Below are 72,089 nucleotides of genomic sequence, written 5' to 3'. Positions count from 1 at the left end.
TTTCTGCCGCGATCACTAGTAAAATGAAACAAAACACAATGTAAATGTTACATTAACAGAAAAAAGTGACACTGAAAAGAAAAAAAACACTCAAACGCTTAGTGCAGTTTACGGATGCTTGGCAATCATTGCACCAAACTTTAAGTTTCCTTCATAGTTTAAATTTTTTGAAACAACGCGCACGTTCACTCCGCGTTCTTCATGTTTGATATATCAAAGCTGTTGTTTCGTCCCCGCTTAGTACATGCTCATCATTAGAAAACATGATTGCGCTTTGAAGATGGGGACATGGGAAGGACAGACACCACAGAGCGACAACTTTCAACTGATTTAATTCAGGAACCTCAGCGTAGAAACACACTGCGTCACCGCACCACATCTCAACCAATCCGTGGCCCTGCCATGGACCGCAAAGTACGCCAACCTCTTATCTGCCAAGTCTAATGACGCCACACTGACACAACACGTGCCGGAACTATTTATAGCGTCAGCCTCCATAATCTTTGTGCCTAGCGAGAACAGTAGAAGAAGGAAATAATGGTTTGCACCCGCAGTCATGACAGTGACACGACAGATGGCCATCCCGAACCCCGTTCACTTTCTGGTAGTGTTCCCTTAGCCGTACATTTAAACATCTGCCTCTCTGGCCGACATAAACCTTGCCACATGAAAGCGGAATTCGATACACCACCCCTTCCGTGCACGCGACAAACGGACTCCTGTGCTTGATTGAGCAGCCCGTCGGCGCCTTGCGGAATGGGTCTGTCATCTTGCACATTTTTGCGAGCTTTTCGGGTGCAGAGTAAACAACTTTTACGTTTACACGTTTTACTGTCTTTCCCAGACTGTGCGCTGTTCTGTGCATGTAAGGCACGACCGCAACTTTCTGTCTCGCTTGCCCTGCGTCTGAGCGCAGGCTAACGTCTATTCTAGTTTTCTTAAGGACGTCTTCTGCGACGGATACAATCACAGCCTTTGGAAATCCGGCACGCTGCAAGCGTTTGTTTTGTTCAGTCAGACTCAAGGACATTGCATGATGGCAAGACCTTTTGAGGGCATTCGTAAAACACAAATTAACTACTCCTCTTTTAACTAATTCCGAGTGAAATGAGTTAAATGGTAACAACGGCTTGTCGGCCCTTGGGTGGTATGCCCAACACATGTGTTGTTAAAAGAGGGTAAGCTTAATGTCTAAAAATTTAATAACACCCTCTACGGGCACTTCATGCGTGACCTGAAGGGGGTCAAGGACATCACCAAAAACAGACAACAGACTTTCCACCGTCGAGGGGGAAAGGGGAGTGTCATTGTCAAGTAAAAGTAAAAAAATCGTACACATACCAAAAACACCTTAGTAACGTTAAGAGCACTCAGGCGGTCACAAAGTACTCTGTCATAGTGCGCTAAAAATACATCACTCAAAATGGGAGCTATGCACGAGCCGATACACACACCCCTTTTTTGAATAAACATGTCGTTATTCCATTCAGCAAAGGTTGAGTTAAGATAAAAACGTAGCAGTTCTAGGAAGCCTTCTACTGACATGCCCGCTTCATTTTGAAAAGCTCGCAAAGCTCGAAAAGCTCGTTTACTCTGTACCCAAAAAGCTCGCAAAAATGTGCAAGATGACAGACCCATTCCGCAAGGTGCCGACGGGCTGCCCAATCAAGCACAGGAGTCCGTTTGTCGCGTGCACGGAAGGGGTGGTGTATCGAATTCCGCTTTCATGTGGCAAGGTTTATGTCGGCCAGACAGGCAGATGTTTAAATGTACGGCTAAGGGAACACTACCAGAAAGTGAACGGGGTTCGGGATGGCCATCTGTCGTGTCACTGTCATGACTGCGGGTGCAAACCATTATTTCCTTCTTCTACTGTTCTCGCTAGGCACAAAGATTATGGAGGCTGACGCTATAAATAGTTCCGGCACGTGTTGTGTCAGTGTGGCGTCATTAGACTTGGCGGATAAGTGGTTGGCGTACTTGCGGTCCATGGCAGGGCCACGGATTGGTTGAGATGTGGTGCGGTGACGCAGTGTGTTTCTACGCTGAGGTTCCTGAATTAAATCAGTTGAAAGTTGGCGCTCTGTGGTGTCTGTCCTTCCTATGTCCCCATCTTCAAAGCGCAATCATGTTTTCTAACGTACCATACCAACTTGCCCAAGAATTAGCACTTGAGGATCATCATGTTTGTAATGCTTAAACGATGTTCGTGTTGAAAAAAATCACTAATGCCGTGCCTACCTGGACTCCCACATTCTGCCAGCGAAGAAAGATTCATGCTGACCAGAAATTCCGTCGGCACCTGGATGTACTCTCCCCTCTCTCCACAGCCTCTCTGGTGGCGGGTGAAAGGGCGACTCTCGCTCCCACCGCTAGGGGCGCCGCCAACGCGAACGTCAGCTCTGGGGAAGAGGCTGTCCCCTGTCACCTGTCTCTCACTCGTCTGGGGCCAAGAGGAGGGAAGGACAATGGTCACGCGCTTGAAGTAGAACTTCCCGTACGTCGCCTGGTGCAGCAGTCGGGAGCCGTGCCTGAAGAGCACCTTCAGGAGGGGTTTATGAAGATAAGCAGACCGAAGAAAAACAAGGATCATTTTTATATTCGTATGATCAAGGCGTGGTGTAACAAGAAAAACTACGGACAAAAGGATCAAACTTCAGAGGCGTATTTTAACAACAGACAACTTGAGAAACGAATAACCTAATATAAGTGCATGTCATCAAGCGTCAGTACGTCATTGTAGACTGTGTTACAATGGGAAATGTATACACTCCATATAAGCTCAATGAGCTGTCATTGATGCAATTACACGCAGGGTCGTTTGGGTCACAAATTATTTGGAAAGAAATAGATGCGATTTTTAAGAACAAATCGTCGCTTACTTATAATGTATTATGTTGTACTTTTGGTGAAATGCAATTTATATTTTTAATAATAGAGTTACGAAACGAAAGTAAAACTATTTGTGTGGCAACGGATCTCCTATGCGAAGTCTTATTAAAAATTTTAGGTTACAGCGCACAAGACGAGGGAAAAACGAGACACACCAAAGAGACAAAAAAAAAGTGGAGACTTACAACTCCTTTGCATTCTTCTTCTACTTCCGCTTCACGAAACTAGTTTAAATACCAAATGGTTACAAAGGAAACCATTGAAAAAAAAATTAAAAACTCATCTCACAAGCCATTGCGATCTTCGCGCAAAATATTCAGTTATTTTTCATATAGCGTTAGGGATGGGCTACTGAAACAATTATCTTACAGGGGCACGATCTTCTCTGTTTTTATTGTTTCTCTGGTGAGCGGGTTCTTACTTCTTGCTATGACGCTAGTTTTCTCGAATACTGCTGAGCACCCAAAATCCCTGCAGTGGATGCCGAGATATCCAGAAATGACTTCATGGGTGTTATAATGGTGTTCAAATAATCAATCATTTAAACACCGCCCAGTTTGTCCGATCTACATCTTACCACACGAGAGTGGAATAGGATAAGCCACCCCCTCAGTCCAAGGCCCAAAGCAAGTTTTTTTTTTCTTTATTGATGGTGGGCTAAGTAATTTACTTTTCTACAAAGGCTAGAAAACTTGTTTATGTGTAGGAAAGTAAATCACTCAGCACACCGTCAATGTGCCTGCACAAAAAAAAACACAAAAAAACCCAACATGCTTTGTGCTTTTCTTAGAAGGAGTGGTTTATTCTACTCGACATTCGGTGCGGTAAGAAATATATCAGACAAACTGGCTGGTGCTTAAAAGGTCTGTTAAAGGAACACGACTATAGACGCTTTCAGCGCGCGCCAGATTGAGCCGCCATAGCCGACCTTCTCTTGTCTTGCCGAGATGCCGAGCCACTCAAGCTGGCGTTGACGAGTCTTCACAAGGAACTATGCTGAAGCACGACCGGACTGGAAGCCCGCGCTCTCTTTCTCTTCCTACGGCCTTTGTAATCGTCACCTCCCGCCGCAATTAGCGGGGGGCGCTGTCACCACACCCCTGGGCTACCCTTTGCCGTTTGCACAAAGCGCGTCTGACAGTGTATCTCAACGCTGTCGCAACTTGCGGCCGAAATTTTTATAGCCTTTGACACCTGATCGTTACGTTTAGTCCCTCAGCCAGGGTGTCGAACCGAAATATTTATCGGTTCGGTTCCGATTCGGGTTCACGGCTTTCGGTTCAGTTCCGGTTCAGTTCCGGGGAGCCAAAAATAACGGTTCAAACCGGTTTGAACCGGTTCGAACCGCTAAATTGATAATATATTTTCCGCGTTCTTTTGGCAATATACACTATTTCCGTTGTGAAACGATTAACTATATAGTTTCTTCAATCGTCCGTGCAATTTACTTTTGTTCTTAGGTACCAAAAATAATAAATGCAGTTATTTAATTTTGACGCAAGAGTAGAAGAAAATCTTCATTAACATATATAACGTCGTGTTCATACGACTCAATATCTATTTGTTTACGAGTAAAATATATTTTACCTGAATCAAAATGTTTAAGTACAAGAGTAAAGAGTTGAGCTTGTTGGTACATACCTGTAAAAAGATCAGCTTCTAATTTAGAACTATACTCTATTTTCTTGTCCTTTCTTCGTGTTAAAGTAAAATTCCCATGTTCAAGCTGATATATTTACACGGTATAAAATGTTGTCGCGAAGTGTGGTATTTCGTCTAAAATACCCGTGATTGGTACAACTTTCTGTGTCAGTATTAAAAGTGAAATCATGTCATTGAACTAAGGAATTAATTACATCACATAAAAATATGAAATGAGCATGCACCTCGTGGCCATATATCATGAAATAAGGTTTACGAAATACACTTCACAATATATATATATATATATATATATATATATATATATATATATATATATATATATCAGGGTTGGGCAGAAATACTCAAAAATGTATTTGGAAATACAAATACTGGGATACATTAAAATAGTAGCTAAAATATTGATACTAAGATACATCTGTAAAAATATATCGCGATACGTATCGGAAATACATTTTAAAAATAGGCAAAAAGTATTTGGAAATACAAATACAGGAATACATTTTAGGGCGGAAAGAAATACAAATGCAGAAATACTGATACTGCAATACATTTTCCAAATTTTTTGAGACGCCAACTGAGATGAAGCTTGAAGTTTGAAGTGGATGTTTTCGATCCCGAAATTACTTTCCTGTAGGCTTGGCACTTTACCTTAAAGGTAGTGGTTTCGGACGACAAGGAGTCTTCCATGGGCCCTAAAAAACGCTCTATCAGGGGTTGACCGCAGCCCTTCTATGACATCCTGTCTGTCTGACGAGGGAATCCTGTCAACATTGATAACATGATGTCACGGTGGAATGAACTAGTATTCTTTATCTTTAGGTGTGGCCTTGAACATGAAACTTTGCCACGCTGCTGTATGAAAGGACAATACGTGCTTTCGTCGTAGGTTACCTAGTTGAAGATCGTGCATGCAATGTCATTTGGAATTTTTGAGAATAGTGGACCACCTGAGGCATCCTGGAACAGATGTCTTATCTTCTGTTACGGTTGAAGAAACGACACGGTAGCATCCCTGTTCTGAAGGTCCTTACTACCGACCCTCTGCCACCGACGCACGTATTGCAATCCTCAAATTTTGCCTAGCATTATCCAAACAGAGACCTCGTGGATTGCGAGCTGATATTGCCGGCACAGGTGCGAGCTGTCCGAGAAACAGCGGCCTCGAGACGAGTCGCGGGAGTACGTAGTCTGAAATGGCACAGCGAGGCCACTTCTGGCCTCCTCCTTGGTTTCGGATCCCCAGAGCAGCGGGTCACGTTCACGTCGGCTGATGACGTACCCTTGAGCCGTGCAATGATACGGGCGCAGCCGCAGATGCATTCGAATACGTGTTGAACTTCACAGCGTGAGTCTTCCTACTATTTCAAATCAACCACCGCCAGGCTCGTGCTGCAACGGAATGTGACTTTGCCGGCTGGGTGTACTCTGTACGCTAAGGTGAGAGACAGTAAGCAGCGGGCATTGGATGCCAGTAAACAATGACTCAAGAAATCCCTACCTAAGGACCTGTGGCAGAAGATGCTCCTACTCCACTCCTGGCACGCCACCTGGTTCGAGTCCCCGACTACGCAACACTTCTCAGAAGAAAGAAGTGGACGCATAGAAAAATAATTTGCAGAATCAAAAGGAACCTTGGCCAGCATAGTAACAATGCCTCAGCATCTCCTTGACTCTGGTGCCCTCACAAGTAAAAAACAAAACAAAAAATGTGTTCGAACTTTTTTTTTTTTTTGGATCGGGGGGGGGGGGGGGGGGGTATTTCTCAAGAAATGTAACGAAATATATTTCATCCTGATTATATCGCGATACAGAAGAACATTCCAAATGTATTTCGATACAGGAATACAGATACTGGTGAAAAAAATGTATCGCGATACAGAAATACAGATACGAAATGTATTTCTGAAACACTATCGCGATACATTTGTATCGCGATACTATTCAACCCTGATATATATATATGTGATGACGACCCCAGTGAGCTAAAAGCAATGAAATTTTCGAAATGTAACAAAGTTTTAGGATAACTCCTTTCAGTCTATCTTTTATAGAAACACCGAGCGGCAATCCAAATGCCTGTTGTTCTAACCAAACATTGTTTACACTCAGCACCGCACCCATGCGACTAATCATGGAGCAAGGAGTAATTGCAATTGTTTACTCTAATATATACGCACCTTCGCACTCAGATCGAATCTGGCCCAAAATAACGCTTGCCCAAGTGAACATTTTCTCATACAGAATAAGCTGGCATAGCCTGGCTGTTGAGGTTTGTTGTTGACAAGATGCCGGACAATTTAATTTGCAAATGAGCATCACCCTTGCTAATTGATGATTTTAACACGATAGCGTTAACGAGCTCATGTCGCAGAAAAACCGATGTCGGTGGCGTGACTGGAAAATTCCGATGGGTCGATAGGTTCATGACGTCAGAGCTACATACCCTAGAGCAAGAATTTCAAACAACCCACAATGCTTACGTGAAACGTGATATCACGCGTGGAATGAGGGTGATTAAAACATGATATGTAATGCGAAATAAAGGTCACCGTATGTTTCAAATGATTTCACTTTTGAAAGTAATTCCTTTGCCTTAAAGAAAAAATTAAAAATTTTAGGCAGAATTTGAACCCACAACCCTTTAGTTGCGAGTCAGACGCTTTTCACTAGGCCACGCGAGGCACGCTTGCGCGGCAAATGAGAATGCGATGCAAACGAGGCCCGTTGACGCGATCGCGTTCCACTTTTAAAGGCGAAGCTTAAGCGTCCTTCAAAATTCTTTTTTGTTTAATAAACCGAAGTAGTATTTCACGTTCTACTCGACAAGGCAGTTACATAATTGGACACGTTCTGACAATTTGCGTGCGTAATCATCATAGTTCCACCGCGTGCCCCTGTTTACTTTCTTTTCGTCCGGCCCACAGACACATAAAACTAATGTTCACCAGATAAAAAAGGCAATAACAGACTTCTATATGTTTGAGAAGTTATATGTGTGAGGAACACATAGTTATTTAAATTAGCTTCAAAATCAGAAATGTATGTAAGGCCGTCCCATATCACTTACAACGTGCCTGTCGAGGATAAAAACGCCGGAAAAGATTGGCAGAACCGCTTTCAAATAATTTGGGGGGCATTGTAATTAAATATATTTTATATTGATAAAAAAATTTACTTTATAAAGTTCACATAACCGCTTGAGACCGACGCGGAAGGACGATACTCGAAACTACACTCTTAGAAAAAAGGGTACGGATAGTCCTCCCTTACGGGAGGAACGGTCTTGTAACCTATGTTCCTTTAGAAAGGGAGAAACCTTCGTCCCTGAAGCAGGGGAGCAAAGTTCCACCGTCGCTTGCATCTCAATATGGCGGCCCCGAATCGAGAGAATCGAGCCCAATAAGGATTAACGAGGACGCTACGTCTCTTGTACGGGACGAGAGCAGCAAATAAAAGCGTAACACGAGCTTTCCGCAAACTGTGTTTATTTCCGAAGCCAGACTCCCCCCACACGTACAGACACCTGCGTTTCGAAAGCAGTTACTCAGTCTTCTCGTCGACAGCACTGCGATGTTAAACGGAGACAACCGATACCTAGTTACTTCGCGCACTTTGCGTCTTACCTTTGGTGTTCCTCGAGTCACAATTCCTTCGTCAACCGCACATCACGGAGAAGGGCAAACTCACTCCGCGAAACCAAAAGCCGCTCTCGAAAGAACGAACTCGAAGCCGCTGTTTATCGCGTAACGCGATAGAAGGTTAAATCGCTAGCCACCAGATGGCGGGGTCAAGCAGAGTAATTGCAAGTAGCTAGGCTAGGTGGCGCAAGGTATGCCCAATTCATGTTCTACAAAAAATAATTTGCTTCTCTCAGGCCACTACTGTGCTTGAGGACCCTCTACTATACACACATGACACCCATACACTTATTACAAGCATCAGGTGAACATACATTATGCACATGCACTGCACACACAAATATCAATACAACGGAGCACCACACTAACCCGAACACTACACCCGTGCTCTGCGTTTCCGTCTTTTATACTGGTCGTTTTGAACGTGCGGAACTTTTCGGTGATTCCCTAAGCAATAAAAAATATTCCCAGCATGTTGATTTTTTCCCTGCAATGTCATACCTCTGAGAGTATTTTGAATGGCTCAGGGGTTGAATCTCTTATTAAAAAGTAAACGCTCAATCATGCCGTAATTATTTGAAAGCCAATAAATCAAGCCGCTCCAATGCGGTTCGAAGCCATGCGTTTGTTTCCCCACACGGCAAGTCGTAGCTTGTATTTCTATTTGTTTTTCTATTTGTGCTGTTCGCGCGAAGCTGCAATTGCCGTTTGAATTAATCTCTGTAGAGTGGATATTCAGTCAGCTGGAAGTGATGCTTCACAGACTGAGAAATTGCTTTTCGATCAACTTGAATGCAGTCAAAGCCGCGACTTGCGGCAGGTGTTAAGTGTACGGAACTACGCCGTGGCGAGCCCGAAAACTTCTAGCGCTCATCCCAGCGCGCCACGGAGGGCAGTTTCTCCAGCAACCGTAGTATAATTTAACAGCAAAATAAAGGGTAGCTTTTTTTTCGATTTTACCTACTATTGTTTTTAATGCCGAAATTCCATACTTTAAATATACGCACTTTACGTCACGCTTTCGTACTGTTCAATCCTTGCCCCTGAGCACAATCGCTGTCGGGAACGAGACAATTCCGACAGTCACATTGGCCACTGTACGGTAGGAGCTTCTACCGTTCAGACCAGCGTCCCAACATGACTATCCGCACGTTGATCGATTGCACGTAATCCCTCAAGTGGTATTAAACTTTTTAACGTAAAGCGGAATGTCAACCTGCGACACCCCGCCCCCTCCGATCACAACCCGACCAGCGGCATCAATGCCCAACAGTTTACGATCTCATCTTCTTGTTACACCACTGATACGCGAACACATGGTCACATCGGCGATAATTCCAGTCTTCTGTTCACAACCCAACACTGTCATCACGATGTTGCAGCTATGTTGCTGACACGCACAAACACAAAACCACGTTGAACGCCGGTTGCACTCGGCATCGGAAAACAGAACCGAACTCAGGGGGGAAGGCACCCAGGCAGCCGGCAGCAAAGCCTGCCTGTCTTAGACGCAGTTCCTGCAGTTTCCATAACGTCGAAAACGTCGACACAGTTCCGCGTGCTTTCGCTACTGTAGTCTGTAGTGCTGCAGCCTGCAGTGGCTGTAGTTCCGTCGTTCCGTGCCGCGCGAGTCACGCAATCCGGAGACGGCCATCCCCCAGTGTATGTGGCGCTGCTGGCACTGCTCCGAACTTCGCTGTTTCTAGCGGCTTCGTTTGCTCGTTTGATAAAATTAGTGATAAAAACGTCAATGCAACCGAAATGTTCTGGACGTTTAAACTAGAAGATGGAATTACAGGCGGCCTTCGCTGCTGCTGGAGCTCAATCAACTCAACAGCTATTTATTAAACAACGCGCGCGACCTGCTCGAAAAACGAAACCGAAAGACGATGAGTCGGGAGGGCGAAAGCTTTCTCCCGTCTGCCTGGAGAAGGAGAAAAACATTTCGTTCCTCCCCTTTTCTCGTGTCCGCTTGGGGGCGCGTCGGTAGAAGGGAGGAAGGCGCGCCGTTGCTACTTTTTTCCTCCATTTTTTCTTAGAGTGTACGCGAGCTGTGGAGTCTTCGTAAAAGTGTTTTTCTGTTTGCTGATTGGCAGTGTGAAACATCGGGTTGCAGGGTACGCTAAAAAAGACTCTATGCTCACATGATGAATTGGAAGTCAAATACACGAAATGTTCAAAAAGAGAGAGATAATTAATGTTATGTTTTCCAAATAATCCCTTCCAGAACGCCTTACTGCGAAAAAGAGATGCGTAAAGATGCACGCAATGATATTCATGATTTTACATAAATAGCCCGAAGGACAGACAAAGATTCTTGAAATCTCAATATATTACATTGCATCAGCTTGTATGAGCTTGAAACTTCCGAAATACTGCCTCGGGAGGCAAATGTTATATTCGGTTTTACCTGCACTTGTTTTGGGCCCTCACTTTACAGCACTATGCTAGAATGGTCATGCGTTCTAACATTTCTCTAGGCTGCCATATCTCATCGCGAGACTGCTATAAATACTTCACAAATTTACAATTAGGACATCTATGGCTAGTGTTGCGAACATCATATTTCACCAGAAAGCTGAACTATTTAGCATGGTATGCACATGACGTTATCACACTATAGGCTGGTGGTCATTCTGATTCCTTCTTGCTGAGAAAGTCGAATTCGACGGTGCAAAAGGCACGCTGCAGGAGGTGCAAGCTCAGCGAAAGAAAAGTATTTGAAGGGCTAGTACTATTATTCTTAGTGCATCGTCGTGAGGAACGGCGCCAGCGTGTGGCACGACAAAAACGTGCTTCTTGGCAAGAGCGCTTTTCCAATCAAAGTAGTTTCCAGGGTCACTATTTTTGGTCTGCGCCAAAGATGCAGGGAAGAGGAACCTTTACAACACAGTATGTTTCTAAAACTCCCCCCCTCCCCCCACCCGGCCCCACACACAGACGCACTTCTTTATACAGTGGTGCTGTTAAGGGCTAGTCATGCGTTACCGCCATCTATAAATGGCGACGGCAACCAGACAACCGGCTTGCCAGTTGTTTGGTTGCCACCGTCGCTCATAAATGGCGGCAAACCCTTCAGCCTTTCCAGTCTGGCTTGCCGACTTGCGGCCGGCCGTTACTTCATTCGCACCATAGTACAGCATTTCTGGCCTTCCTTCTTCACCAGAGTGGAAAGGCTGAAAGTATTCCTGAGGAAATGCCTCCTTCGTTTGTGTCTGTTAATTCGACAATTTAAAGGGGTCATGAAACGATATCGGGTTGGAATGTGCATGACTTTTCCGAGGCATACTGGTCCCCTGGTCCAAGTGTACTCGCACAGGGCGCCACTGACTCAGAAGCTTCTTTGTCGCGGTGAAATTGCGAGGATTGAATGAGACTATTTCTTTTAGTCTTGCCTTCTCAAAGATTGATGTCGTAATTGTGGGATCAAAACCACCCGCCTGTCGACAGTCGAGCGCGACTCATGGATTGGGCAGGAGAACTGTGTGAGCACCGTACATCGGCTCGTAACAATCAATGCCTCGGCGGACACTTGGGTAGTGGCTCGTGTTTAACCACTGTGGTGATGAGAATAGTCAAACTCTAACAATGCCTGGAGCTCCAGCACGCGTTTTCTTCCTTTAAAACTCCAGCGCGGGGGTATGATTAACGTTGGCGGCATAAGATAGGCACCAGTCCACGTGGCCGCTTCTGGCTCCGAGTTGAGGGGATGAACGATGCTCATATTTCTCTAATTTTTTCGGCGACTACCATTGCCTAGAAAAAAGAGCAAAGCCAAGTTCAATCAGTTATTAACGTTAGGGACTCATACTGAGTAGTATTTAGTAATGTATAGAAATATGTTAACGCTCATCTAAACAAAATTCAGAGGGGTCGAAACTTGGGCAATAACTTGAGAGCGACGCTTGTGTGAGACTTGCAGCGACTGCCAACGTTCGGCTGTTCCTCTCACGTCACTAAAATATCTTTTTTTAGGTATTCCTTCCGTACACACGTGTAGTTCTATGTAACGTCATATTAATAAGTCGCATTTAGTCATTTCAAAACTTCTATTCTCAGGGACATCTTTCGGATATACTTCAGCAACAACGAAAAAATGTTTCAATGCCTCAATAATGTAAAATTGGTCTTGCAACATTTTTTTTTGTACTTTCAATAAATAGTGTTAAGAAATAACCCGTGACGTTGATAGGTTGCGGAAACATCCATTAGTTTTCCCCTAATAACAGATGCAGAAAAAATAAAGGACAGAGACAGCTGTCGATATCTCCTCAACTCGCAATTTGAACAAGCGGCCACGTGATCTGACCCAAATTATATACCGCCAGTGTTCATCGCAGTCATACCCTAGGCTGTAAGGGTTTGCAAAGCAAAAGTTTGGGTTGAGCTTCAGATATTGTTAGTGTTGGGCTATTGATTATCATATCTAGTTGACATGAGCCGTTACCTGAATGTTTGGCCATGCTGATTGTCATGAACCCGAGCACTCGACTAGGGGTTATGAAAATCGCTTACGTCACGGTGTCACGTGACTCTCCGTGCGAAATCGTGATGTCATGTTACATCATGCTGTCAACAAGGTTAATACATCTAGTGACTTCCTCAAATTAAATCGATTTAACGCAGTGAGTTACGTGACGTCACGAGGCCACGTGACATTACTTGACAACATGTATTGACACCATGACGACACGTGACAACTTGACACATGGTTAATCATAGCGCCAACAAAGGTGCCATGAAAACCCACAATTTATCATACGTTGCAATTATGTATATGACGATTCGATCAACAGATAGAAATACAGCCGCCAATTGTTTATTCCCATATGTTCATTTTGTGATACTAGCAACGAAGAAAAAAAATATTACTTTGAACCGTTTTGAACCGGTTACCGTTATATTTTTTTTCGGTTCGGTTCCGGTTCAGTTCCAAGATGGCGGCGAAAATTTCGATTCGGTTCAGTTCCGGTTCGGCTAAAAATAACGGTTCTGTTCCGGTTTTCGGTTCGGTTCGGTTCCGGTTCGACACCCTGTCCTCAGCCACTATTTAACGCGCTTCTGATGAGCCCAAAACGGTGAATATTTGACGCACATCTCCGAGACATTCGGGAGTAAAAAGTAGTAAGCAGAGACAGCGAATGCAATTGCGGAAAAACCATACTTGTCTTTACCTCCACGAATTCTGTTGCAACTCAAAAACAGGAGGAGACAAACCCCCTCTCCGTGGAGGAACTTTAAATGATAAATAATTCGTACACTCTCGTGAAATGTAAGCAGGTCCAATCTATGTATTGCCGCGGTCTGCATTATCATTTGATAGGCCGCACATGAAGTCGGTCAGCTGCTCTAGACGTGGGTGAGTAGTCTGTACAATTTTCGCACAGTGGATATTACAGCCTAAAGTGCTTCTCCGAGGGCTTGTGCACATATCCAGCTGATTTTTCGTTTCTGTCCGTGGCCGTTTTTGCATGGTTAATCAGAAGCATTCTGAGGAACGTGCTGCAAATTAAACCAGCCAAGCGCTTTGAGTGATGTTGTCAATGCCCTGTGCCCAACTTAGGATTAGCGCGTCTTCACGATAGGGTGCAATGAGTATAGTTGCAGAACTTCGTGCCCATTTGTGCGCGGAAGGTGTTTAACAGCCTTTAAACAAATTAAAAAAGCAACAGTGTTGTCCAGAAATGCAAGGAACCTGGGATTTGGATAATGAAGTCCGCTTTCATCCTGGCCTTGCAATAAAACGAACAGAGGATCACATCTGTTACTCGTAGTCAACAGCTAACACAGGCGGCGCACCAAGACTCATTAATGAGCTTCACCAGATAGCAGATAGCACCTCGAAGGGACTCTCCGAGTGGGGTGAAGTGGGGTGAGGTGGTTGCGCCCCTGGTGGCAAGGAAGTTAACTGCATACATAGAAAAAATGCCATTGACTCCTGGGGATAGCAAAGGCCGTAAGAAGAGAAAGAGAGCGCGCGCTTCCAGGCCGGCCGTGGCTGGGGAGAAGGGCACAATATCACTTAAAATGGCAATAACCTGTACTGCTGTGGTAATCATGAAATAGAGCGAACGGATTAAGAGGGAACAGTAACTGAAGGTCGGTTATGGCGGCGCCCATGCACAGCTGCCTGAAAGCGTCTATAACACCAACAAAGTCATTTCTGGACATCTCTACATCCACTGCCGGCATTGCGGGTGCTCAGCAGATTTCGAGAAAAGTACCGTCATAGCTATGAGTAAGAACCCGCTCACCAGAGAAACAATGGAGGCAGATATGATCGTGCGACTAGAAGCGAATTGTGTCAGGAGCCCATCACTAACGCTATCTGAAAGAAGAATAAGAATATTTAGCGCCATGACCGCAATGGCGTGCGAGAAGGCTTGCATTTTTTTCCTTGTTTTGATTTATAACTATCTGATACACTCTCAAGAAAAAAGGGTGTAAAAGGGTGTATCGTTACACCCTTTGTCCCATATAATACACCCCAAAACTTCATTTCGACCGTAAAGAGCTCTATAGTCAAACAGACGGCCCCAAATTTTACGAGGGGCTTGATAACGGTCTGACATAACATATTATATAGCTTGTGGCAAGCGACATGCGGAGTGTGCAGTAGCGCGGCAGTGGCCGATACAAACCGTGGGCACGGGGCGCGAGCTCGAGCGTCTTGTGCGTGGCTCACGAGGGGGCTCGCGGGACAGAGACTCGAAGGGACCGGAACAAAGTAAAGGTGCGTTTTTGCTATGTCCTGGCTTGCGTGTCTTTCTTGCGGGCGAGCAGTGGCACCGGACTCTACATTATTTGGCGCTTGACGCGGGGCCTACTGCTCTCCCGTGGGATGGACCGCAGGCCTTTTAGCCTGTTTTAGGCGTTTTTAGCCGGGTTTTTCCCGTTTTGACTTTGCCCTGCCCGTTAGGCCTACGTGGCCGTTCGACTAGGCTTCGGCCACCGGACGCCACCTTTGCCATCGCGGCTTGGCCCTCGTCTCTACTGTGCATAGTGTATATTAGGTGTTCTTTTTCTGTTCCTTTGTGTTCTTTCTTGTTCGGTTTTTGTGTTTTTCCTTTTCGCGGCCACTTTCGCGATGAGCCGCCGCAGAGCCGCCGCTGACCAATCCGAGAGCGGAGACGAGCCGGACGCGGAAGGCCTTATGGCTCGGGTGGCCAACCTATGTGACACGGTCACACAACGTCTGCTGCTGACTGACCCGGGACTTCAAGGTCGTGGCCCGCGTCCCCAGGTGCCGGTCCCAACCTACACCGGCTACGACGACCGGAAGTCCGTGGCCGACTTCCTCGCAGAGCTGGCGGCCTACAAGCTTGCTGCGGGCGCCTCGGACGAATACGTCCTCGCGCGCGTTTTGCCCGTTGCGTTGCAGGCGAGTGCAGCCCGCTGGTGGCGCATCGTGGCCCCGTTCCTGTCCTGGGAAGACTTTCGGCGGAGGTTCCAGGACGAATTTCTTCCGCCTGGGTACCAGTCTCGAGTTCAGCGAGAACTGGAGCGCCGAACCCAGCACCCGGACGAGACCCTGGTCGAATACGTCCGGGTGATGCAGGAGCTCTTCGATAGGGCCTGCCCAACGACACCAGAGTCGGACAGGGTTGCTCGGGTCGTACAGCAGAGCCATCCCAGATTCCGACCCTACCTACATGGCCGCACCTACGAGACCCTTGAGCACCTGGCCCGGGACGCTCGCGGCATCCAAGAGACGCTTCTGGCAGAGCTCCAGTACCGGCCGCCACCGCCGCCCGAGGAAGCTCTCGAACCGTCCTGTGCCTGGTCAGCTCCCGGGCCCAGAGGAGGTCCGACTCAGCGCCAACCCCAGGAGTATGGCGCGGTCCTTCCCCCCCGCGCGCTGGACCCCTACGCCTTTGGACAGCGGGAGCGCGGGAGAGCACCACCCGGTGGCTTGGACCCCCGGCCTAGTGCCTGGCCGGCTGGATCGAGACTACGGCAGGGTGAAAGCCGTTTAAGGTCCTTCCCCCGTGATTCGCTCCGGGGCGCGGATCGCTGGCCCAACGAGGGAAGCAACAGGACACAACGACAGGCTCCAAGCAGCCAGACACGCGACACTGACCGCCGCATTTCGGTGCGCTGCTTTGGCTGCGGCCGACAAGGTCACTTCCGCCGAGACTGCCCGGATTTGTTGGGCAACCGTCCTGCGGTCTCGGAAAACCAGCACGGCCGACGGCGTTGACCCCTGAGCGCCCGCCGGCCGCGGTGACCATGGACAACCCGGCAGCACTACCATCGGTATGTCGAATCCAGCCTGACCCTGAGCTAATTGAGCCTCGTATGACAGTTACAGTGCTCGGAATAGCTGTGGCAGCGCTGATTGATACCGGTGCGAGTCTGTCACTTATTGGGGACTACCTGATTGAACGCTGCAAAGAGCAGAAAGCTAACCTGCGTGAGACTAACGTGCGCTTACAGCTAGCGTCAGGACCAGAAATGCTCGCGAGTCAAGCCGTGAGGTTACAGATCGAGTTCAACGAGAAAAAACGCCGTCAGCGTTTCGTTTGCTTACCTGGTCTCACGGTACCGATTATTTTGGGACGAGATTTCATTTTCGGGGAGAACCTGGTTCTGGACTTTCCGAACAAAGGCTACCGGTTAGGTAGTGACTCGAAACTGATCCCATTTACCAGACGAGAGGATTGTATCGTCAGTGTCGATAACGTTGGCGTTAGAACGCCTGCTTTGCGACTCCCATGTGCGATAAGCGATTCTTTGCAAAACTGTCCTGCGACGGACCAGCAAAAGCGGCGTCTCCAAAGACTCCTGGAGGAGTTTTCGCCGATGTTCACGGAGAACCCCGGCAGAACCGGTGTCCTGAAGCATTCAATTGACACCGTGAATACACGGCCCCTACGCTGCAACCCTCGACCAATCAGCGTACACAAGCGAGCCCTGCTGGACAAGGCGCTCCAAGAGATGATCGACACGGGTGCCGTACGTGAGTCGCAGAGCCCTTGGGCCTTCCCGATCGTCCTTGCCCCCAAGAAGGATGGAACGGCTCGGCTTTGCGTCGACTATCGACGCCTGAATGCGGCAACCGTTCGTGACGCGTACCCGTACCCGTCGATTGAGTCGATCATGTACAACTTGGGAAACGCGAGTTTTTTCACGACTCTTGACTGCAGTCGCGGTTTCCTCCAGATAGAGGTCGAGCCCGCTGACATTGAGAAAACAGCATTCACATGCTACAGAGGGTTGTACGAGTTTGTGCGCATGCCTTTCGGCTTGAGCAACTCTCCTGCCACATTCCAGCGTCTTATGGACATTGTGCTTGGAGACGCACGGCACAACTACGCCATGGCATATATGGATGACGTAGTAGTCTTTTCACGCACGTTTGAAGAACATCTTGTGCACCTTCGGACTATTCTCGAACGCATGCAGAATGCTGGTTTGACAGTTCACCCGGGAAAAATGCAACTGGCAACATCTAAGATTAACCTGCTCGGTTTTGTAATCGACGATGGATCGCTTCGCCCTAATGAGGACAAGCTGAGGGCCATAACTGAGTTTCCTCCCCCACATGATGCAAAGAGTTTGCAGAGATTTCTTGGCATGGTTGGATTCTACCGCCAGTTTATTCCCCACTGTGCAGAGATAACGCGGCCTCTGAACGAACTGCTGCGCAAAGGCGTCAAATGGCGTTGGACGGAGGCACAGCAAAATGCTTTCCTTCAACTGTCCAGAGCTATTGCTGAGACAGCATCTTTGAAGCTCCCAGACCTCAACCGTCCGTTTGTGCTGCAAACCGATGCGAGCGGCTACGGTTTACGTGCTGTGCTGCTTCAAGACTTTGATGGTGTCTTACGACCCGTAGCGTTTGCTAGCCATACGTTGACAGCAGCTCAGCGAAATTACAACGTTTGCGAGCTTGAGTGCCTAGCCATCATATTCGCCCTGCAGAAATTCAATATGTATCTTGATGGCGCGCGCTTTGTGATCCAGTCGGATAATGCAGCCTTGTCCTGGCTTCAGCGTTTGGAAAATCCGGCAGGTCGATTAGCACGCTGGGCACTGACGCTTCAAAAATATGACTACACCATTGTGCACAAGCCAGGCTCACAAAACAAAGTTGCAGACGCTTTGTCGCGCGCTCCGCTCGGCGAAGAGCACGTGCCCGAGGATGCCAATGTTGTGGCTGCGATAGATGCTGGCTCGCGCTGGGGTACTTTGATTAGCCTAGATGAGCTTTGTGCTGCACAGCAGAATGATGGACTTTGTCGCAGGGTCTCTGAGTGGTTATCTTCACGAGACCGACGTGGCAACAGAGACGCTGACATGGGTTTTGACTCGTACTTGCTGGCCGAAGATGGTCTGCTCCTCCGGTACATACCTCAGATCGACGACGAGGAGGGTGGCTCCACAGACACTCCATTTCGAGCCGTGATACCTCGCCGACTTCGCACGTCCTTCATTAGATACTACCATGACTCTGCTTTGGCTGGTCACAGTAGTGGCTGCAAGACTTTCGAAAAGTTAAGCCGTACTGCAACTTGGCCAGGAATTCGTCAGGACGTGCTGAGGTACGCTCGTTCATGCCCGGTTTGTCAGAAAGCCAAACCGCGCGGTGGTAAGCCCCCTGGTCTAATGCAGCCAGTCGTAAGTCGATCCCCATGGGAATGCGTCGCTGTCGACGTCATGGGCCCTTTCCCACGCAGTCCGCGTGGCAACCAGTACCTGTTGGTTGTCACGGATCATTTTAGCAAGTGGGTGGAGCTATTTGCATTGCGATCGCTGACGTCCAAGAAAATCTGGTCGTGTCTGATGGAAACGTTCACACGCTTCGGATTTCCGGCAAAATTGATTAGCGACAACGCTACTTACTTTGCCAGCAAAGTGTTCCGAGACTCTTGTGCCGCATTGGACATACAACACAAGCGAACGTCTCCCTATCACCCGCAGGCAAATATTACCGAACGGGTAAACCGAAATTTGAAGTCGATGTTGATCGCTCACACCGAGCGCCACCGGGATTGGGACGCGAAGCTTCCAGAACTCGCGTTCGCAACCCGAACCACGGTTAACCGATCTACAGGTTTCACACCCGCGCGCCTTAATTTTGGCAAAGAGCTGACTTTCCCGCTCGAAAATAGTTATTCTGTCGACGATCCGGGTGCTTCTCGCTCCTATGGCCAGTTTGCAGGCAATCTACGACTGAGACTCAGGGACATCGTTCGTGATGCCCGGGAGAGCTTGGACGTCGCCCGACTGCAACAGGCTGAGCAGTACAATCGTGGCCACCGGGACGTGCAATTCCACGTTGGAGACTTGGTGCTGCGCCGGACACACCCACTTAGTAACGCAGCCAGAGGTTTCACGGCATCCCTGGCTGATAGGTGGCACGGTCCATATAGAGTACGTAAGAAAGCTTCACGCCTCACGTACACGCTCGTCGACTGTGAGTCTGGGCGACTCACGGGACCTGTTCATGTCACCGACCTCAAGCAGTATTATGATTCGGCTGATGAACTTCTCTCGCAGGTGGGAAGTGTTGCTGATCTGGCTGGTACTTAGTTTACCGCCTACACTCTCGAAGACTTCAACGTCGGTGACGAAGACGAAGATTATAGAAAGAAGATTACAATGGGTTTAGCCGAGAACCAGCATTTTACCGCCTATTTTGATTGATTGCGCGCGACTTTGAGCGGTATACATTTGACTGTTCTCGCGAGCTTAGCTCACCTGTTCTTGCGTTTACGTAGAAGACGTTTGCTTTTTTTGTAATGGACATTACTGACATCCTGTTTTTTTTTTATTACTGATTTCCAAGCATGCCGCGAGTCAATCAGGCTGCCAGACGGTCCCCATCACCACCCCGGCACTGGCGACCCAGACGCTACTACCAGCCCAGGGGACGAGACAACCCGAACAACCACCACCGCCGGGGATCCAGACGATCGCACCAGCGGTCTACCGCCACCTGGGGCACCCTCGACAACCACGGACACCCAGTGGCCTGGTCGTCCAGCCTCGCTTGGCACGACCAGCCGCGCCCTTTGACGGTTGACATGGACGCCCAAGTGCCTGAACCTTTCAGAGGCTTCACGCTGAACACCCACCGCCCGGCGAACCCACCACAAAGTTACACGGATGACGAGCGCCGACTCCTGTGCCCGCTCTGCGAGGTGCCAGAAATCCACCGCCGTACCCACAGAGCTGGAGCACTTCATCGCTCGCGGGAGTCAGCAGCCGCCGCAAGGGCAGCCATCTTACACCTCGAAAGGATGAGGGACGACGAACTAGCACGCGCCATCGCCGTTATCAGGAGGCTCCGTCCTGCTCTCCTCCGCCCCCCATCCCACGCAGACCCGTCACCACCAGATGCTGTGGAGATCGCGATAAACATTGATGACGACGAGCAACTCTGAGAACAGTTCCTAACGCCGCGGGCTGCGGGGGGGGGGGGGGGGGGGGAAGTGTGTGGCAAGCGACATGCGGAGTGTGCAGTAGCGCGGCAGTGGCCGATACAAACCGTGGGCACGGGGCGCGAGCTCGAGCGTCTTGTGCGTGGCTCACGAGGGTGCTCGCGGGACAGAGACTCGAAGGGACCGGAACAAAGTAAAGGTGTGTTTTTGCTATGTCCTGGCTTGCGTGTCTTTCTTGCGGGCGAGCAGTGGCACCGGACTCTACAAGCTAAAGTACGTTTCAAAGACTACAGAAAGAAAACACCGAGTTTTTACAGTAGGGCCAAGAAAACCCCGATTATTTTTTTCGTAGTCAGCAACACGTACATTAGCCATTTTAATAAGTTGTACCACACGGCTATCAAGCCACTCGTAAAAGTTCGGGCCGTCTGTTCGACTGTAGGGCGCTGTACGTCGAATTAACATTTTGGGTGGAATATATGGGACAAAGTGTGTAACGATACACCCTTTGACACCCTTTTTTCTTGAGAGTGTATTTAAACCAGTTTCGTAAATAGGAATAAGAAAAGAAATACAAAGAAGTTGATAGTCAGCGATTGTGTTTGTCTCTTCGTGTGTCTCGTTTTTTCCTTGTTTTGCGCGCTCTAACCCCAATGTGAATTACCACTCGCCCAAGCTCCCATATTAAGAAACTTTATGGAACGTTACTCTGCAATAACTGTCGTTGATATAACGTCATCCTAAAGGTGAATTACATAAGTACGGAAACTGAAAAATGAGTCAAATACTGGATGTTAGTAAACGTTTCCTAGGCAGTACGCCAAAAGAGTGCATATTTGATCTACGTTTGGCAATCCCAGTGTTCCAACTAAGGCATAATAAGCTTTTGAGCCAAGAGATTAATTAATAAGAAGGCTGATATCTGGGCTAATTTGTAATCACTGAACACACTGAGGCAACATAGCACATAAAAGAAGATAGAATTACCTTTTTTCTTTATGCCAACCGTGCTTAAGAAACACAACTATCTTGGGAAGGTGCAAGCGCGATTGGACAGGGGAGGTACTCGAAGCGTATACTATATCTACATGGAAAGACATTAGTGAAGGCATTAGTGAAGCATCAGTGATTCGGTCGAGCATCAAAATAGTTTTCCTGAAGTTGACGGTGGGGCCCTTGTACGTGCAAATATGATTAGCTATCATGGGCAGTGTGAGAGGAATGCACGTGCGAATGTGTGTAATGCGGTGTTTTCTTCCTTCTGTCCTTCCTTACAAAATAATCCCAAGTTACGACTTACCACCTACCCTTTTCCCGTTCTTCTTCCTCTGCAATGACACTATGTTGCCTCAGCATTATTTAGTGTCAAATAACCTGTCGTTTGCTTTTCTATGACTTTTTCTGGCTCACCACATAGTGGATAAATTCCAAACATGAGCCAAATAAGCAACGTTTTAACCAAGAAATCAGCATTGAAGCCTAATTCTGGGCATTTCATCGGCTTACAGAGGCCCAAGGAAGCCACGTGACAACCAAAACACTAGGCATTTAGAACCTTAACCTAAGGTGTTACTTGAGTACCTTGGTATTCTGGATGATCGAATTAGAAGGTGGTACAGAATTGTGAAGAGCAACGACGACATTATATCCGCCGTCCCTTTCATCAATGCTCGCTGGTACAACTTCCGTGAGCGAAGCGAGAATGAATACCACCGTAAGAAACATTTCTTTTTCATGAACTGCAAAGAGAGTCCGAAAACGAGTTATAGAAAAAGCGTCATCTTCCGAGTCTTTCTTATTTCAAAATGTAGTGTACAGCTACAAAAAAGGAGATAACATCAGACGAACTCGTTGTGCTGACTACGAGCAACAACACAAAGAATAGTCACAATTAAAGTGCATTTTTAATATTGATCATGAAGCACGTTATTGTTAACATTAGAACAATAAAATGTTTGCATTTAACAGTGGCATCTCAACTGGTCAAACGAATACTGTGTAAAATTGCACTTATATGTTTTTTATTGACCAATATGCTGCACACTCCAAAGAAAATATGGTCTCAAATAGTAAATGGCACAATTTGTTCCTATGAACTTAAATTTTGTCCCCGAAAAGACCTCTGGTTCGAGCTATGTACCCTGCGCCAAAAGCTGGGGACTATCTCCACTCGCTTGGAACTAACCGAGAGGCGTGCGCGAACAAGGTCAACCATCAGTCCTCCAGACAGGCACGTAGCCAAAAGCGGGAGGCCATGGGGCCCGCCCACCCCCGAAATCTTTCATTTTGCTGTTGCATCCTCTCCCCACACACCCTCATACAACAATTTGTCATAAACGCCCCCCCCCCCCCAAAAAAAAAAAAAAAAAAAAAAATTCCTGGCTATGTGCCTGCCTCTAGAGGCAGGGTGCACTTAGGGTGTCTTCATGTGCGCTTCGCATAGAGTGATGCCAACTCATTTTGGTTTTGAAAGCGCACAAAAGACGAGGACAGAGTAAGAAACACAAGCGACGGACGAGCGCTCGTTTGTGTTTCTTACTCTGTCCTCTTTTGTGCGCTTTTAAAACCAATATGAATAACTACCAACTAGCCCAACTTTCCACCCTGATGCCAACTGCCTGTTTCCCTTTCCCACACCCTCTTCCACCGCCATTTTGTTCCTCAATGTTTTCTCGTGCGCCGGAAAGTGGCCTTTGTGTCCATCGGTCCTCCCATCCGAGGGGGAAAATGCTAATCCTCCTTCCATGGGTTCCACAACGCTTCTCCGAACTTGTGAGATAAGGTGCTTGTTACCGGGAGGGTTATAAGCCCCACGGATTATCTCCAAGGCCAAAATGGCTGCAGGTTTGTCGGCGAGTGGTATCACAAAGGGTGGCATCACCCTAGCAAAGCGCACATGAAGGCTCCCTAGGTGCACTATGATTTAGTCCTTGAAGGCAAGCAGAACGTTCACCTGGAATACAGCTAATATTTCGCGATCGTCTTGCAAATCGGCGGGACTCAGCTCAGCACGGGTCAACGTCTTTACCAAAATCGGGTGAAGATGGCGAATTTCTTTCATGAGCAACGTTCGTTCAGACATTACATGGTACACTGACCTGTACATGGTACACTGAAACACAGCTAACATTTCGCGTGTTTCGCATTTCGCTATCGGCGACAAAAATCTTGGCGGCAAGAAAAGGAATATTGCTTCCTTGCTTACTGGTTCCTCCAGTAAAGTATACCTTATAGATGCCTGCAAAAGTATTTCTTCCTTTGACAATATCGTGCTTAGATAGACGTGGGCTCAAAAATAAATATTTTCTCCCCTTTTACTTTTTAACCCAGTTAACAGCACGTTCTTAAACTCTCGCTTTCTCCGCCGACCGCTAGCTCCACAATTTCACAAGGTTTCAGCTCTCTCCGATGTGCGGTACATTTACGCTGGCCAAAAACACGGTTCTATTTTAGGCGCCTTGTACTAGGCGCCCCTGGATACCCATCTCTGAGGTGCCACTAAAACACAACTCTCCTGCCTTGAAAAAGCGAATCGGTATGGAATAGCAAGGTTTGAAAATACAAAGTTAAATGAGCTCACCTCTGCCAATGGCACCAGTCAATCGTGGAGGCTAATGCGTTCGAAATGCGAGCTTCCTCGTGACTGGGAGCCTTTTTTGTTATTATTTAGTGTTTAATTGAAGCTTCTTAGTGAAAGAAGAAGCGAGATTTAACATTGAGAAATACTAGGTTTTAGCTGTTTGACCGTACACTGAAATTGGAAGCATTAAGATACCGTTCAGTTAATTATAAATGTGCAGTGCGCCGGCCAACTAAATAAAGTAGCGCACCTCTCCGAAAGACCGAACTAAAAAATATACTGATTTTGTGGCTTTGCAAAACGTGCGCGTGAACATCGATTAGAGCTGTTCTCTCCTCCAAAATGCCAGAGAGAGTTGTCCAGAGACACCGTGGTAACTGGGGGCACTCCTGCCCTTTTCTCGCTTCCAAATACAGGTTGCATATTTCCTAATTACCACAGAAATTAACGCCGGTAATAACGCCAGCCTGACACAGCGATGCATCCAATCCACGGGCAACGAGATTACATACTGAGTATTCGGAAGAAAATACAACCGGGTTTGTCGAACTGCAAAATAAGCTACGTATTGTCGAGCGCTCTTTACGTCTTGATCACGATGTGAGGTACACTCTAAGAAACACGTTGGCCTCAAGGGACTAACGGCAGCATTTGGTTCTCTGGACTCCCAGTTGCTCCCCGAAAGGACCATCTGGTTCAAGCTAGGTGCCGTGCGCAAAAGCTGGGGACTAACCGATAGGCGTGCGCGAGCAAAAGCAGTCATTAGTCCCCATCAGACAGGGTGCACCTGTATGATTTAGTCCCCGAAGGCAAACGGAACTTTCGCCAGGAGGACGGATGCTATTTCGCTTGTCTTGGGGATCGGCGAGACTCAGCCCAGCACGGCTGAAAGTGTCAACAAAACTCGGACGAAACTGGCAAATTTGTTTAATGTGCCACGAACGTTCAGACATTACATGGTAGAGCTTCGCGCGTTGTGCGAATGCGAGTTAACGAATGTGTTGACTCTGCTTCACCCAACTATCTCGTTAAAAATGTTCCGTTGACATTTCACAAGTCCCATTCACGTAATTTGCCTTCGCGCGAAACTAAGAAAGAAAAGCTAACACTTTTCTTTCTCTTAAATGAAACTTAAGGGTTTGTAGAAGACGCGCTTTCAACACCGGAGTCTCGCAGTCAGAATAAATGGTCACTTCAATCGCTAAAACTTAGTTACTGAGAACAAGCCGAGAATCGCCTCCTGTGCCTCCCCGTAACCAAACTTTCTTGGCAGTCCAATGTCGAACTAGAAATCCGCAACGACATACTTGATGCACGATACGTTCCACTTAAAAAGCACATCCAGGGGCAGTATCTAGACGCCTTCATACGATCGTCGTCGCTGTTTCAGATAGCATTCCAGATGAACAACGAAGAACGAACAGCGCCCGGAACGTCATCTATGGCAACACCCTGCTAATACAAAACAAAGTCGAACTAAAAAAAATGCCCCCGAGAAAACTGAATACAGAAAGAGAAAAAAAGAACACAAAAAATACGTGTTTGCTTGTACGTCACTTCACCGGCGAGTTGAAAATGGCGACCTTCGATTTTCTTCCGTCCTTGGGGTATTAGTGTGTCCGTGTGTTGTGTGCAGTGGGAGGGGAAAAAGAGATTTTCCTGTACGCGCCCTTCCCCCTGCCAAATGGGAAGGCGTATTTTTTTAAAAGAACCTGTTTTTAGTACAGCCTTCGTAAGAACTAAGGACTTAGAAGCTGGTCGCCGTTTTTTTTTTTTTTTCTCCCTGTGTCGTCTCCGATCATTGCGGGGTCCGGTTTGGATTCGCGGTGCTGCAACACTCCACTTGATCTGTTCTGAAGTCACAAAACAAAGGAACTCTATTAAGGTATGTCGAAGTACTTCTGTTTATGGTATATTCATTACCTGCGGCTTCAGAAACTGTTTTATTTTGAGCGCGTTTTCTAGCTTCCAAAGCGTGCGCCATGCTCTTTTGGCACCACAGTTGCTTATTTTGTTATGCAGCACAGAGACCTGATATTGAATCGTATCGAGCAAAACGCTAGTTTAACCGATGGCTTATTTTTTTTGTGTTTTGCAGATCCTGGCAGAATCGCTTTACCACAACGACCTGTTCACACATGCAGCAGAGAGCTACAACCATAGCGCTGACCTAGCGCAAGGCGCGTGCTGACGGCAGCTTTCACCAGCTTTGTATCGCACCGTCAAAACTGTTGCTCATGGCAGGCGAAATGTAGCTCACGACACGTAAAGGTCTGTTCACATCTGCATCGAAGCGCTACAGGCATAGCGCTTACCTCGCGCTAAGCGCGTGCTGACACAAAGCTGGCGTTCACCAGCTTTGTATCGTACCGTCGAAACTGTTGCTCATGGCAGACGATAAGTAGCTGATGACACGTGAGAAGCGCTATATCAGCGCTTCGCTGCATGTGAGAACCAGCCTTAAAGGTGTATCCACACGGCGGACCGGGCCGCGGACCGATTGATCACGTGATGCGCGGCCCGCGGGCCGCCCGGCTACAATGAGCATCCACACGGCGGACCAAAAGAGCAGACGACAGAGCGAACGGGCCGGTCTAACCCTCGACCTCACAGCTCCGCCAAACGCATGCAGCGAGCTGCTTTGAGGCTATTTGTGAGGAGCCAAGATGGAGGTTGAACGAAAGAGACGTTTGGCCGCGGTGGCCCTGGCGTTGACCATTGAGAACGAGGAGGACTTAAGTGAACCGAAAAATTCATGGGGACATCTTTAGATTATTTGGGTAGTCGTCGCGACTACTGTCTCACGGAGCGGGGATTGCTCCATGAGCGCGATGAAGTAAAAAGTTGCATCGTCACACAACAAAAGGTTCGTCTTCAACAGTTGGCGCCAAAAGAAAGCGACTTTGGATTTGGATTCCAATCCAAACAACCAAAGTCAGCTTGTTGCCAGACTTAGCGCTTCAATTATACTAAAAACGCCGCGGTCCGCCGCCAAGGTCCGGGCGAGAAAGTCGCTTTGCATTTCTCAGAAGCGCGGGCCGGGGACCGCCGGCGGACCTCAAAGAACGGTAACGTAAGATCACGTGATGCGCGGCCCGCGGACCGAAACAGCAATTTGGTCCGTCGTGTGGATACACCTTAAGCAGCGCTACTTCAGCGCTTCGCTGCGTGTGAGAACCGGCCTTAATGGAGAAGGAGGAGGAGGAATAAACTTTATTATGCCTGTATATTGGTGTCTGGGTGCTTCCCTTAGTCCAGGGCCCCAACGGTGTCGGCTGTCAGCCTCGCCCGCCCGATCAACTTTAGTTGGTCGGCAGCAGACGAGCTGAGCAGTGCGGCTTCCCAGTTTTCAGGAGTGGGATCAGGGTGGGAGGGGGAAATGTTAGGGTGAGCGGTGCAAAACCACGCGGTGTGTGACAAGGAAGCATACTGGCCGCAGTGCGGACATTCGGCTTTGTAGCTTGTAGGGTAGAATTCGTGCAAGAGCGCTAGGTTGCGGAACGCTCCTGTCTGGAGCTGGCGCCAAGCGACCGCGTCCTCTCTGTTGAGATTTTTGTGTGGCGGGGGGTATTCTCGCCTCTGGCCACGATGGTAGCCCCTGATTTCGGAGTGCCTGTTTGGCACCGGAGTAAAGTATGCACGATGAACAGAACAGCGCACACAAAGACAAGGACAGAGAAAAGGAACATGCAGGACACACAAGCGCTGACTCGCAACTGAATTTATACACAAAAGAAAGAAGAAGAAACCGTTCTGAAAGACACGCAGGGCACGCAGTGCTTATGACACGCGACACAACACCATCTAACTGCAATGTCTTTGCCCCATAGTCCTTTCTAAAAACAAGGTTTCAGTGTTTAGTAGTGTCACTGATGGGTGGCTGACGCAGCAGTCCCCCAGGCTGTTGATGCAATGTGCTTCTAAGATTTCGCGAGTTGTCTTGTCTCGATAGTGTCCAATTATTGTTGTGCCTTTTAGAATCGGAGCACACGAGCAGGAATTGCAGTGAACGGGGAGGTGACCACCCACCGTAGATTTTAGCGAACGATCATGCTCGAGAAGGCGATCGTTTAGGCACCGTCCGGTTTGGCCCACATAGCTTTTACCACACGTTAATGGGATTTTGTACACCACGCCAATTGAACATGGCACATAAGGGTGGCTGTGGCGTTTCTGGCACTTGCCTTTGTTGAGGTTATCCGCTATCGAGCGAACCTTTGAACAGATTTGCGCCATTCTTTTTGGAGCCGAAGACACCACAGGCACATCGTACCTTTGGGCTGCTCTTTTTAAATTATGAGAGGTTTTGTGCATGTATGGTACAACAACCTTTCGTTTCTGTGGATCTCGAGGTTTCTTTCTCCGAATCCCTTTAGTCTTGCGTACTAAGACCGCCACCACCTCGTTTAAGACCTGTGATGGAAAGCCCGACTTATGGAGTCTCTCATCTTGAGCATTAAAACTTTCACGAACAGTGTGAAAGCAGGACTTCGTAAGTGCAGCCCCAAGTATGGTAACCGCAATCCCCCTTTTAACAACTTTCGAATGTGCGGATGTGTAGTGAAGGATGCCCTTTTTTGACCTAGGAGAGAAACTCCAGCAGATATGGTTTGTATGAAGAGATAACGAAAGGTCTAGGAACTGTAACTTTCCGTCCGAAGGTTTTTCAACAGTGAATTTAAGACCAAAGCCGCACCTGGAAAATACGCTCATAACCTTATTAACGTAATCACCTTCAACAGACTTGGGATACACTAGCAAAAAATCGTCAACGTATCGGAACACTTTTGACACTTCTGATGTGCTAAGGGCACCTTCAATAGCTCTATCAACACTTGCTAGAAAAATATCACTAAGAACGGGGGCCACGCATGATCCTATGCACACACCTGACCGCTGCGTAAAGGTACCACTGTTCCAGCCAACGATCATAGAGTTCAAATAGAATTGCAGAAGTTCTAGAAAGCCTTCTAAAGAAACACCACTAGAGTTTCTGAAGGAGAGCTCCCCTTGCTCTTCAATGCAGGACTTGACTGAGGCAAGTAATGCTTGGTGTGGAAGAGAATAAAAAAAGTCTTGCCCGTCAACACTGAACACAGAGTGGTTGTTGCAATTATTGTTCTTGAAAGCTTCCACTACTGCTTCAGAATTGCTGACTAAAAAGGGGTCCTCGATTTGCAAACCTAATAGGTGTTTTTGAAGAAAGCCCGCCATCTGGCGCTGCCACGTGCCTCTCTCAGTGATGATGGCACGGAATGGGCAGGCTTCCTTATGGGTTTTCACACTAAAGAACACCTCAAGGTTAAGCCCTGTTGCTTTCTTGATGTTTCCGGACAAGCTTGTCAAGGAATGGCGTTCACAGAGCTTTAATGCCTGCGCCTTAATCTGCTTGGGGGACACTTGTACCCGCTTGAAGTTCTTGCTCATGGCGGTGCAGGCTTTTTCATTAAAGTGTTCTTCAGGCATCAATACAAAGGATCCTTCCTTATCAGCCTCTAAAACGCGAAGGTGATTATCGGTCAAAAAAGAAATCAGAGGACGGGGATCATAGGTATGTCTAGGCCGAGTATGGCTGCCACCGAGAGCGTCAACACATTCATGAATACAACGCGGTCGGACATCTTCATTGACCTTGTATGCAATTTTTCTAGTTAGCGCCAGAAGCTCGGGGGGTTGAAGAGTTGGTTCGAGGCAAAACTTGGGCCCAAGGCCTAAGACCTTTTTGAGCTCTGGCGGGACTTGAATGTCCCCCAAAGATGTAAAGTGACCACCGGTGGGCGGAGGCTTGTTCTTTTTTGGTAACCGTAGTCGGACTCGGCGCCATAAAAATTCAGCAACATCTCCAACTGACTTGTTCATTTCATAAAAGGACCTGCGACACCGCTCTTGAGAGCCCCCTTGGGTGGAGCATACTGTCCACAGACAGTTCTTGAAAAAACGCGCTTGCCTCCAGTATTTGGAGCGCAATATTTTGCACATTCTTCGAGAATGTCCAGCAGAGGGAGTGAGGAAGCCACATAAGCCTTGAAGTTCAATCGGACACGTACCTTGTCGAATATGCCATGAAGTAACCCTTGCTTTGCACACACACTGTGCTGCCAGGTTGGCCAGAAGAAAGGGATTGATGAACGGAAGGCTGGAGATGACAGAAGAAGAGCCCGATGCACAAGAAATGAATTGCAGAAGTGTAGTAAGTTGGGCGAGTTGGTATGATGACATGATGAACAGAACAGCGCACACAAAGACAAGGACAGGGAAAAGGAACATGCAGGACACACAAGGGCTGACTCGCAACTGACAACTCGAGAAGGCGATCGTTTAGGCACCGTCCGGTTTGGCCCACATAGTTTTTACTACACGTTAATGGGATTTTGTACACCACGCCAATTGAACATGGCATATAAGGGTGGCTGTGGCGTTTCTGGCACTTGCCTTTGTTGAGGTTATCCGCTATCCAGCGAACCTTTGAACAGATTTGCGCCATTCTTTTTGGAGCCGAAAACACCACAGGCACATCGTACCTTTGGGCTGCTCTTTTTAAATTATGAGAGGTTTTGTGCATGTATGGTACAACAACCTCTCTTGTCCTTGTCTTTGTGTGCGCTGTTCTGTTCATCATGTCATCATACCAACTCGCCCAACTTACTACACTTCTGTAAAGTATGCACCTAGCCCTAGTCGCGACGCGGCGACAGGAGCGGCCCGGAGGGTGCATGCTCGGGCCTCGGTGTCAGCACACCGATTGCCTTTCACCTCGTCGTGTCTTGGGATCCATATGAGTTCCACTGTGGGGAAGCCCTGTAGGTCTCTCTGGCTGAGGACCTTGAGTGCCTTCGGCGAGACACGGCCTGCTAGGAAGCGACGCAGTGCTGCTTGTGAGTCGCTCATGATGGTGACGTGACGTTCTCCGAGCCCAATGGCCATGGCGATGGCGAATTCCTCTGCAATGGTCGTATTAGAGGTGCGCAGCGACGCCGTGATTCGGGTGCTCCCAGTTCCATCCACGACGCATATTGCCGCTGCATTCCGTTGATAGGCATATGTGGCCGCGTTTGTGTACAGGACATCAGCCCGTTTGCCATACGCCTTTTGGTAGAATCTTGCCCGAGCCTTGCGGCGTTCCGCGTGGAGCGTCGGGTCCATGTTGCGGGGGATCGCGTGCACTTTGATTTGGCTCCAGATGTGTCTCGGGAGGGGTGCCGTGGTGTTTTCTCTGTCCCATTAGAAGGGAATCTTGAGCCCTTCTAGGACCTTTCTGCCCGCAGGGGTTCGGGCGAGTCGGTCTCGTTGAGTGGCAAGGTGGCTGTCCACCAGCTCCCAAAAGTGTTGTGGACGCCGAGCTTGAGTAGCTTCTCTGTGTAGGTGTACGGTGGGAGTCCGAGGGCCGTCCTGTACGCTTTGCGTATGAGGACATCTAGCTTGTCCTCGTCTCCCTTGGTGAGATTCAGACAGTTTGTGGTATAGATGATGCGCGACACCAGCAGGGCGTTAACCAGTTTGATCGTGTCGCCTTCCCTGAGGCCGTGCAGCCGGCTGGCGACCCGGTGCATGATGCGTAGAATCTGGGTGACTTGGTTCTGGAGGAGTGTGAGGGTATGGGTCGCCTTTCCGTCCTCCTGGAGGTGGAGTCCCAGGTTCTGGCACGTGGCACCATGGGGATTTGAGAGCCGTCGTCCAGGAAGACTTGTATCTCGTCTCTGGGCTCCGAGTTGCGGCGGGACCTTGGGGTCTTCCAGACTAGAATCAATTCCGATTTGGCTGCCCAGATGTGTAGGTGACCCTGGCGTAGGTACCGTTGAACTTCGTGGACTGCCGCCTGAAGCGCGTCCTGCTTCTCTCCGTCAGACCCGGACACAGTCCAGATTGTGAGATCGTCCGCGTACAGAGAGTGTTTAATGTGCGGGATGCGCTCCAGAATCGGGGGCAGCCCGCTCATTGCCAGGTTGAAAAAGTTTGGCGAGAGCACCGCCCCCTGCGGCGTGCCCCTGTTGGGGGTGTTGACGTCCGTGCAAAGGTCACCTGCACCAATGGTGGCTGTCCTGTTCCGTAGAATGTCTCGCAGGTAGTTGTACATTCTGGAACCGCAATTGGTGACTGTCAGGTTTTGGGAGAATTAGCTGGTGGCCCACATTATCAAAAGCTCCCTTGACGTCCAGGGCGAGCACCGCTTGGGTCGTCGTCCTGGAGATGGGGCCGAGGATGTCCTCTTTTAGCTGTAGCATGAGGTCCTGGGTTGACGAGTGCTCTCTAAAACCAAACATGGTGTGCGAGAACACTCCGGTTTCCTCCATGTGCGGCTGCAGCCATTTGAGGACGGCCCGGTCCATCAGCTTTCCCACGCAGGACGTGAGGGCGATTGGTCGCAGGTTGTCGAGCCAGAGCTCCTTTCCAGGTTTGGGGATGAGGATGATTTTCGAGTGTTTCCACTTATTGGGGAGCTCGCCTATCTCCCATACCTGGTTGATATGTTTCAAGAGGGTCTGAACCGAACCCGCCTCTAGGTTACGAAGCAGCGTGTTTTGGACGCGGTCCTCGCCAGGTGCCGTATTACGGCCCAGGTCTTGGAGCGCGCTCCATACCTCTTCGAAGCTGAAGGGGACGTCGAGTTCGGGGTTTGGCTCGCCTTCGTAATCATGATACACCTCGTCCGGGGACGAGCCGATGTGCCGTAGTTTGAGTTTCGAGGAGGTCCTGGTTAGTGGCGGGGGAGTCGCGCACAATTTTCCGGAGGTTCTGGCTGGTATTGCGTTTACTTTAGCTAGGATCCAGGAGGTGTCGCAAGAACTGCCACGCGTCCTTGGTCCCCAGTTTTCGCTGGAGATCGGTGCACTTTTTGTTTCAGTTGGAAAGCGCCAGTTGGGTTGCGTACTCGAGCGCTTCCGCCGTGATTGCCGCGATCCGTTTCTTGAGCTCGCGGTTTAGCTTCTGGCGCTTCCAGTGCTTGATCAGACCGTGCCTTGCCTCCCACAAGTGGAGCAGGTGCCTGTCCACCTCGGGAGTCTCTGTTGTCAGGTTGATAGTTTCCGTATAGGTGCTCTTGTCGCATACTAGGCGCTCGGTCCAGCTGGCAAGGGAAGCATCCTCGTGCTCTCGCTCGCTGTGTGTGGCCGTGCGTGCTGCGCGAAACCTGTCCCAGTCTGTCAGAGCTTGTTTCCGGAGGAACTTTTCCCCTGGCGAGACGGCGATGTCCACTTGGGCTATGGCGTGGTCGCTTCCCCGGTTCACCTCGAGGTTTGACCATTCCGACCACCGTCCGCATCTCGTCAGCGCGAGGCCCGGGCACGTGTCGCGGGTAACACTGTTGCCCGTCCTCGTGGGCTGCTCCGGGTCGGTCAGGATATAGAGGCGTTGTTTGCAGATTAAGTGGTAACGTCGGGTGCCCTTGGCCATAGAGCGAGTTTACCCCCATGCCGAGTGCGGCGCGTTAAAGTCGCCTACTATGAGGAGTTGGTTCCGTGCAAGTTTAAGCGCGGCGCAAAGAATTTGCTAAAATCCTCGTGCCTGTTGGGTGGCGGCACGATGGTGGCGGACTGTATTAGCGATGTGCGCGGCCAGAAGCGTCGCTGTGGTCAGCTTTCCATGATTGGCCAAACCATCGGCATATGAGCACTGTCAGATTGTCAACTTCGACGGTGTTAGTTTCAGATTGCGATGGCTCCTAGCTTCTACTGTGCTTTTTAAACACACCATCGAACTCGTCATCGCACCCGATGGTAAGTAGCCAGAACAACAACTGGTGACGTCACGGCGAGGGAAATCCCAGTCGTGACGTCATGGAGGGAAACCATAAGAGCGCGCCACCGAAATATCTCGGCGCTAATGCGTTGAGAATAAAGAACGAGGGCCAGTGGCGCTTCTCGGGAATGATTTCTATTAGCACTTGCTCTATGCTCTCGTCGCTGAGTTCGTGCATGCGGGCATTTACGTGGCTTTCTGCTAGGACTGCCACGCGCTGGCATATGCGAGGACAGGCACCTTGTAGCCCGAAAGTGAGGGTGTCTCGGTTCCAGTTTCCTGGAGTGCCATTATTTCGGGAGGTTTGCCGAGTCCGGGAATGTACTGCGCTAGGGCCCCACGTTTGTTGCGGTACCCCCGGCAGTTCCACTGCCGGCGTTGCTCTGCCTTAAGCGGGCTCTGCCATTTCTACTGAGGATGTCTACCCGACTGGGCGTGTCGGGTATGGTAGCTCTTGCGGACACCACTGAAGTTCTGGGCCCATTTTCTCGAACGCGAACCGTGGTGTAAAGTTAATTATTGTCCCTAGAAGGTTGAATTCCAGGTAACGTGACTGGGAGAGCAGGGGCGCCGAGGGAAGAGCAGTACCTAGAAGCAAAATGGCCGCGGCGTCGCTTAATAAGGGCTAATAGTTCTGCTTGGTTCTGCTGAACATTCATTTCGATCTGGCTGTTATATTAATGACTCACCATCAACCCATTAGCACGTCAAGCAAGGCGATAGTTCAGAGGGACTACTAAACTAACCGACGGCAGCATTCCGCGAACGCATCACTCTTCAGCAGTCCAGGGGTGCTATGTTGCGCTTTTTGGACTCCCAGGAGACTAGGAAGAGGGAAGTGACGTCAACGACACAGCAAACGCAGATTGGATGTTGACAGAAGAAAACGAAATCAACACCCAATCTGCGTTTGCTGTGTCGTTGACGTCACTTCCCTCTCCCTAGTCTCCTCGGAGTCCAAAAAGCGCAACATAGCACCCCAGGATCCAAGACATGACGGTACATAAGCCTTGCAAGTGTTTTTATGGTGAGTAAAAAAAATGTTTTGCGAACGAGTGTTTGTACATATTTATACTAAGACGTTTAATTTGTTACACTTTGCACGCCAACTCGTGAGCAGCGATTACTTTGCGGAGAAAGAGGGTTATCCTCAATAAAGTCTTCGTTCCGGGTGAACAGCTGAGACATTGTACTGTTTTTTTGTTCACAGTGCGCCGACGGTATGCCGACATAGGTTGCCTTCATGTGCGCTTTGCTTAGGGTGGTGGCATCTCGCCATTTTGTCTCACACGTTTATTTTTATTTTTGTTCGGAAGCGCGTGAAAGCGCGTGTCCCTGCACGCGTTTGTGGCGCTGACTGTGCTATGGCGACATTTTGTTTTCGTCGATTTCTTTGTATTTTTCTCGTGAGCGCGTGCTGTCGGCATCTGGTACTACAAAGGGTGGCATCACCCTAAACAGAAGGACATTGAGGCACCCTATGCCGACAGCCATTGAGGTTTCTACATATCCCCGGTGGCGAGCATTTCAACGGTGACAAGAAGCTTAGCTTCTCGTCACCGGTGAATCGGTTGGGCAAACGGAAGAGAGGGCAAACAGTTGAGATCACCTGGAATCGCAGAAACGTGCGTCGCAAGGAACGAAAACGAGACTACAGCACCGGCGTTGCCAGACTGCAAGAAACACGGGAAAGTTGTGCGTTGTTTATGGCGAAACATATTGAAGGAAAAGTTTCTTACGTTTTCGAATATTCGTCGACAAACTCTAGCATAGTAGATAAATTTCTTCGTACCATCGGAAGCAAATAAATTGGTCTTCAAGTAAAACATTACTATATTTTGACTTAAAATACCATACTAGATCGATGACAACCAGCGGAAAAAGAGGATAAACAAAATGACTGGCTTGTTTCACCGATAGATGGCGCATATTATGGCCCAATCAAAAATAGTTATTGTTGTTCTATATCCAGTCGTTTATTACAGTACCTAGGTACTTTTCCCTTCCTACGCACCGTGGTTGACCAAAATGGGTTTACCATCGCTTCGAGAAAACCGGCCCTGGTGGTAAAATCTTAGTTTGAGTAGAAGATGACCCTAGCATCCCTCAAGAAGAGGGAGCACTGCTTGGATTATTGTAGTAAGTGTCTTTGCCCAGGTTGATTTGATGTTTTTAAGTAGAATGAGAGCGATCTTGACTGCGGCCTTGACAAAAGACATCCATTCAGGTGAACTGTCTCCCAAGGAAGTTGTTGGTTGCGCATTTGTGTCCTTCGAATGGCAGGGTTGCCGCTGAGTGGTGGGTGCCGAAAAGGTCTGGGATTCCTGGATAGCTAGGTTCGACATTGTACATGTACCTTTTTTTAGTACACGGAAGTGACGTCATCACGTCTGATTGGTTGGAAACAAAAGTGACGTAATTTCCCTAGAAAAATGTGGGCGGAGTCGGCAAAACTGGGCGGAGTCGGCTACCGGACGTGACAACAAAATGACGTTTCGTTTTGTACCGAGTACGTTTCAAAAGGTACTTGCTCGGAACTAGGTGTCATTGGCAGCATGTTTTCGGCGGCGAGGCGTCGTCGTCTCGTCAATTCGACTTTTTCTTTAATACAGCTTTTTTTTTTCGCCCGAAAGGCTGTATCGGGAACACCGCGATGCATTCGAGCTCCCGGAGGAGATCTTTCGGAAGCAATACCGCCTGCCCAAGATCGTGGTGCGGTGGTTGTGCGACGAACTTCGCGAGGAACCGGAGGTGAGGAGAGTGCGTACCTCGTGACGGTCATGACTGTGGAGCTTCAAGTGTTGTGTGCACTGCGCTTCTACGGCACGGGAAGCTTCCAAGGCATGGTGGCGAGCGACGAACACGTAGCGCGGGACCAAAAGACAGTCAGCGTTGCGGTCCGCGCCGTGTCCGTCGCTATCGTGCGTCGTCTCGGGGTCCAGCGTGGCTGGATCCACTTCCCCGAGACGCCGAGCGAGAGGTTCGACGCGGAGAAGGGCTTCAGGCTGCTCGGCAGGATACCCGGCGTCATCGGTTGCGTGGACGGGACCATGGTCTCCATCGTCGGCCCGTCCAAGAACGACCCCACCGTCACGAAGGCGGCGTACTGGTGCCGCAAGTACTTCTACGCCCTCAACGTGATGGTGGTAAGTACACTCATGTTACGTTGTCAAAACGCGCCCCAAATCTGTAGAAAAAAAAACGTATTGCCGATACGGTTTAAGTATGCCGTTTTATGACTGCGGGCTGTGGGGTCTCACGACTGCGCGAGCGTGTGCTCTACGTAGCATGTGAGCCGTGAGACCCTTCTCCCAAAAATAATACTTGTCTGTTAAAACGTGCAAGCTTCCGTAAAAAAAAAACACATTATTTTAGTTTCAAGGTAGTTAGTTGTACATTGCATCCAGGAATGTGTGTCGACATGCATGTGTCAGACAAAATAACTTAAAAGGTTCTGAAATTACGACTGCTTTGTGAACCATAAGTACAATCTACTACTTGTGGATTCAGGTAATTACATGTCAATATCTCTCTCACTTTCAGGTGTGTGACGCCGACTGCCGGATAATGTGCATCGACCCACGGTATCCCGGGTCGGTGCACGACTCCTTCGTGTGGCAATTTTCCTGGCTCCGAAACCAACTCCAGCAAGGGCAGCTGCCACGCGACGGCCGGTTCCTGCTTGGTGAGCATACTAAATTCATTCCTTACGCACACGGTGGCTCCCACTGCTTGAAAGCCACAGTACCACACGTACTGTGCTTGTTGTGAGGCACACAGTTGCTGGAACTCCTTGAAGTGAGACAACACCCAAAGTTTGGCCATTAATCTCTGTTTATGTCAACATAACTCTCACACTCTGCAGGCTACGAAAGCCACACTACACCAATCTCACGACAGTGATAGACTATGCAAGGCATGCGACCGCAGTGCGAGTCGCTGTCCGGTTCGGCCCACTCACTGTTACTGTCTGCCTGTACCCTCTTGCTGGTTGGTTTTTGCATGAAGTTGGAGCTCTTTCACTGATACCTGGGGGCTCGCCTGGTCGCTTTGACGGTCGTCAGTTTTTTATTTATTTATTTACAATACTGCGGACCTTCCGGTCTACGCAGGAGAGGAAGTACAAAAGCACATAATAAATACATGATCATGCACTCTGTGCGGGTCAAGCGTGCGCAGGCAGCGCATTCTTTACATGCATCACTTAATTAAAAAATTCGGTCAATTTGGCTCCGAATAGCTCAAGGCTCCAGAAACTGACAAGTTCTTCTAGTAAAGCGTTCCACTCAATTATTGTTCTGCAAAAGAATGAATATTTGAATACATCATTCTTGTATTGATACGGTGAAATGGCTTTAGTGTTGCTCGTTCTCCGGGAACGAGACGTCGAAGGTAGCAGATATGTTTCAGGATCTATTTTTGTCAGTCCGTTTGCTATAATGTATAATTCTTTTAATCTAAAAATTTTTCTTCTGTTTTCTAGGCGATCCAGCCGCGCCTCAGCTCTCATTGCGGTAACAGACGACGTACGCCTATATTCCGAAAAAATAAACCGTAAAGCAAGGTTCTCAATTCTTTCTATTTGTGTGACCTGTTTTCTTCTGTAGGGGTCCCATACGCAACTTGCATACTCTAATATCGGACGCACATAGGATTTATATGCAGTTAATCTAACATCTCTATTTGCATGTCTTAGGTGCCTTCTAAGGAACGCTAGTTTTTGATATGCCCTTGCACATATATAGTCCACGTGACTATTCCAGCGCAACGTATTACAAAAAATCACACCTAGGTACTTAAATTTATCTACTTTTGCAAGTTCTGTGCTCCCTATAGTGTAGCGGAAATCTAACACTTTCTTCTTGTTTGTAATACTACAAAATACCGTCTTATTAAAATTAATAACCATGCCCCATGTAGCACACCATGAGCTGATTACCACCAAAGACTCATTTAGTAACTCCTGATCCTGAACTGTAGTAATTTTAGAAAATAGCATACAGTCATCCGCAAAAAGCTTAACATGTACAGAAGAAGGCAGATTCGAAGCTATGTCATTGATATAGACTAAGAATAAGAGTGGCCCTAAAACGGAACCCTGGGGTACTCCTGAATAGACTGCTAATGGGGGAGAGCATACGTTATTATAACAGACATTCTGCATTCGGTTGCTTAAATATGAACGTATCCATGATAGCAAACTCCGATTCAGTCCTAATTTACGTAGCTTTTCGAGCAATTTGTCATGAGGAACACGGTCAAAGGCTTTCGAAAAATCCATACATATTACATCAACTTGACCGCGCTCATTTATAGCAGACGCGAACTCATGTGTACATTCAAGTAGCTGCGTGACCGTTGACAGACCCTGCCTAAACCCATGCTGGTGCTTATACAGTAAGTTATTTTCTTCCAGGTAGTGATTGATATGTTTTGATATAATATGTTCTAGGAGTTTGCAACATGTCGATGTTAAGGATATAGGACGATAATTCTCAGTTGCCATCTTGTTTCCGGACTTGTGAATTGGCACAATTTTCCCACATAACCAATCTGCCGGTAGCTTGCTCTGCCGGAGTGAAGCTTGAAAAATTACAAATAAGTACCGAGACACCCACTCTGCGTATCGTCTTAGAAAAGCATTCGGAATGTCATCTGGGCTAGATGCCTTTTTATCGTTTATATTCAAAATCAAGTTAAAGATACCGCTTTCCGACAGAACGAGCTCCGGCATTTGTGACTGATAAGAAACATAGGCAGGGTCTCCCGACGGGTCACGTGACAGAGTAAAAACGGACTGAAAGTACTTGTTAAATTCTTCTGCAATTTGAAAAGGAGAAGAAACAGTTTCGCTGTTAACTATGATTTGCGAGGTCACCTCCTTAGGTGATGAAAAGAAACGCCAAAATTTTTGTGGGCATTCCTTCAAGAACCGTGAGAGCGCGTTACCACAGTAGCTTTCTCGAGCTTGCGTGACGAGATTCTTTAGCTTTCGCCCTAATTCTGCTATCTCCGCGGAAGTTTTAACTTTGCTTTTCCTTCGGCGTTTTATTTTTCGTTTTAATTGTAGGATTTCCCTCGTAATCCAAGGATGGACCCTCTTTGCTCTGACGCTTCTTGAAGGGACAAAATGATATATACAGTGAGACACAATACTCTTAAATTTCCCCCATAGCTCACCGACGTCAGAGAGTTGACAAAAATCATCAAAATGCCATTCCAAGTAGTCGAGAATAGACACATCATCGGAGTTTTGAAAATCTCGAACAACACTTCCCGGACAAAAATTTTGGGACGACGATTTAGAGAGTTGAATAATGAATACCAGAATTTTATGATCAGATACCCCGTCAATAACACCGACCTCGTCTGCTTCGATTGTATTACTAACGAAAAGCAGGTCTAGTGTTGCTTGGCCTGTGCCGGATACTCTAGTTGGGACGCTCACTAACTGTCGCATATTAAAACAAAGAGAGATATCTAACAGACGTTCAGAGGATGCGACTTCTGTTTTACCTACTTTACAGGACGTCCAATCAATAGTGGGCAGGTTGAAGTCTCCTGTTAAAATTACCTTAGTTTTATCGGTGAAGTGCAGTGCCATGTAATCATGTAAATCTTCTAAGAGTTTTGGCGGGGCATTTGGTGGCCTGTAAACGGCGCCTACAACAAAAACGTTTCCGTGGAATGTTAACTTACACCATAATACTTCTCCACTGATAACACAATTCATTGGCATCAATTCTATTGAATCTTTAAATATAACAGCAACGCCACCGCCCCTCGATCCTCTATCTTTTCTAATCATCCTGTATGAAGGGGGAAGAATTTCGCTGTCACCAATACCACTGTGTAACCACGTTTCGGTGATAACAACAACATGGGGATCATGAGTCAACAAGATAAGTTCCAGGTCATCCACTTTATTCACGATGCTCCGAGCATTAAAACTCAAGATCTTCAATGATTCCTTAGGATGCATTTTCAGAGATAATTGGCGTCATTTCACATTCCTTCGGTTTGTTGGCCGATTTTTTTCTTTGCACACTTGCCCCTTGGCGTCATCCCATTCGAAAATGTCGTTTCCAATCTTAATCTTGTCGTGTATCAGAAAAGCAGTTTCCCCATTATCACGATTTGGTTTGCTACTTTCCCATAGCAGTTTGCGCTTTTGAAGCGTCACCCATGAATAATCGTGCTCAAGTGTTATTTTGGTACCTTTTAGAAGTCTGCGTTTTTTTAGAAGATTATTCTTTTCATTGTAGTCGAAGAACTTAACAATAATAGGCCGGCTTCTATTTGTCTTTCGTCCAACCCGATGCAAGCGTTCGACAGAGTTAGTACGAATTCCAAGTTTTTCTACGAAAATACCGTCGAGTACCTTTGATCGAAGTATATCTGCCGTTTCACCGGCGTCCTCGGAAACACCAAAAACCATAAGATTATTGCGGCGGCTTCGATCTTCTAAGTCGACCAACTTTCTTTGTTATTCAGTAAGTTCGGTTTGTACGGACGAAACATTTTTTTCAATACTCGTCATTTGATTCCTAAGCTCTTTTGTTTCTTCGACTGTGACTTCAATTTGTTCAACCTTTTTGGCCAGTTTGTCAAATTTGTTCTCAAATGTTTGTTGACTAGTTTTTATCCCAGCAAGCTCAGTTAGGATCACATTCTGTTTAGCCAAAATATCCTTAACCATTTCCTCCATCGTAGGTATACAATCATCATCCGGACCCGGGTTGGATTCGATATCCCCGCATGATAACAGGTCACGAATTACAGCAATACACTCAAGGAACAGCAGTACACACGTCCGGGGGCATGGCGGCGAGAAAAGACAAACGTTGCTAGTACGCTTACAATGCAAGGAGTGACTTCTGCTCACCTGCACGTAGAGCATGATAGGGTTAGCCATTGCTCCCGGGGGAGTGCCGCCATGCCCTCTGACGCTGAAGAGCTGTCGTGGCCTTTTTGTAGTCTCGTGGGCGAGACAAGTTGTCGATGTCGGTCTGGCTTCCTTGGCGAACACGAGTTTCCTGAAGATGTTTCCAGGCTCCTCGCTGGCTTGAAAATGGGCGTCGCTTGTCCAGTTCAGTTGCAGCGGCGACATGATGACTTGGCGTTCCGAAGAATCGCCCTGATGCGTCGGCGACCCCGTCAGTCCAGCCAAGGTGATCAAAAACTGCACGTAGAGCATGATAGGGTTAGCCATTGCTCCCGGGGGAGTGCCGCCATGCCCTCTGACGCTGAAGAGCTGTCGTGGCCTTTTTGTAGTCTCGTGGGCGAGACAAGTTGTCGATGTCGGTCTGGCTTCTTTGGCGAACACGAGTTTCCTGAAGATGTTTCCAGGCTCCTCGCTGGCTTGAAAATGGGCGTCGCTTGTCCAGTTCCGTTGCAGCCGCGACATGATGACTTGGCGTTCCGAAGAATCGCCCTGATGCGTCGGCGACCCCGTCAGTCCAGCCAAGGTGATCAAAAACTGCACGTAGAGCATGATAGGGTTAGCCATTGCTCCCGGGGGAGTGCCGCCATGCCCTTGTACGGAATGGGGTCATTTCCTCCTTGGCCACTTGGGGCTCGCCAAATCTGTCCTCGGGTCGTCTCTGTCCCACACACTGGATTCTTTTCCCTGACCCTTCTTCTTCGGTCTGCCTATATAGCTCCTCCTATTAGACCCTCCGTGTCCCAACAGGACCTGACTCCTTTCCAATCTAACCACCCCCTCTCTTTTCCCCCATCTCCAACTCCACCGAAAACTAGGAAAGAGGTTCGTCGAACTGACGCCTTAGCCCCTTGCTTGCCAAAGACAAGGCCAGCGTGTTCTGCTCTGCCCGTGCCTAAGGTCATGGCCACACTCCCAAAAGCAACAGAGCTGTTATCTGTCGGATGCAAGGGCCTAATAATGCACTTGCATACAACACAGCACCCCTTGTTAAGAATGGAACCTTCGGCGACCTTCTTCCGAGTTTCAACGCTGCGGAAACGAGTCAAGACGAGTCCGGGACCGTCGCCCGCTTGTCGGGGCCTGCGCGAAACGAGTCCCGACGAGTCCGGGACCGTCGCCTGCGTGACGGGGCCTGCGGCAACAAGTCTCAACGCGCCCGTGACGTTAGCGGGACGTGTGTGTGTGCGTGGTGGTTGGTGCGCTCGGGAAAGGGAGAGAGGCATGGCCTAACAGCGGAGAACTTTGGCTACGTCGCACTGGACGGCGGACTTTGCTGCATCGCACTTGACGGCGGGTTGCTGCATCGCACTGGCTGCCCTGGCGGGTAGTGAGGGAGAAACGGACCCTATATAAGGCGGAGCGCGAGGCTGCTCCGTTGTTCTCTCGGATTTGACGACTGTATCGCTACCATGTAATTAAACCGTTCGTTACGTTACCAAGTCTCCCACCTCCACTGAACCCTTGGGTTCTTCACTTTGGGGAATGGACGTCGTCCAGAGCCAGGAAGCTTCCGGACGTGCGGCCTAAACCCCGCCTCGAACACCCTAAGGTATCGTGCACACATCCCATACAACCCACCAGGAAAACATATAGTTACATGAAATAACAGGGAGTTTGCAGGCAAGCTGGTGCTAATTAATCATAATGTAAACTGATACTGTAGTGCAGAAATATTAACACACTTTTAAGTCACACTTAAGTTACATTATAATTGACATAGTTGCACACAGCTGTTTTTCTGCCTTTTATTTTAAAAAGTAAAGAATGTAATATGTTCCATCCTCTACATGTGCAGGTGACAGCGGCTACCCCTTGGAGCCTTGGCTCATCACCCCTGTCCCCGGGAACCACGCGACCTCCACCGCTTGCGGCCGGTTTACTAAGGCGCATTCCTCGATCAGGTCTGTTGTGGAGCGCTGCATCGGGCTGTTGAAAAACAGATTCCGGTGTCTGCAAAGGCACCGGGCTCTGTATTACCACCCTTCAACAGCCACCGCCATTATTTCGGCATGTGCAGTGCTCCACAACATCTGCCTTGCATCGAGCGAGCCAGAACCGGAGTCAGACTACGACCCTGAAGAGTCAGAGTTGGAGTCTGAGCCGAGCTCGGACGGTTCTGAGCCGAGCTCGGAGAGGTCAGCGTCGGCTCCCGAGAGGCTGGCTCCTGCCGGCCCTCCGGTCGGCCTTCCGGTCGGCCTCTCGGACAGGGGGAAGGCTCTGAGGCAGCGCCTTGTCGCCCGGTTCGGAACCCGCCGCAGACGTGCCCGTGCGGAGCGCCACACGCAAGGGGTCCGCCGCCACGACGGTAGTCCCGACCACCAGGGACACCGTCGGGAAGCCCCGCAGCGCCCTCGCTGCGGTGGTGCCCAGCACGGACGCCGCCAGCGACAGGGAACCTCTCGCCACCACGACTGAGGTCCTGACCACCAAGGACCCCGTCACATCCTTGCCCTCAGTGAAGCCCTCCCCGTGGAAGCCGTAAAGTGCACACTTCGCTTCCTGCTCCACAGTCATGGCCGTCCACAAGCTACATACTCTCTTCAGCTCCTACACCTTGTGAAGTACGTAGCACAGCCAGCGTGCTGCCTCCGGATACGTGTCGAGTGCATCGCGGTGAAATCGATACAGCCTTTTTTTTATTTTTATGAGCAGAAGGCACGAGACGCAGTCGACAGTGACAGAAAAGGTTCGGTCGTTTAGTTGCCAGACCAACAGGTCATCTGGATTGCCCCTGCAAAGAACACAGAAGTAATTTAGACTACCTCTAGAAAGAAATGCTTGCTTTTGCAGAGATTGCTTTCTTAGTTGCTGATTGAACCAGGGATATTGTTGTCATGGACATTGTTTCATTTTACAAATGCTTCAAAGCGTTCTTGCCTTCTGCTCCATTTTATTATCTCTTTTATGGTACTTCATCAAAGTTAGGTGATTGTGTTATCTCAAGACAGTGCACATGTAGTTTGTTTTGAAAATTGCTTTATTTCTTAAAGAAAAACCTGTGACTTCATGAATAAAAGTGTGATAACATGGAATGTAATATTTCAATCTTGAAAGTAAAACTGAGCATCGACTGGACCATTTAAGCAATTGGGCAATCTTAAGTTTATATCAGAGATATCTTGTTGAACACTCTGGTCTTATTTGAGCACAATAGTTAAATTTCGAAAGGAAAACAATATATATATATTCTCTGACTAGCATACCACCAAATTAACACTGGACCACTTTGAAAGAATTATCACAGATGTTGCGCCAAACATTCTTATTTGAGCACAGCAATAGCAAGTTCTCGAAAGATAAAAAAATTGTTTCTGACTAAAGCAGCCGTCACTCGCGCGCTCCCCGTTGTTTCCGCCGACCCCTCCGCTGCCCCCGGCACACCCGGCTCCTCGTGGTTCGACATTTTGTTTGAAGAAGGCGCGTAGCGCACATCCCGCATAATATTGGAACAACTTTCTCTCCAATTAATTCTTAAATGTATTGCAAAAGGGTACAAAAAAGCGGTTTGTTTTAACAACGCCCAAAAGGTTTTGATTGTTTTTCAATACTTTTACCTGTACTAGAACAGATGCGACGGCCAGCGACGCACAGGATTGGTTGCCGTTCCTTCGCTAAACGCAGGAACTGCTCCCCGCGCCGTAGTAAATCCTACCCCGTATCCCGCGCGTAGGGACGCCTCAGGGAATGCGTAGCTACTTCCGCTCGTCGGTGGTTGGCTCCGGACGTCGCTGAAACGGGTGACGGGTGTCAAGTTTGCGATGACGTAGCGGCGTCAAAGTGGGCAGAGCCGCCACGTGAGTGTTGCTAGGATACGCTCCTCCTTTGCATTACGTCACTTCCATGTACCTTTTCTCAAATGTCCAACCTAGCGATCCTGAAGTGTTAATGCAGCCGGCATATTGCTTTTTTGTTTGTCGTATGGACTTGAACCCTGCCAATCTTTTTTAGTTGCTTGACTTTTAGGTTTTGTTTCTTTGACGACCATCGTGTATACCGATGATGTAGTCACATCTTTTGAAGTTTCTTCCATGTCTTGCTCTCCTGAATTCTTGAGTTCAGTGACAGTCGGTTCTTTTGTGGCATTGCTGCCTGCTCGAGTAGATTCCATCTCCGGGAAGAGCTTATCGTAGTCCAAGGCGGATTTGGCGACATGAAAGCCCACCAAGTTAGATTTTGAGTACGCCTGGATCTCCCCTAGTTTCTTTCGCTTCGAGCAGAAGCGTGCTGTAGCTTCGTGTTCTTGGCCGCAGTTGACACATTTTGCAGGCATTGATTGACATGTGATGTTTGTTGATTCATCTGGTTTTCCACGATGTTCACACTTTTTGGGGCGTTTGCAGGTCACTCGCTTGTGTCCGAACCCAAAGCAGTTAAGGCACTGGATGGGCCTTTCTTGAAAAGGATGGGCGGGATGGCTTACATGCCGCAGAAGAAAATGGGTTGGCAGAATCTTGCCCCGGAAGGTGACTTTGACTGTGCTAGACTTCTCTAGGCGTCGGACGGCACCAACGTTAATGTTGAACCTGAGATGCGAGGTGATCTCTTCATTAGAAAGCTCTTTGTAGACGTCCTGAATCATTCCGCTCACCGTTGCTCCAGCCAGCGGAGAGTATGACAACACCGGAATTCCACAAAGAGCCTTCAAGTTGAGCAATGTTTTTGTAGCTTCACCATTTCTGGTGTCAACTGCGATGACATTCAATATGCTGTTATAGCGAACCTCGTGAATGCCCTCCGGACAGGAGTTTTCTAGAGCTCTTGAGAGCTTCACGCTACTGAGGGATGTTATTAACGTCTCAGCATCCGCAGGGGCGAACACAACAGTAAGCCCTTCTTCGATGGCTTTTGATTAGATTATTCTCTCCGAGCTGAAGTTGGAGTTGTTGCGCCGAGTTCTCTTTCGTGATCTAACTTCATGACACGGACTCCCGGTATCGTCGTCTTGTTCCATACAGTTGATGCCTGTAGTTGACGATGCAATGGAACCATCGGAACAAATAGAGTGCGCATCATCTGGTTGCGACGTTACGGGTGCTTCCTTCCCTTAACGTTGCTCAGGAGTTATGTTCAGTGCTGTATTAGCAGCGTCAGGGACGCCCGCTTGGGCCGCATCCATGTTCGTTCACTTGGAGCGATAGCAGTGGCAAAGGCTGCAGTTTTCTCTAAAAGAGATCTCGGCGGTCTATTTGATTTCTTCGTCAGGCACACTGAGTTTAGAAATACCTCCAGTTAATATTTGATCGAGATTTTCGCAATAGAAGGTAAAAAATACGAAATATTACCAGAAATGGAAGATTGGACGCCTTTGGTTAGAGCACTTCGTCGTCGCCCCCCCCCCCCCCCCCCCCCCCACCCCCTCTTAATGGAGACATTTATTCGATTGTACAGACTTTCGCGTTGATGGTTGTAGCTCGTTCCGTCACTTTCAAGCATAGTTTGAGCACGCACATACTGGGTCTGTAAATCGCAGCGAACGGTCTACTAAAAATATAATATTGCGCTGGTCCACTGTCAACAGATCGCATGTTAGATGTGAACCATTGTAGAACTTTTGTAGCCTATTTGTTTTTGTTTTTTTTATTATGTGTGTGTTATATCTCATAAACGAACGTATGGCCGGTGCCATTTTCAGTGTTCCTGCATATGGCGCGTGCTTTGCTCGCTTTTCAAAGCGACGAACACGCACATACTGGGCTGTGAAGATCGCACGCTGGACTGGGATTTTGTAATCATTGGAAAGGTCTATAAATCCGGTCGTGGTCTATTTTACCTTATGGTGTAGCGCAGAAAAGGATGCAAGCGCGATCTCCTTGTTTTAAGGGACGTCTCGGCGACTCGATCCCACGGTGCACGAGCCCTCGTTCATTCAAGGCAACTGTCAACGCTGTGAGCTGGCGCTTCTAACCTTTTGCTGGGGTGCAACCACGGTGGGTGCAACACATAGAGTTATTACAATACACGCTAGAGGCTCAGCTGGCGCTATACTCTGTTTCACCTTGTGGTTTACCACAGGAAAGTCTACAAGCGCGAGCTCCTTGCTCTAGGGCACACCTCGGCGGCACAAGCTCTCGTGCACCAAGGGCAGCTGCCAACGCTATGAACTCGCGCTGCTAGCCTTAGCTGCGGTACAACATAAAGTGAAACGAAGTATAGTGTGCTGCTGCATTCTGAAGCAGACAGCAAGAAGTCCGAAATTGACTTCCGGTAATGCTATGGGAAAAAGCGAGTGCATTTTCTCTCTGCGCTCGATTATAAGAGCAAATATCACGAATAATTTGTACGTACTAGGCACATTGGAACATTTGTCAGTCACGCAGATGAAATAATTGGTCAGTTGCAGTATTTTTATTTGAAATTTGTGGTATGAATTACGGTGTTAAATCCGCTTCGTACCTGTATTTATGTGCACTGTCGGACACTGTTAGCAGGAACACGGCGTCGACGCTTTCCAGCATGGGGAATATACGTGCCAAACGAATCAAGGGCATGTGGTAACCCAAGAGAGACGGCAAAAACTACGCAGTAATACCGGGTAAGTAACTCCTTGTGCACGCAGACGATCAAAATAAATTGAAAGCCACGTAATATAGTCAGATTTACAATAAATAAGTACTGCTTTATTCTTTCTGCTCATGAATATGTGCGAAGATGCTTTTTCTGGGTTGAAATCGTCACCCGCACGCTCCAAATCTTTGAAAATAGGGGGATCAGGTGCCCGATAAAAACTGCCTGACATAAAATAATAAAAAGACACCTTTCGTAGCTCACGTGCTTTATTTTTAGATGCGGAGCATCTCTTGCTCGGGTTATGTCCCGCGGCGTCGTAGTCCGCACTCACACTACGGATGCGCAACTCTCCTCGCTGCGCGTGCGTTCTTTCTCTCTCCAACAGCCGCGCAAAGAGCACGCAGCTACCAGCTGCGTCCCTCTCTCCAACAGCTGCGCGTGCATTCTCTCTCTCCTCAACAGCTGCGTGCACTTCGCGTGCGTTCGCTTCTACTCACGCCGCGCGCGCAGGCGCAACTCTCCTCCTCTAGTTTCTTCTCCTTCAAGTTTGAATATAAGCAGCGGTAGCGCGCTACGCGCGTTCAAGGGGAGGAAGTGGCTGAGATTCGTGTTTCGGCTGCCGAGCAGTGCGGACGCACAGATGGCGAGCTCCGATCGAGCGACGATAACGGTCGTTGCCGGCCGTGGTGACAGGGCTTTTTGTATCCCCGCTGATTACCGGATTCTGTTGCCGACGTTGCCGGCGGGCGATAAAACGAAGAACCAAGTTTATCTTCACTGCGACGTAAATGCCAGGCCGCTTCGAATTGGAGACTTCGAGGAACCGTTGGAAAAGGTCGACATGCTCAAAGAAGTTGCAGGGCTCGGCGTATGCCAGATGGGACACGTGTGGCTGTGCAGCCTGAAGAGTGCGGCGGCGAAAGAGCGACTTCTCAAGCTGGGCTGGCTTACAGTCAAAGGTAAACTGTGCATTCCCGTGGACCCCAACAGGCAGGAAGTGCGGGTCAAGCTGCATTGGGTACCTTTCGACGTCCCCAACGGCGTTCTCCGAAGAGCCTTGGAAGAGTACGGGACTGTCAACAATGTGAGCAAGGAAAACTGGCGTGTGGATGGCTTCGAGGAGATCGAGTACACCACAAGGATTGCCAAAGTCACGCTGAAGGAGGGAATGACGCCGGACAAGTTGCCTCACCAGCTGAAGCTTAACGAAGGCACGATCCTTGTTGTCGTCCCCGGACGAGCGCCAGTTTGTCTGCGGTGCAGCAGGGCAGGACACATACGACGTGACTGCCGTGTGCCCCGGTGCGGCCAGTGCCGAGGCTTCGGCCACGTGTCACAGGAGTGCGCGCGCTCGTATGCTAGCGCAGTAGTTAATCGAGCCACCAATGATGATGACGAAATCATCATAGACGAAACAGAAACGGAGGAGGCGGCGACTCTGCCTTCGAGCCTACCGGAGACAAAGGAGCAAGCTACGACAGCTGATGCAACTAACGGTACCAACGCAGCAGAGCTGACGGCCAAGGCCTCGACGCCCGACGCTGAGGAACCTGGAAAGGAGACGCAGGCGACGACGGCGGGAGGCACCGACGCCGTGGACAAGGGTGACGTGAACGAGCCACTAATGGAACTGGACCTTGCGAATGTGAAGCGGCGACTGGATGATGAGACCAAGGACAACGAGGCACAGGAGCTACATCGCCCACAAGGCCAGTGGAAACAAATCGGGAAGAAAGGTCGTTACGCCACCAAGCTGCGGTCCTCGTCGCTGACCCGCGATGGGGAACTGTCGCAGAGACCCTCTGCGCCATGAGCCGAGCTCTGCAGGAGCCAAGCGACAGGTAAGCACCAGGAGGTTGGTCTGTCGACACTAAAAACAAAACAAAAAATGGTAGGGCTCACGTCCGGGCTCCGTATTGGAACTCTGAACGTTAGGGGCTTAGCGGCACGTCGCCGCCAGTGTCAACTTAGTCGCGTACTCACGGAGAACGACCTTGACGTACTTGCTGTCCAAGAAACAAAAGTTGAGTGTACGAGTCAGACCGACCTCATGGTGCGACCGTTTATGTCGAGGTACAATGTATGTGTGAGCCACTCTGTCGGTAGGTCAAGCGGCTGTTGCCTGTTCTTGAAGAAAGCATCAGGAATCATGGAGGAAAATGTTATTGCATGCGCGTCGGGTCGTTTTGTTATTTGTGACCTTTCTTTCTCCAATTTAAAGTGGAGGGTTATATGCATTTACGCCCCCAATGTGGAAAGCGAGCGATGCACTTTCTTTGAAAATATTTCCATTTACCTCCAGAGTGATAGAATCACGGTACTATTAGGAGATTTTAATTGCATCTGTTCACCTGAAGACCGATCAAACCGACCACACAACAGAGATAAATCCGGGGAGCAGCTAAATAATTTGGTTAAAGATTTCGAACTTGAAGACGTAGCGCAATGTACGTCAACCGGTAATCGTGTGGTCTACACGCACCACCAAGGTAGCAGTCGTGCGAGGCTGGACAGAGCGTACGTTTCGGTCAACATTGTGCCCGAATGTGGTAGTTATGCAGTCAGTTTCGTGTCTTACTCTAGCAAGACAGGCTAGATTTCACTCAACTTTTTAGATGTGTGTTGTGTAACGCGTGTCTATTACCGTCCCCAACATACAGTTCTTCGCATTTATTCTGTATTGTTTTATGCAAACCTGGTAATAAAAAAATAAAAAAAGAAAGGAGGAAGTGGCCGAGTGGGCTAACGCGTCTCAGCTCGGAGCGTGGAGCGAAAGCTTGCGCCGGGTACCTCCTGGGTTCGAGTCCCCGCCACCCCCACCCGTTTCGATCTGGATGAGTTTCGTACCGGCACGCGTTCGTGTGATGACTACTGCGTGATGCACGTTAAGAAACCCAGGTTAGCGGTTGTACTGCACTGGCTAAATTTCTCATCTACAGCTAAGAGACCGATTACCCGTTGAGGCGCATCTCCATCAAGGCTGTATAAACATAAAGAGCAAACCAATTTGTGCGCGCGTTCAGTTCACCGCTGTTGACTCCACTTCACTCCGTTCTTCCGATGAAGTGTGATGGAACGATGCTCCGCATAACCCCATGGTTCCCCTCGGGAAGATGGTGTAATTTTTTTTACGTTCGAATGTTCATTTAACCGATCGTAAAAGTGCACGACGGAGGCATTTTCATTCAATGACAGGACAAAAATAGTGACCACAGCCTAGTGACTTTCACAGTGGGTCATTGTAAGAACCGCTCTAGCTTCTCCTGGGAGTTATGGAAGCTAAACGCTAAGCTCTTGGACGATAAGCAATTTACTAAAAAGGTTCAAAGTAGGCTGGAGCAAACAAGCAGTGTAACTGATAATGAAGTCTGCAGGGAGTGGGAATTATTTAAACAACAAGTGAAGCTTGATGCGATAGAGAGGGCATGTCAAATTAAGCGTGAAGAGCGAAAAGTAGAAAACAGTCTTCGCGCGGATTTACAGAGGCTGCACGTGGAGGAAGGAAGGACACCCGGAATCTTCAAAGATGATATAAGCAGCATAAAAGCGCAACTTGAACAAATTGACGAAGAGCCGTATAAGGGGGCGATTGTTCGTGCCCGAGCAGAGAGGTTGCTTTTGGGGGAAGCGCCCACCAAACGGGCACTTGTCCTTGAAAAGAAGTATGCTAGCGGAAACCAGATAGCGGAAATAGAGTACGAAGGCAGAATGACTAGCGATCCGGCCCTTATCCAGCGTGCATTCGTTGAATACTACGAAACATTGTTCGACAAAAAAATACCAAAAAAGACGGGTCTTGATAGAGAATTTCTGCCAAGTCTTCCACGGTTAGACCATGATGACGAGCAAGTTTTGGAAGAACCAGTCAGCGTAACAGAGATCGAGAAAGCGATAGATGAACTAAGCGCAGGCAAATCGCCGGGCCCGGATGGATTGAGCGCTGCATTTTACAAGAAATTCAAACCAGAAATCGCGCCGTTGTTGCATCGGGTTTTTAATGAGTCTTATCGGAATCATAGGTTACCGGGCTCCTTTTTGTGTACGCATACAGTCTTGATACCGAAAGGTAACGACGCCTCCAAGCTACGCTTCACTAGCAACTATAGACCGATTACCCTTGCTAATGTTGATTATAAAGTTCTCATGAAGGTGTTAGCGAGGAGGTTGCAGAGTGAAATTTGGAAAATTGTAGGACCTCATCAAACCTGCGGAATTAAAGGCCGGAGTATTTGTACGAATATACACACAGCTATAGTCGGTTGCAAGCTAAGAAAAAACCGGAAATGCCACTCAGAGGAAAATGTAATCCTACGCCGAGAAACGCCAGCCAATCGTTCTCATGACGTCACGATTCCGTGGACCAATCGCGATCCTTTAAAAAAAAAAAAAGCTCAACATGGCTGCTGGCCTTAGCAACGCGACGCTAGTTTCTCGTGACAATTATTCTGTTTTTTTGCACCGTGTTTTACGTGCCCGATGTTACGCCACGAAATCTTAATGGTATCGGCTTGCGTTTGCAGCAGTTTTTGCGCGACAACGTGAGAATCCAGCGACGCTATCGCCAACGAAAATTTCGAAGCGGGCGCGAGGCTTAGCACTGCTGAGAGGTGAGAAGCTACGCCGGACGTCGTCTGCTTCGTTGGATTTCTGTCGCCTCTGCCCCACGTTGCTACTCAACATAGTACCGGCACCGCTGCTTCAATTCGGTGTGGTTTCCGCGGGGTGAGCTGAGATTGCCGTGCTTTCCCTCAATCGAAGGCGCTGGAAGACGGTATGTTAGACAGTACCTTGGACAGAAAATGAATTGGGAAGACGGTACATTGGACATGACTTTCTTTCTTTACTAAACAGCTATTTCGTTGATAAAAGCGTATTCTAACTTATTTAAATGTCCTGAACGAATTAAATAAATATTGTAGTAGTTTAAGACACGTTTCCTGGAGGAAGAAAAAGCAACGTTGCTAGCGAACTACTTTCTCGACGGTGGAGGCACTTCAGATGGGCGCAATGCGTTTGTGGGTGGAGCTAAAAGATTGTTCTCAGGTTGCATCCGACTATAGCAGTGTGCTGGAGTGTTGTGATGCTGAGTATCGGACAATCGCACTGCTCCAAATCGATTTGGGAAAAGCCTTTGATCGTGTATATGTCATGACGTACTTTTTCAAATTTTAGAGCACGTAGGAATCGGGTCTCTCATTCTCGAAGAATGAGTTAAAATGGCTTATTTAAACTGTTCAACAAAGTTAATAATTAAGAGAGAAGTCACTAAGCGGATAAACGTTCTTTCTTCAGTACGCCAGGGGAGTCCTTTATCCCCGTTACTTTTCGCGATTTTTTTGGAACCTTTCTGCCGCTACATCATTCAATGTAAGGACATTAGGGGTTTCACTTTACACGAGTGCGAAGTAAAAATTTTAGCATATGCAGACAATATAGCTGTTTTTGTTCAGACTCTAGAAGCGTCACAAGGGCTGTGGAAGCGACTAAGCGGTTTTGTAACGTCACAGCATGTGCGGTCAACTGGTCGAAGTGTCACGGGCTGTGGCACGGAGAGTGGGCTTCTGCGCCAAACTTTTTTGAAAATATCCAATGGGCTCGGGAACCCCAAAAGTATCTAGGTGTCCCGTTAAAACATTATCGCGAAAATAACAACTACTGGCGGGAGGAAACTAATCAACTGAAGGCAACCGCGGAAAAGTGGGTAACGAAAGAATTGTCGATCTTCGCACGTGCGACAGTTTGTAACTTGTTCTTTATGTCGAAACTATGGTACGTTCTTCAAGTACTACATTGTTCTAGAGTCAATATTCAGCGAATTAACCGGGTGTTTGCAGTATTCATTTGGGCGTCTCAATGGGAACGGACTAGTAGAGCCAATCTTTTCCTTCGACCCCGAGATGGTGGTGTTGGTCTGTGTCACGTCACTTCTTCATCCGTCAACTCGTTACACGATTTATGTTTGTGCGCGGTCAATCTGACCCATTTCTGCGCACGGTAATACAAACAAAGCTCTTTGATATGTTGCCCAGTTATGTGGTTTCGTCATGCCGTGTTCGTTACGGAACATTATCGCGTTTTTTGAGAGAAGTTGTATCATCGTGTCGTTTCCTTTTTGTACGGTTTTCTCGGGATTATTTGTCTGTTGTATCGCGCAAAAGGTTGACGCGAGATTCGGTGGATGTTTTAATGCCCTTGCCACGGTATAGGTCCATATACGCTGGAGCCCCCGGACAGGACGTGCTAAAACGTGTTAAAAAAGCGTTGGTTCCCCCTGGGGTTAAAACGCTCTTTTTTAAATTACACAGTGAAACACTACCCGTAAAAACTTTTTTAGAAGCTAAAGGAATAAATTTGTACTGAACAGTAAACTGCCAATTATGCAAGCAGCCAGAAAGTATCGAGCATGTCTTTTTAGATTGTTGGGATGCTTTGCTATACTGGGACGTGCTCCGGCGCACAATCAAAAAAGAACTACCGTTAACACCGTATGGGATTCGTTTTCTAACGGCAGAGAGTGAACCGGTGCCATTTGACACAATCCTGCTCCTGGGGCTCCACCGTATATGGAAAAGTCGAATGGCGGTACGTCATGCAGACGTAAACGCCCGTACTGCCCGCGAGTATTTCATTGACAGCGTTAAACGCCCCCGGGAATGCTACAAAAAGATTAACAGTGACCTTGAGTGGCTGCCAGTTCTGGATGAGATGTCAACTTTAAAACCCTTTTAACTTCACTTACTCTAGCAAGACAGGCTAGATTTCACTCAACTTTTTAGATGCGTGTTGTGTAACGCGTGTCTATTACCGTCCCCAACATACAGTTCTTCGCATTTATTCTGTATTGTTTTATGCAAACCTGGTAATAAAAAAATAAAAAAAGAAAGGAGGAAGTGGCCGAGTGGGCTAACGCGTCTCAGCTCGGAGCGTGGAGCGAAAGCTTGCGCCGGGTACCTCCTGGGTTCGAGTCCCCGCCACCCCCACCCGTTTCGATCTGGATGAGTTTCGTACCGGCACGCGTTCGTGTGATGACTACTGCGTGATGCACGTTAAGAATCCCAGGTTAGCGGTTGTACTGCACTGGCTAAATTTCTCATCTACAGCTAAGAGACCGATTACCCGTTGAGGCGCATCTCCATCAAGGCTGTATAAACATAAAGAGCAAACCAATTTTTGCGCGCGTTCAGTTCACCGCTGTTGACTCCACTTCACTCCGTTCTTCCGATGAAGTGTGATGGAACGATGCTCCGCATAACCCCATGGTTCCCCTCGGGAAGATGGTGTAATTTTTTTTACGTTCGAATGTTCATTTAACCGATCGTAAAAGTGCACGACGGAGTCATTTTCATTCAATGACAGGACGGGCATATTAGCAATATGTAAGCACCACAGAAATGCTAGCAAACCTTGAACACACTCTACATTTCTTTCGATCGCTAGTTTGCTTAGAATCGTCGCTCGTTTTCACATACCTTCCTTGAAACAGAGGTGAGTGAGAATACATTTATTTCAGAAAGGGGACACCGGATACCTTGACGAAAGTCACCTTATCAGGGGGGGATGGAGAGGGTAGGGGTTGGGATGTTGGGAAAAAGGGAAGTGGTTATATATATTGGGCTAGGCCCGCCTTCTTGACTAGTCAAGAAGGGTGTCGAGGATTAGCTTCCTGTCTGGAGGACCTCTGTTAGGGGTAACCAAGTCTTCGTAGTTTTGTGGTGTGAGTTCGGCGGCAAGTCTTGAGATCGCTTTCTGTCGTTTTCTTGCTGTCGCTTGACAGTCCCAGATAAGGTGTCTGCAGGTAGCCGGTACATGGCATTCTGTGCAGTTCGGGTCAGGGCCCGGGTCGTCTTCTGATGTTGGTTTGTAAAAACGCTTTCGTAGAACTGGTGTAATGGCCGTGTTGGTAGCGAGGCGCCGGAGGCACACCCGCTCCCACCGTGAGTATTTTGATGGGAACAGGTGTTCCTCCGTTGGCAGTAGAGCAGTCAACCTCGCTTTCCGCTCTTGTCTTGCGAGTGTCTTTATTTCACCGGGATCAGGGTCCTCGGTGGGTATTGTGACGGAGGAGTCCAGGAGGCCTTGTGCGGAGCAGGTTGCTTGTAGCGTGCTCCGCGCGGCCTCATGGGCTTCTTCGTTTCCCGGGATATCTTGGTGTCCCGGTGTCCTCGTTTCGCGACGCGTCTGTCTAAATGACTTTATTGGTCTTGCATTGAAGGAGATGTTCTATCTCTTTTACGTGTTTTAGAGCGCAGCTCTTAGGGGCCCGTTTGCGGCTTGAGCGGCGTCGCCGTCGCCGTCGGCGTAACCAAGGTCATCTCAAGGTCGCGGGACCCCCAAGGTCACCCCAAGGTCACGTGACCCCCCAAGGTCACCCCCACGTGAGCCCCTGAAGGTCACGTGACCCCAAGGTGACCCAAAGGTCACGTGAATCCTCCGAGGTCACGTGACCCCGAGGTCACGTGGCCCCCTTCCCAAGGTCACGTGACCCCTCCCAAGGTCACCCCAAGGTCACGTGACCTGGAGGGGTCACGTGACCCCTCCAAGTCACGTGGCCCCTTTAGGCCACGTGACTCCCCGAGGTCAGGTGACCCCTCCCAAGGTCACCTCAAGGTCACGTGACCCCCAAGGTGACCCCCACGTGACCCCTCCCAAGGTAACGTGACCCCCAAGGTCACGTGACCCCTAGATAACGCCTCCCCGAGGTCGCGTGACCCCCCTTTCCGAAGTCACGTGACTCCAACTTCCCGAGGTCACGTGACCCCCCGGAGCATAATAAAGAATGAGGGAAGGAGGAGGAGAAGGAGGGGGGGTCTACCCTCCCCTCAGTACCCTTCACTCCTCCTCCTCAAGAGCTGCGCTCCAATTCGGCGTTACAGGGAGTTGTAAACGGCTTTCACTTTTTAGCAACATTTTTTCTTCTATTACACTGCTCTTTGCTCTGATTTTGGGGTATAGGCTTGATCTCTGTTATGCATTCGTCTTCCGATTGTGGAGAAGAAGTAGCTATAGCTGGAATTTCAAAGTCCGTTTCTCCGAGGTGCTTAAGGATGATTCTTCCCGGTTCGGTTCTTTTGAGGCGGTCTCTCTGACTGTTTTGTGCTTCCTTTGCTAGTTCTTTGATTGTGTTTATTTGAGCCGCTTTGTGTAGGTGGGGAATGCGGGTTGTCTTGGGCAAACCCGTGATAACTCTCATAGCTGCCTTGTTAAGGGTTTCAACTTGATCTTGCCAGGTCTTGGTAAGCGACGAAGGTAGTTATAACCGTAAGTGGCTTTGGAGACGAGCAGTGATCGTACCAATAGTTTTAAAGGTTTTTCTTCTGCCCCCCAAGCTTTGGTTGTTGTTCTCTTGATAAGGTTAAGGCCGCGTCTCCATTGTATCTTAATCTGGTTCAGCCAGCTCCGTGCTCCCCCATCCTCGTCGATTGTGAGACCGAGGATCTTTACACTTGGTTGTCTTTACATTTTGGTGCCATCAACGTACAAATTAATGGTGTCTCCGATGTTTTCATTTCTAGCCCTCTTTGAGGCGACGACTGTGTAGGTGGTCTTTTCGGCTGAGATTATCATATTTGTTTCATGCATAAAGTTCATGGTAACATCCAGGGCTTCTTGAAGTCGCCTTTCTTGAATGTTGGGTGTGCCTTTGTTGATCCATAAGGTGACGTCGTCAGCGTATATAGTGTAACGTACGTCTCGAATTGCCTCCTGGTGGAATGCTAGGTCAGCCATGGCCATCTTAAATAGTACTGGGGAGATGACCGCTCCTTGGGGAACTCCTACCGTGTTTCTTGTGAGGGGGCTCGTGGTGCCTCCAATGTGAACTTGAAATTTGCGTCGATGAAGGAAGGATTTGATGAAGTTTAGTATTCGTCCACGTAGGCCTCGATTTTTTGCTCCTCCAATGGCTGTTTCATGTGGGATCGAGTCGAAAGCCTTTGTGATGTCGATCGCCTGTATAGTACGAGGCTGTACTGTAGGTTGAAATTTGGTTATGTCATTGTGAATCATAACTAGACCGTCTTGTGTGGACAGGTGTGGACGGAATCCAGTTTGCATGGGGCGTAGCCTGTTGCGTCACTCTAGGATCCAAGTTATTCTGGCCAGGACCATACGTTCCATTACTTTACATAAGTTGGAGGTTAGCGAGATGGGTCGGAGGATCTGGATGTCATTGTTGGGTTTGCCCGATTTCGGAATGGGAATTACGGTGGATATCTTCCAGTCATCGGGAAGTTGACCGGATTCCCATATCTCGTTGTATTTGTCTAGGAGCTCACGCATTTCTTCATCCGGAAGGTTTTGGAGTGCTGTGATGGTAATGTGGTCCGGGCCTGGAGCTGTGTTGCTTTTTGCTTTTGCTAGAGCGTCCAAGCGCTCACCCATGGTGAAGGGGGAGTCTTCTGGCATTAATGCGTTTATGGTTTCCGGCGCATAGCAAGTATGCGGTGGTTCCTTGGCTGGTTGAGGGAAGAAACTCTCTCCCGCTGCTTTTGCTAGCTCTTCTTCTGTTATGTTTAGCCGTAATGCGAGGTTGGAACCGGTGTTTTTGCTTTTGGTTTTGCAGTTCATTCCTCGATATGTGTTCCATACCTTCTTTAGTCCAGTCTTTTCACCGAAGGAGCTGCAGTGTGCCCACCATCTGTTTCGTCTAAGTTCGAGAGTGTATCTTTTGGCCCTTGCCGTGGCTAAGTTAAGTTTGGTCAGAAGTGCTCGATTTTGTTTATTGTTTCGGTATCTCCGGAGCGCTTGGAGGCGACTAGCCAAGAGATTGAGGAGATGAAGGTCGGGTATAGGAGAATCTTCTTTAATCTGGTATACTGTCTTTGCGACCTTAAGGGCCCGCTGGATACGGGTGGCAAGGTGTCCTCCCTTGCTTGCGGCTATGGCGGTGCGGAAGACATCCCATTTAATGAATTTCGCCTGATGTTTGGCTGGAGTGGTTGTTTTAAGTCGAATTACTATGGGCAGATGCTCGCTGCCCATCGGATCTGGCAACGTATGCCAGGAGGCTTTGAAGTTCTTCGTGGCCCAGGTGAGGTCCGGGGTTGTGTCGTTGTGCCTGGTGCTTGTTGCGATCCTTGTAGGGGTGTCGGGCTCGTTAAGAAGGACCAGCCTCAGTTGCTTGCAGTTGCTGGTTATATTCCGTCCTCGTTTGTTAGCTTTTTTGTACCCCCACAGTGGGTGTTGGGCGTTCATATCCCCAGCGATGAGTGTGGGTGTGGTGCCTTGCACTGTGGCATCGAACCAGTCTGCGTCGTCTCCTTCTTTCTGTCCCGGTCTAATGTAGACGTTGTAGATGTCGAATTGTTGATTGCCTATGCGTAACTTAACTCCCACAACTTCTCTGGCTCCGTTACATATTTGCGAGGTATCCATTTGTGACTGTGTTGTACTGTTCAAGACGAGGGTGGTTGCTTGGCCATAGGTTGTACCAGTGGATTGTTGGCTTTGGTAGTTGCGGGATCGTCGGACGATGTTGGGATGAATATATGTAGTGTACCCTCGAATATTGAGGTTTTCGACGTTTGCTTCCTGTAGGAGGATGATGTGTGGTTTGTTTTCCCTCATTTTCTCTAATCTTTCTTTAAGTTCCGCTGCCTTGTTATTAAATCCTCTGCAGTTCCATTGTAGAGCCCAAGGAAATATCGCCTTACGGTTTGGTTTGTTTTCTTTGTTGTGTTTGGGCACGTTAATCATTTAGTCGTTTGAGGATATCTCGTAGGGTTTGCGAGATGTTCTCGAGGGATTTTTCGACTCTGTCCATGCGTTGTTCCATTGCCGTTAGACGTTGCTCGCAGCTGATGTGATGATGTTGTTGTTGCCAGTTTGAGTTTCCGAAATTTGTGGCTGGAGAAATTTGCAGGTTTTGCACGGTTGATGTGGAGACATCTGAAACTTTTCCGAATACCATGGGTGGAACGTATGGATTGACATTGCAAGGTGTTGCCCATGCTCCTTGTGGGGGTGGGTTAGTCCATGATTGTGAAGAGTTTGATCCGGGGGGTGCTAGGTCCATTTTTGTCATATTGAAAAGGGGTCTTTTTCCCTGGAGTGTCTGAGCCGGGAGTCTCTTTGGAGGAATTTTTCGCTTGGGGCAGTCGTTACTTGTGGCGATGTGGGGACCACCGCAGTTTATGCATTTATGCTGTAGTTCACATCCGGACTCGCTATCATGAGTGCGTCCGCATTGGTCACAGCGCTTGATGCCGCTAGGGCACACGTCCGATTTGTGGCCTATTTCATGGCATGAGTAACATACGAGAGGTCTTGGTCGATAGTCGGTTACTCTGAATATTTCGCAGAGGAAACGAACGCGCTTTGGAATAGATTTCCCATCGAAAGTGATCAAGATGGTCCTGCCCGACCGCCCAACGGGACGAGCTGCGACGATCCTGTGTGTTCTGCAGTCAAGACTTTCCATGAGGGTTTCTGGAGTTTCTTGCACGTCGTGTCCAGAAAGGTAGATAACTCCGCGGATTTGATCATTTGAAACCGCCATGTAGGGTTTCATCTCGTAGCTTTGTTCGCCCTTGACGATTTGGTAGATGTTGAGTAGTTTATTCGTAAGGAGGGGGTTCTTTGTTGTGATCGCAATAGTGTTAGATTTCTGGTTGCGGTGGACGGAGAAGTCATCTTTGTTTTGAATTCCTGCCTTTTCCATCGCCCCAACAATGTCTCTGCCGGTGAAGTTGTCTACGCGCTCTTTGCACGTTGGTTTCAGAACGACCGTGTGCCTGGGTGTTCTCTGTGTTGCTTGCGTGACTTTCTGCTGATGGTAAGTAAAGATGGCACGTTGCCTTTCTTGTCTTTTTTTGTGAACCTTGAAATTGAAATACATCATCTTCCATATTCTCGACTTCTCTCAATGAATTCTCATTCGAGTTGGTTGATGTGGAAGGCATGTTATGCCTTGCCGTCATGGTGGACCGAGTCAGCGATTCTTTCTCACCCGTTTCGCCTTGTTGGGGTGGTGTCTGGAAATTTCGCTGAGCTCGGAAAGTCTCGAATTCGTTCTTGTGCGTGAAGTACTCTTGAAAAGCGACACCATTCGTGATCATTTCTGTATCGGTCAGCGAGGCATCCGGTTCAGCGGGTAGGAAGCAAGTGCTTCGTCTTTATTGTCGTCTCTCACTCAGTGTGGCGGTGGCGCTAGTATCAAGACTGTTACATCTCCCTTTCTTTGGACTATGAAAAACCAACAAGAAATACATACGAAAATAAACAAAATACACAAAACACGAAATATAAAAAGCAATAACTCAAAAGCCCGTTAAGCTTGCTGCTGGAAGTTCTGATCGTAGTTTAGCCTTTGGGGTCGCCGCACAGTTCGGGTTGATGTCCGAGCAACACATGGGCTAAGTTCACTAGCCAGATCATCCTCTGTTCTCGCTGTGGAGTTGACTGCAGCTGAGGAGTTGGTCGGAGTTCTCGTTGAAGTAGCGACTGTGGTTGGGATGGCTGGATCATCATGCTGCACTGTTGGGGTCAATGAAGCTGGTGTAGCTTGAATGCTGGTCAGGGCACAGGCTGGGGAATCTTCCAGGAGCTCCTCAAAGTGATCGGAACTCTGCAGGTCTTCATTCGTTGGTCGCAGGTGTTCTCTGTTGCGTCGATATTCCCGGCCATCCTGCGTGACAACCAGTGAAGAACGAGGCGCCACGTTCCTTAACACTTGGCCCTTTGTGACCCACTCTCCTTTGTCCCTCAGACGTACCACGTCACCTTCCCGTAGTGGCTTCAAAAAACATCCTTTAGTGTTATCCTGTGTGTGTTTTCTGGCTGGTTTTGGAACTGCTGGCGGGAAGTCAGGAAGACGGGACCTAATGCGGCGTCCCATTAGAAGCTCGCTGTGGCACCGGCCATCCTCCAGGGGTGCAGACCTGTAACCAAGCAATCCCAGCCAGAAGTCTTCATTAGCTTCAGCAGTTTCCCGCAGTATTCGTTTTACCACTTGCACACCCTTTTCTGCAAGTCCGTTGGAACGTGGAAAATGCGGACTGGACGTGGTGTGCTTAAAATCATACTTCAAAGCGAAACTCTGGAACTGACGTGACGAGAACTGTGGACCGTTGTCGACAGTTCTCGTCACGGGACACCTCTAGAGGTATCCCGTGTCTAGCAAACATGCTGCTTAATGTCCAAATAATAGTTTCTGATGTTGCCTCTCTGAGCCTTTCTACCTCTGGGAAGTTGGAAAAGGCACCATAGGCAACTAGGTACGTGTTCCCCGCCTGCTCAGAGGTCAACACCAACACGCGTCCATGGTAAGCCCGGAACCTCACGCATCATTAGTGGCTCGTTCGGTTGCTTGTACGCAAACTGTTGACAGATTGAGCACCGGTGAATCATTCTCGTGATATCTTCGTTAATGCCGGGCCAGAAAACTAGCTGTCTTGCTCGTGCTTTACACTTATTGATACCAAGATGGCCATCGTGTATCCTCTCGAGTATTCGCTGGCGCATGGTCTCTGGGATGACCGCCTTTACGCCCTTAAACAAAACTCCAGATACTTGTGTTAATTCCCCGGCGAAAGGTTTGTACTGTCCATAAATAGGGAGGTTTGCTCGGAGACAGTTAATTACGTTCGTGAGGACAGTGTCCCGAGCAGTTTCACGCACGAGCTGAACCTTAGTTGCTTCGCTTACGAGTGTGTGCTGAAGCTCCAATGCATGCACCTCAACATCGGTTAGTTCTGTGCCGCTTGGCTGCCGAGAGGGAAGTGTTCTCGAAAGGACGTCTGGAACCACCAACTCTCTGCCAGGGACGTACAGCCTCAACGGAAAAAGAGTAGCACAAGTGACCGACGACCGGAGCGACAAAATCGCGACACGCGGCGCTCTTGTTCCCAAGCGTGCCGATAGCGAGAGTGCCAGTCACGTTGCATGTCTCAACGCGGGGGTGGCCGGCAGAAAATTGAGAGATAAGATAGCTGTTAAAATGAGGGCTTTAGGATGGGCTGCTTTCTGCCGGCCACCCCCCCGTTGAGACATTGAACGTGACTGGCACTCTCGCTATCGGCGCGCTCGGGAACAATAGCGCCGCGTGTTGCGATTTTGCCGCTCCGGTCGTCGGTCACTTGTGCTACTCTTTTTCCGTTGCAGCTGTACGTCAGCTCGAACTCATACTTCATGAGCCTCAAGAAGAAACGCTGCAAGCGCGGTGGCATATCTCCTACACTTTTTTGTGCGATCGCAATCAGAGGCTTATGGTCAGTTTCCGCTATAACTCGCCATCCGTACACAAAGTGGTGGAATTTTTCAAGACCATAAGTGACTCCAAGAGCCTCTTTTTCAATTTGCGAATAGCGTGTTTCCGCACTAGACAAGACTTTTGAAGCGTAGGCCACTGGTTTCCATCCCTCAACATGTCGTTGTAAGAGCGCCGCGCCTATCCCATATTTTGAAGCATCCGAAGATACTCTCGTGGGTTTTGCCGGATCAAAGAGTGCGAGCAGTGGGGTTGTAGATATGAGATTTTTCAAGTGTTCCCATTCCATTTGGTGTGCGTCAGACCACTCGAACACTGAGCTGTCTTTAATAACTCCGCGCATTAACGTTGTCCTCAAGGACAAGTTAGGCAGAAATTTACCAAAGTAGTTTGTAAATCCCAATAATCTTTGCACTTCTTTCTTACTTACTGGTTGTGGAAAATTGTGAATGATTTTAACGAGAGCTGGGCTTGGGGAGATACCATTTTTATTAATAACGTCCCCCAAGAACTCAATTTCCTTGCGGGCGAGTTTGCACTTGTTCATGTTGAACGTGAGACCCTCTTGACTGGCTCTCTGCAGTACAGCGCGCAATCTGTCATTGTGCTCGGCCTGTGTTCTACCCCACACCAGGATGTCATCGATGTATACTCGAATTCCAGGTAAACCCTCAAGCATTTGAGACATGGTCTTCTGAAATACTTCTGGTGCAGAAGCTATTCCAAACGGTAGCCGGAGGTACTGGTATCTTCCAAATGGAGTTGCAAATGTGCAGATTCTCGTGGTCTCATCATCTAACGGTATTTGGTGAAACCCGGAATTTGCATCAAGGGTTGAAAACCATCGTGCATCAGAGAGCTCTGCCTCAATGTCTTCCCTTTTGGGAAGTTGGTAATGCTCTCGCTTCACCCACTCGTTTATGTTCCGGGGATCCAGACATACCCTGAGCTGTCCGTCTTTTTTTAGCGCAATAACCAAAGGACTCACCCAGTCAGTTGGCTCATCCACTTTCCGGATAACGTTGGCGGCGGTTAAGCGCTGCAGCTCCCTCTCCAGTGGCTTCCGCAAAGCTTGAGGGACTCGCCGGGCTGCTTGCACCATTGGCCTGGCTCCTTCCTTCAGCACCATGTGGTATGCCCGTTTCACACAACCTAACCCCTGGAACACCTCGGGGAATTCGGAGGTCACTGCGCTCAAGTTATCAAAGGAAACTGCCGAAACACGATTCACGAGTCGAAGGAGTTCACTGGCCTGGAGACCGAAAATGGGAGCCCGCGACTTTTTTATAATGAAGAACTCGATTAGTTCTTTTGTGTTGTTGCACTCCACAGTCAAGGATGCTTTTCCTGCGTGTGCAATTATGCCGCCACTGTCACTGCGCAAAATTGCCGTGCTCCTTCGCAAATCCGCACTCCTGCCTGCTCGTTTCCACCACGACAGTGGCAACAAGTTTGCTTTTGCTCCAGTATCAATCTTCAGCATGATATCCTTATCGGCTACCTTCGCCGGTATCAGCCACTCTGCTTGATTACTTGCAGAAGTGCGTGCTCCCACCTCCAGAATTTCAAAGTCACTCCCGGCATCCGCGGCTTGATCGTCGTTTTCGTTAGTTATCGCATTTACCCGTTGCTTCGGACAGCAAAACGCGAAATGACCTCGGCGATGGCATCTCCTGCATTCTTTTCCTGTTGCTGGACAGCCTGTTCCTTTGTGAATGAAGTTACACTTCTGACAGTGGTCAGGTCTAGGTGGTGCTTCCACTGGCACCGTCGAACGTCTTTTAGTTGTCTGTTGAATACTGAGAACGGATTCTTCTGGCTTGTCCCAAACTTTGTTTTGTTTTTCTGCTATTTCGTTCGCTTTACACATGTCCACTGCTCTGGTAAGCGATAAGTCCTGCTCTCGCAACAGTCTTTGACGTAGTTTCTTGTTCGATATACCATACACTATCTGATCTCTGATCATCGAGTCTGCCAAACTGCCAAATTCGCAGGTCTTAGCCTTCAACAAAAGGTCTCTGTAGAATTGCTCAAACAGCTCACCTTCTGCCTGCTCTCGCATCCTGAATACGTAACGCTCATACGTTTCATTCTTCTTGGGAGAACAGTAGTTATGAAACATTTCCACCACGGCCTCGTAGGTTTGCTCCCCCTCGACGTTGAAGGCGTCGTAGACTTCCACGGCCTGCTCCCCGGCAACATGCAGCAACAACGCGATCTTCTCTCCCTCCTTTCTTTTGGCGGGTGGCTCCGTAGCTGTCATGAATATTTCGAACCGTTGCTTGAAACGCCTCCAGTTCTCAGCAACGTTGCCTGAAAACTGGAGTGGCTCTGGCGGTTTCAGTCCTTTCATGGCTGAGGCTACCGCAGGGCTTGTGATGACGTCCGAACGACTTCTGACACCGTGTATCGGTCAGCGAGGCATTCGGTTCAGCGGGTAGGAAGCAAGTGCTTCGTCTTTATTGTTGTCTCTCACTCAGTGTGGCGGTGGCGCTAGTATCAAGACAGTTACAATTTCTTCGTAGGCTCCACTGTTGGAGCGGAGCGACTCAATCAGTTCTTTATTCATGTAGAACTCGATAGATACTCGATTCTGCATAAATTCTTCGATCGCTTGGCGTTCTTGGGTACATGCCACTAAAAACTGACTGACCTGTGGTGAGAGTGTTGAAAAATCCAACTGACCTTGTTGGGTAGGGTGTCCTGTGGTGTTTCTTGGAGCCGGGTAAGGGCTCGCGTTCGTCTGCTCCATGGAGAGGGCCTTCGTGCCAGAGCATCTTTTGCCAGCTGGCGTCGTCAAAACGGTCTCCGAAAAGACTGATGGTTTGGCGTCCGGGCCCGCGGGCAGTGCGGGTTGGCTTTCTGGTGTCTTCTCCAGGGTGTCAAGTCCTGGAAGGGCCCTCGGGCCAAGGAGTGCCGGTAAAATTGACCTGTAAGGCCGAATTGTTAGGCTTATCAGAGCGCTGAGAAAACACATCCTTCATGGACGATCTTCGTCGTCGTCTCTGAAATAGAGCGAAGTTTAACATCGCTCAGTGGTAGAGAAAAATGCTGTAACTAAAGCAATTACACTTTCACAATACCAATAAAGGTACATACTATCCGGTACAACCGAAATGACAAAAGTTATTCATGTTATTTTCCGGCGAAGAGACAAAATTCACGCGCGTTTTCTCATAGGAATACAGAGGGAGGCTGGAAATGTAGACTGCATGCTGCCTGCTTCAATTTGCAACCGGAAGTCCCGTAGACACTAGCGCCAGCTGAGCCTCTAGCGTTTATTGTAATAACTCCATGGTGCAACATAGGGTGAAACAAACTCAGGCGCATCGAACGGACCTAGAGTAACATCTGGAATTTAGGTCGAACCCGAATATAGGTCGACCCCCTAATTTACAAAATGAAAAAAAAGCGAAAAAACATTTTTATGGCAAAAGAATGCAACCTTACTTTGGCAACTAATTTGGTCAAGCATTAGGAAGGACGAGAAAACACGGCACATTTATTTAATTGCTTCGCACGCAATAAAACAGGAAGTGCACTAGCGTTACTACACAAATTCTTCAGAACCTTCGTCTGACCACCAGTGGACGATGCCACACCTTTGAATTGCGCCCCCTAGAGCCCGGAGGCACGAGCGACATTGACGGCCTTCGAACGGATGCACTCCAACGTCACAGGATAGCAATCTGGCGCGCATTTTCCGAATGAAATTTGCCTCCTTTGTTTCCAATTCGTAGTACACCGCGGTCCTTCCAAGAAATTAAGTTTTCTTCGCCTTGCTGAACGCTGCTAGTTTTTGTCTGGGGCCTCGCCAGTAGCGGATGCTCTTGTCCGATACACCGAACTCTCGCTGTGCTGCAAGGGTCCCGTGGATCTCTCCACAGGCGATTGCCTTCTTCTTGAAGGCTACCGTGAACTGTCTTCTACTTTCGCTCATTATCACTTCGGGAGCGGCAACGGTAGATGTAACAAAACAAGGAGCACAAGTAAAAGTGAATCCTGACCACTGATCGTGACCGTCGTGACAAAAAAAAAGTTGGGTTGTGTGTACGTTTATACAGCCTAGAGCTTCGCCTCCAAGGGCAACGAGTCTCTCAGATGTAGAAGAGCAATTTACCCAGTGCATTACAACCGCTAGCCTGGGGTCTTTAACGTGCACCACGCAGTAGTGATACAAGACCTCACGCCGGTACCACGCTCATCCAGACTGAAACGGGCAGTGGCGGGAATTGAGCCCAGTATCCTGGGTTCTGCAGCGCGAGCTTTCGCTCCACGAGCTCCGAGCAAGTGTGCGCTAGCCCACTCGGCCACCAATCTTTTTTTCTTTAGCAAATGTTTATTTATAGGCTAAAAACATAAATAGCAAGACTGGAAAAAATGAGGAATATACATATGTTAGAGCAAAACAAGAACCTTACATAATTTAGACATTGCATTCAATTACCCAGGTGCAAAGTGAATCTGTTAAAGGTTATAACTTTGTTAAAAGTGCAGTAACCTCCGCTGTGGATGTATATTACACTCGACGATTTTAAAAATATATTTTTGAGTGAGGCACTTGCGAAGGCGACAGATAGTCTTCTCGAAGCGTGAACATTTGAGGCTACATTTCGACCTTTTCCAAAAGTGTTTCTCGGGTTGTTTTTCTATTTCAACTGGTTCTAAAATTAAAATAGTCAGTCCAATTCCTTAACAAAGTGTCGCCACGAAGGTTTAGGGTTCAGTGTGCACTCTTTCATATCTGCACTTGATCGCCATAGCGCATGTAGGCCTAAAACCACGATTATCTCCGTCAAGTTAGTCAGCGTCCCTTTGTCGTGCAGCCGCAGGAATTGCCAAGTAGACCAACTAATTGACTCTTCAGGTCATCGTGGCCGGACAGGATGGAATCCTGCTCAGTGATGGGAGCTTTGGGAAATGACGATTTTGTTCGCCTCTTCCTCCTCCTCTTTGACTCCGCACTCTCCCCTTGAGCTGTGGTGCCAGGGTCTGACGTACACAGGTCTTCTGTATGATTATTAAAACGACCTTGTAGATGGTCGATCCTTTTTCTGCGTTCCACATTATTTTTGAAAGATTGCCGACGCCTCTGGGTTAGAGCCTGATCTGTTCCTTCGCTACGAAAGAAGTAAGCCTCTTTTATACCCGGACCTACAAATCATACTCCTGAAGGCCGCCAGCTACGTGGACCCTTTAAATCTGGGTCCTACCAAGGTGCTCCCGGATTTTCCATCATGGAAAACTCCGATGGAGAGCCTTCATCAGATGAAAGACAAAAATCAGGCCCTTCGGTGACGGCATTAGCGAAAGATCAAGCCGGCCAGCCAGGCCAAGAGAGAACATCAGGTCAAGCGCTCAAGGGTGTCAAGCGACGCAAAGGAGAAAATGACGACGAACCTGACGATGACGACCAAGATGAGGATACAGGAGCGTCTGAGGTAGCATCAGACTCTACCGTGCACGTCGACGAGGAGAAAAGTGACCTGGAGGGATTCATACTCGTTACACACCGACGTCAGCGAACTGGGGTGCCAGTTAAACTGACCCCAGTAAAAGATGACCAACGACTCCAAAAACAGAATCCGCTCAAACTAAGCGAAGAAATAGCGGCAGCGGCAGACGCCCCTCTTGTGAGACATCATTTCACTGCTCGGGGAGGTCTCCTTGTAGATGTTGCAGACGCTGGTACCGTGAACAAGCTGCTGAAGGTTCGTTCTCTCTGTGGAGTTGCGGTCCAAGCAACCATACCGAAGACCTACATGCGGAACAACGGCCTCGTGACAGGGGTACCTGATTGGTACTCGGACAGCGAGCTAACGGAATTCCTGGAACCGGCTGGTGTGATCGCAGCCCGCCGACTCTACCAACGTCGCGCAAAGGTTGGCGAAGTGGCTAAACCGACTGACCGAGTCGTTCTAACTTTCCGGCCAAACACAGAGCGCCCAGTAAGAGTGAGCCTTGGGTTCACCATACATGAGGTCTGCGATTATGTTGAAGTCGCCTCCCGATGTTTCAACTGCCAGGCACTCGGACACACAGCCAAATACTGCAAGAACGCTGTCAAGTGCAAAAAGTGCGCAGGACCACACGCAACCAAAGACTGCAAGGAAGAAGACCCCGTGAAGTGTGCAAACTGCGGTGGGGACCATCCCGCAAGCTACGTCAACTGCAAAGTGCGCCTCGGAGCACTCGCAAGAAGCAAGGCTTTTGTCAATGGACGGCGACAGGCTTTGAAGCCAGTGGAGACCGTGGAGGTCAACGATACGGCCGCATCGCAGAAATCACCTGTTGCACCAGTTGCGATGTCAAAACCTACAGACAGCCAAACAACATCTGGCATGAAACCACAGGAGGGGCGACGAAAATATAGGAAAACGAACAGCGCCATTAAGAATCTAACAGAGAAACAGACGCTACTCGAGGAGGCGTTTCCTCCCTTACCACCCAGAGAATCGCAAGACCCCAACGTGTCCCAAGCTCACCGGGTTTCGTCGACGGGTAGACGCCTCTACAGTAGAGCGACAGAAAATGTCCCACCACACCCAAAGAGAGAAACTGATCTGCCTGGGACATCAAATGTCAACGACATAGTAAGTCTGCTTTTCTCTGCCATACGAGGCTTCATTGCCCAACTACCTCCAGGCCATCTAAAAATGGTACTACAAGGAATTATGGTTTTCGAAGTGACAATTACTGATATGATCCGAAAATGGATGTAGTTATGGCCCAGGATCCAAAACATCAATCAACAGTGCCCCCTAAACAAAGAAATGTGTCATTAATGATGCAATGGAACTGTGCGAGCCTCCCAGTAAGATTGGCGGCACTGTCCTTATATTTATAAACGTACCAAATACCAATCTTAGCATTTAGTGAAGCAGGACTACCAAATAATGGTAGTTTTTCCGGATACACATGCTACAAAAATCCCACAATGAAAGGATTTCCCCACAGATCTGCGGCGTTATTTATACGAAAAAAGCTTCCCCAACATAGGATTGACACAAGTGACCTGTGCACAGAACATCTCGAACTGATAGCAGCGCATGTAGTCGTAGGTGGACATCCACTATGCATCGGCTCAGCCTATGTGCGTCCGGGGAAGGGCAAAGCTACTGTTGCGAGTGCGGTTGCCGAACTGTGCAAACGCTGCTCAGACCCTATTGTGTTATGCGGTGACTGGAACGCGCATCACAGCCTCTGGGGGAGTGCAAAAGATGATGCTAGAGGGAAAGCACTGGCTCAGTCTTTTGAGGATTGTGATTTGGCTATAGCAAATGACGGAAGTCCGACATTTTTTAGTTCACCTAACACATACAGTGCAATAGACATCACGGCATACTCATCAGACCTCAGCATACAATGGAGAACCTATCCAGATACAATGGGCAGTGATCACTATCCCATATTTATAGAGTTAGCAGGCGTTTGCTCAACACAGCAACGCATTGGACACTTCATTCACTGGGACAATTACAGAAAAGATCTCACAGCATCACCGGAACCCCCAGACCAGGCGATAGTGATTAGTGCTGAAAGAGCCACAATCAGAATGCGCCTTCCAAGCCATTATCCCGAGCCCGACTTGACACTGTTTAAGCTTTTTGCGCAACGTAGACAAGTAGAAAGAAAACTTCAGCGAATCTATACACGTGAAGTAAAAACCGTGCTAAATAGAATAAATGCAATCATTCGTCGATATGCACAAAATACCAAGCGCAAGCAGTGGGATGACAGCACAGCGTCGGCCGATGCTAACAAGCCTGGAACCCACATTTGACGGATTTTGAACTGCTTTACGGGGAAAAACGAGACGCATACATCTTACGCTTCAATGGCCGTTCGTCTGGGGGAAAATCTAAAAGACACACTAGAAAGCTTTGCGGATTATTTTTCGACGCCTCAAAGTGAGGTTGCAGCGGAAAGCTACGCGGTAAAAAAGAAATCACCTCTTGACGCTCTATTCACCGCAGGCGAACTAGCCGCTGCACTAAAAATGTGTCGCCGAAAGAGTGCACCAGGTCCTGACGGGATTACAAATCAGATGCTCCAAAACTTACCTGACGGACGACTAGAGGAACTTCTGAATTCCTTCAATATCATATGGACAACGGGAAACATACCAGAAACTTGGCGTACAGCATGGGTTGTTCCTATACACAAGCCGGGAAAACCGAGAACATCATCATCTTCATATCGACCTATATCGCTAACGTCATGCGTAGCGAAACTTATGGAGCGAATGATCCATTGCCGTGTCTCGTGGTGCCTTGAGAAATATCAACTATTACCCAAAGAGATGACCGGATTCAGAAAAGGCCTCTCAACAGCGGATAGTGTGATTGACCTATTGAGTGCTGTTGAGCATAATCACTACAACAAGAACTCAACTCTGGCAATATTCTTTGACATCAGCCAGGCTTATGACAATCTACAGCATTCCGCAGTTCTGAGAAAGCTAACACAACTTGGAATGACGGGTCATTTACAGGTCTTACTAAAGAATTTTTTCGTTGGACGAACGCTCCAAGTT

At 48.5% G+C, this 72,089-nt stretch overlaps 2 protein-coding genes and 1 pseudogene across 2 annotated transcripts; 1 reads left to right on the top strand and 2 right to left on the bottom strand.

Moving 5' to 3' along the window:
- Positions 1-15,334: 15,334 nt before the first annotated feature.
- Positions 15,335-20,049, top strand: LOC115320853. The gene is made up of 2 exons (XM_040215734.1): positions 15,335-16,451; positions 19,987-20,049. Exon 1 carries the CDS (start codon positions 15,349-15,351, stop codon positions 16,393-16,395), a length of 1,047 nt encoding a protein of 348 aa, XP_040071668.1. The 5' UTR covers positions 15,335-15,348; the 3' UTR covers positions 16,396-16,451; positions 19,987-20,049.
- A 15,943-nt stretch (positions 20,050-35,992) lies between these two features.
- Positions 35,993-59,913, bottom strand: LOC121837519 (annotated as a pseudogene).
- A 1,510-nt stretch (positions 59,914-61,423) lies between these two features.
- On the bottom strand, positions 61,424-62,212 carry LOC115320018 (the record flags this gene model as incomplete). The annotated part of the gene is made up of 1 exon (XM_040215708.1): positions 61,424-62,212. A coding segment is annotated over one exon (597 nt), but the record flags the coding sequence as incomplete, so codon positions are not given.
- Positions 62,213-72,089: the final 9,877 nt, after the last annotated feature.

The sequence above is a fragment of the Ixodes scapularis genome, unplaced genomic scaffold (genome assembly GCF_016920785.2).
Source record: "Ixodes scapularis isolate PalLabHiFi unplaced genomic scaffold, ASM1692078v2 PGA_scaffold45__5_contigs__length_3442486, whole genome shotgun sequence".
In the NCBI taxonomy this organism is placed as follows: Eukaryota; Metazoa; Arthropoda; class Arachnida; order Ixodida; family Ixodidae; genus Ixodes; species Ixodes scapularis.
The sequence above is the reverse complement of the archived record's forward strand: the minus strand, read 5'-3'. Positions and strand labels throughout refer to the sequence as shown.

Coding starts and splice junctions, on each gene's coding strand:
- LOC115320853 (XM_040215734.1), top strand. CDS start 15,349: ATGGCTCGGGTGGCCAACCTATGTGACACGGTCACACAACGTCTGCTG.